The sequence below is a fragment of the Balaenoptera acutorostrata genome, chromosome 3 (assembly GCF_949987535.1).
Source record: "Balaenoptera acutorostrata chromosome 3, mBalAcu1.1, whole genome shotgun sequence".
Taxonomy (NCBI): domain Eukaryota; kingdom Metazoa; phylum Chordata; class Mammalia; order Artiodactyla; family Balaenopteridae; genus Balaenoptera; species Balaenoptera acutorostrata.
In genome coordinates this window covers 182585236-182653844 of record NC_080066.1, presented here as the reverse complement: position 1 = coordinate 182653844, position 68609 = coordinate 182585236, and the positions used below count along the sequence as shown (strand labels likewise).

Here is a 68609-nt window from a genome sequence, read left to right as displayed (position 1 = left end):
GATGAGGGGAAAGGATGCTATGTGGCGTTTATAAGCCCCAGTAGGTTCCTCAGTGTAGGAATTGCAAGGTTCCTAAGGTTCTGGAGCGAGGGCCCGCCATCCACACGGGAGAACTGAGTACCATTTATGCAACGGCTCCTGACATGCCACTGGCCCTGGTGGAGACAGAGGGCCTAACTGTGGGGCATCAGCTGACCACACAGCCAGGACTGACCGGCATGCGCTGGATTCTATCTGACCCACTACATCACAAGGTCATGCCCACCCAGCGGCAGCCCACCAGAACACGGAAACTGGTATATGTCAATCAGGAGCAGTCACAGTGAAAGTCACAGGTGAGCTGCACAGGCGGGATTCTGTTGGCAACTACCTGGGGACTCGCAAGAGGAAGGTTTGTGGGACAAACTATAGCTCCACCTCTGAGTCTGGCCCTGAAGGAGAGATGAGGGGAAACCTTCGGGTGAGCAGAGCTTTAGAGAAGCTCGGGATCTATACATAGCACGCAGGGCCGGGCTGCTCAAGGTGTGGACTGCGGTGAATGCCGCGGTCAGGGGCTCACACCCCCTTCAGGACAGACGGACCTGCTAATGGACCACAACTGTGGCTCTCTCTAGAAATTGCTCTCCGCCATGGGAAGCTGCCTCACCCAAGACAATTCATCCCTGCCAGGGCCGCATCCCTTGACCCGGTCTCCATGGCTCAGCTTGGGACACGTCTACCAACGCTCAGAGCTTCCTGTGGGATTGGCTGAGGCCTCCGTTACAGCTGCATCACAGGCCGACGTCCCCCTTCGCCCAGTTCTGCTGCCTTACTTCTTCACGCCATGTGTTGCTGCATGTAGATTTCAGAGTCTCAGAGTCTGTTTCCCAGGGAACTGACCTAAGATACTAGTTTAGAGAACAGCTACTGAATTTTGTATGTTTATCTTGTGTCCAATTACCTTACAAAATTCTCTTGTAAATTCTAGTAATTTTTAAAATAGAGTATCTTGAGTGTTCTGGGTATATAATCATATTATCCTCCAATAAATATAATCTTGCCTCTTTGTTTCCATAGATATACTGCTTATTTTATTCTCTTGACTTGTTTCATTAGGTAGAATTTCCAAACAAATCATCATAATAGTTGTGACAATGAAAATTCTCATCTTGTTTCTGATTTGAGTGGGTGCAGATTTTCAATGTTTATAGGCAGTTTAAAAAAATCATATTCAGGTACATTTCTTCTTATTTTACATAGACTTAAAAAAAAAGAATGGATATTCAATTGTGTGAATGACTTTTAGGTATCTCTTGACAAAAAACTTTGTGGTTGGTGGCGCAGTGGTTGAGAATCTGCCTGCCAATGCAGGGGACACGGGTTTGAGCCCTGGTCTGGGAAGATCCCACATGCCACGGAGCAACTGGGCCCGTGAGCCACAATTACTGAGCCTGCGCGTCTGGAGCCTGTGCTCTGCAACAAGAGAGGCTGCGATGGTGAGAGGCCCGCGCACCGCGATGAAGAGTGGCCCCCGCTCGCCGCAACTAGAGAAAGCCCTCACACAGAAACGAAGACCCAACACAGCCATAAATAAATAAATAAATAAATAAAAGAACGTGAATTTCTTTAAAAAAAAATCTTTGTGGTTTTCTCCTTTATTTGTTGGTGTAATAAACTATTGATAAATTTCCTAAAGCTAAGCTGTTCTTACATTTTTAATCAATTCTGCTTGTTATATTTTCTTGTTTTCTTAGTACATTGGGTTGTATTCAATACACCAATATTTTCTTTGAAAATTTTTACATCAATATTTGTAAATGAAATCCCTTGTTACTTTCTTTCCTTCACTATTCTAATAGGATTTTAGCATTAGTGTAATGCTGACTTTTACCACATGAATTTTGGAGTTTTCCAGATTTTCTATAGATTGAAATTATTTTAAGAACAAGGGACTTCCATGACTTTTGAAGGGTAAGTAGAACTCATCTCTAAAAATGCTGGTGTCTTGTGCCTTTTAAAACGATAGATATTTAGGGGGGCGGAGTCAGGATGGTGGCGTGGGCAGACACAGAGTTAGCGTCTCCCCACAACAAGGGCACCTGCCGGCAGCTGCTGGGGGACTGTGACCCCCAAGGAGACGGGAGGAACCCCAGAGTGAGCCAGTAGGACGGACGTCGGGGGACCGAGGGGGGAGGAGAAGTGGAGGCCAGACTGGATCGGCGCCCCTGAGGCGGGAGAGATCAGGAGAGGCAGGTGGGAGGGGCTCTCCAGGAGGAGCAAGAGAGGCGAGGAGGGCGATCGCCTGGCCCACTCGGCTGGGGAGCCTGCTGAGCTCCCAAGCTGCTTCCCCCTCTCCACAGCCCCATCCAGGCCGCCTGGGTTCTGGGGGCATAGGAGGGAGGCCGGGGAATCAGGAGAGGCAGGTGGGAGGGGCCATCCAGGAGGAGTGAGAGAGGAGAGGAGGGTGATTGCCCCGCCCACTCGGGCCCAGGAAGCCTACTGGGCTCCCAGGTGAGGTCCCTGCCCTCTGAGACCAGGGGTGGGGGGCACACCTGGGCCCCTTCTGTTCCTTGAGCCTAAGCCCCACCTCCCACAGCCCCCAGGGCCTTTTCCAGCCCTGTGGGTCCTGAGCATTGGCCCCGCCCACTGCCCAAACCTCACCCTTGCTTAGGCCCTGCTTTCCACAGCCAAGACCTTCCCCCCAGCTCTTTTCCCTCCTCCTCTTGTTTACTATTGTGGTACTGATGTACCTTCCTGTTGCTGATTCATCTATATTTTTATTTTTACATCCTTTCTAACATATCTGTTACTTTCCTAGTCTAATTTTACTTTTTACTTTGTTATTGTTCTCTCTGTTTTTTTTTTTTTGCCACCCCATGTGGCTTGTGGGATCTTGATTCGGGAGCCTGGGGTCAGGCGGAAGCTCCTGCGGTGGGAGCTCCGAGTCTGAACCACTGGACGAACAGAGAACCTCAGACCCCAGGGAATATTCATTGGAGTGAGGTCTCACAGAGTTCCTCATCTCAACACCAAGACCGAGCTCTATCCAATAGCTTACAAATTCCAGTGTTGGAAGCCTCAGGCCAAACAACCAGTAAAACAGGAACACAATCCCACTAAAAAAAAAAAAAAAAAGAGATGGCAAAAAAATATGTCACAGATGAAGGAGCAAGGTAAAAACCTACAAGACCAAATAAATGAAGAGGAAATAGGCAATCTACCTGAAAAATAATTCAGAGTAATGATAGTAAAGATGATCCAGAATCTCAGAAATAGAATGGAAGCACGGATTGAGAAAATACAAGAAATGTTTAACAAAGATCTAGGAGAACTAAAGAACAAGCAGAGATGAACAACACAATAACTGAAATGAAAAATACACTAGAAGGAATCAATAACAGAATAACAGAGGCAGAAGAATGAATAAGTGAGCTGGAAGACAAAATGGTGGAAATAACTGCTGAGGAGCAGAATAAAGAAAAAAGAAAAAAAAGAATTGAAGACAATCTTAGAGACCTCTGGGACAACACTAAACACACCAACATTCGAATTTTAGGGGTCCCAGAAGAAGAAGAGAAAAAGAAACGGTCTGAGAAAATATTTGAAGAGCTTATAGTTTAAAACTTCCCTAACATGGGAAAGGAAATAGTCACCCAAGTCCAGGAAGCACAGAGAATCCCATACAGGATAAATCCTAGGAAAAACACACCAAGACACATATTAATCAAACTAACAAAAATTAAATTCAAAGAAAAAATGTTAAAAGCAGCAAGGGAAAAACAAAAAATAACGTACAAAGGAATCCCCATAAGGTTATCAGCTGATTTTTCAGTGGAAACTCTGCAGGCCAGAAGGGAGTGGCAGGATATACTTAAAGTGATGAAAGAGAAAAACCTACAACCAAGATTACTCTACCCAGCAAGGATCTCATTCAGATTTGATGGAGAAGTCAAAAGCTTTTCAGACAAACAAAGCTAAGAGAATTCAACACCACCAAACCAGCTCTACAACAAATGCTAAAGAAACTTCTCTAAGCGGGAAACACAAGAGAAGAAAAAGACCCACAAAGACAAACCCAAAACAATTAAGAAAATGGTAATAGGAACATATATATCAATAATAACCTTGAATGTAAATGGATTAAATGCCTCAACCAAAACACACAGACTGGCTGAATGGATACAGAAACCAGACCCATATATATGCTGTCTACAAGAGACCCACTTCAGACTTAGGGAAACTTACAGATTGAAAGTGAAAGGATGGAAAAAGATATTTCATGCAAATGGAAATCAAAAGAAAGCTGGAGTAGCGATACTCGTATCAGATAAAATAGACTTTAAAATAAAGACTGTTACAAGAGATAAGGAGGGACACTACATAATGATCAAAGGATCAATCCAAGAAAAAGATATAACAATTGTAAATGTTTATGCACCCAACATAGGATCACCTCAATACATAAGGCAAATGCTAACAACCATGAAAGGAGAAATTGACAGTAACACAATAATAGTAGGGGACTTTAACACCCCACTTACACCAGTGGAAAGATCACCCAAACAGAAAATAAATAAGGAAACACAAGCTTTAAATGACACAGTAGACCAGAATAGATCTAATTGATATTTATAGAACATTCCACCCAAAAGTGGCAAAATACACTTTCTTCTCAAGTGCACATGGAACATTCTCCAGGATAGACCACATCTTGGGTCACAAATCAAGCCTCAGAAAATTTAAGAAAATTGAAATCATATCAAGCATCTTTTCTGACCACAACGCTATGAGATTGGAAATCAATTACTGGAAAAAAACTGTAAAAAACACAAATACATGGAGGCTAAACAGTGCGCTTCTAAATAACCAAGAGATCACTGAAGAAATCAAAGAAGAAATAAAAAAATACATAGAAACAAATGACAATGAAAACACGACGACCCAAAACCTATGGGACACAGCAAAAGCAGTTCTAAGAGGGAAGTTTATAGCAATTCAATCTCACCTCAAGAAACAAGAAAAACCTCAAATAAACAATCTAACCCTACACTTAAAGCAACTAGAGAAAGAAGAACAAAGAAAACCCAAAGTCAGTAGAAGGAAAGAAATCATAAAGATCAGAGCAGAAATAAATGAAATAGAAATGAAGAAAACAATAGCAAAGATCAATAAAACTAAAAGCTGGTTCTTTGAGAAGATAAACAAAATTGATAAACCCTTAGCCAGACTCATCAAGAAAAAAAGGGAGAGGATGCAAATCAATAAAATTAGAAATGAAAAAGGAGAAATCACAACTGACACTGCAGAAATAAAAAAGATTATAACAGACTACTACAAACAACTATATGCCAATAAAATGGACCACCACGAAGAAATGGACAAATTCTTGGAAAGTTACAATTTTCCATGACTGAACCAGGAAGAATTAGAAAATATAAACAGACTTATCACAAGTGATGAAATTGAAACTGTAATTAAAAATCTTCCAACAAACAAAAGTCCAGGACCAGACGGCTTCACAGGTGAATTCTATCAAACATTTAGAGAAGGGCTAACACTGATCTTTCTCAAACTCTTCCAAAAAATTACAGAGGGAGAAACACTCCCAAATTCATTCTACAAAGCCACCATCACCCTGATACTAAAACCAGAAAAAGATAATTATAAAAAAAGAGAAAATTACAGACCAATATCACTGATGAACATAGATGCAAAAATCTTGAACAAAATATTAGCAAACAGAATCCAACAGCACTGAAAAGAATCATACACCATGATCAAGTGGGATTTATCCCAGGGATGCAAGAATCCTTCAATATACGCAAATCAATCAATGTGATACACCATATTAACAAATTGAAAAATAAAAACTATATGATCATCTCAATAGATGCAGAAAAAGCTTTTGACAATATTCAACACCCATTTATGATAAAAACTCTCCAGAAAGTGGGCATAGAGGGAAACTACCTCAACATGATAAAGGTCATATATTACAAACCCACAGAAAACATCATTCTCAATGGTGAAAAACTGAAAGCATTTCCTCTAAGATCAGGAACAAGACAAGGATGTCCACTCTCACCACTATTATTCAACAGAGTTTTGGAAGTCCTAGCCACGGCAATCAGAGAAGAAAAAGAAATAAAAGGAATACAAATTGGAAAAGAAGAAGTAAAACTGTCACTATTTGCCAATGACATGATACTATACATAGAAAATCCTAAAGATGCCACCAGAAAACTACTAGAGCTAATCAATGAATTTGGTAAGGTTGCAGGATACAAAATTAATGCACAGAAATCTCTGGCATTCCTATACACCAACAATGAAAAATCAGAAAGAGAAATTAAGGAAATACTCCCATTTACCATTGCAACAAAAAGAATAAAATACCTAGGAATAAAGCTGCCTAAGGAGGCAAAAGACCTGTACTCAGAAAACTATAAGACACTGATGAAAGAAATCAAAGATGACATAAACAGATGGAGAAATATACCGTGGTCTTGGATCAGAAGAATCAATATTGTGAAAATGGTTATACTACCCAAAGCAATCTACAGATTCAATGCAATCCCTATCAAACTACCAATGGCATTCTTCACAGAATTAGAACAAAAAATCTTATAATTTGTATGGAAACATGGAAAACCCCAAGTAGCCAAAGCAATCTTGAGAAAGAAAAACAGAGTTGGAGGAATCAGGCTCCCTGACTTCAAACTATACCACAAAGCTACAGTAATCAAGACAGTATGGTACTGGCACAAAAACAGAAATATAGGTAAATGGTACAGGATAGAAAGCCCAGAGATAAACCCATGCACATTTGGGCACCTAATTTATGGCAAAGGAGGCAAGAACATACCATGGAGAAAAGACATCCTCTTCAATAAGTGGTGCTGGGAAAACTGGACAGCTACATGTAAAAAAATGAAATTAGAACACTACCTAACACCATACAGAAAAATAAACTCCAAATGGATTAAAGACTTAAATGTAAGACCAGACAGTATAAAAATTTTAGAGGAAAACATAGGAAAAACACTCTTTGACATAAACCACAGCAAGATCTTTTTTGACCCACCTTCTAGAGTAACAGAAATAAAAACAAAAATAAACAAATGGAACTTAATTAAACTTAAAAGTTTTTGCACAGCAAAGGAAACCATAAACAAGACAAAAAGGCAACCCTAAGAATGGGAGAAAATATTTGCAAATGAGACAACAGACAAAAGATTAATCTCCAAAAAATACAAACAGCTCATGGAGCTCAATATCAAAAAAACAAACAATCCAATTAAAAAATGGATGGAAGACCTAAATAGACATTTCACCAAGGAAGACATACAGATGGCCAAGAGGCACATGAAAAGATGCTCAACATCGCTAATTAGTAGAGAACAACAATGAGGTATCACCTCACGCCAGTCAGAATGGCCATTATCAAAAAAACTAGAAACAATAAATGATGGAAAGGGTGTGGTGAAAAGGGAACCCTCCTGCACTGTTGGTGGGAATGTAAATTGGTAAAACCACTATGGAAAACAGTATGGATGTTCCTTAAAAAACTAAAAATAGAACTACCATACGACCCAGAAATCCCACTACTGGGCATATACCCTGAGAAAACCATAATTCAAAAAGAGACATGCACCACAACGTTCATTGCAGCTCTATTTACAATAGCCAGGACATGGAAGCAACCTAAATGTCCATCGACAGATGAATGGATAAAGAAGATGTGGCACATATATCCAATAGAATATTACTCGGCCATAATAAGAAACAAAATTGAGTTATTTGTAGTGAGGTGGATGGACATAGAGTCCGTCATACAGAGTGAAGTAAGTCAGAAAGAGAAAAACAAATACCATATGCTAACGCATATATATGGAATCTAAAGAAAAAAAAAAAGATACTGATGAACCTAGTTGCAGGGCAGGACTAAAGATGTAGACATAGAGAATGGACTTGAGGACATGGGGTGGGAGGAGGAAGCTGGGGCAAAGTGAGAGTAGCATCGACATATATACACTGCAGAATGTAAAATAGTTGGCTGGTGGGAAGCAGCCGCATAGCACAGGGAGATCGGCTCGGTGCTCTGCGATGACCTAGAGGGGTGGGATAGGGAGGATGGGAGGGAGGCTGAAGAGTGAGAGGATATGGGGACATGTGTATGCATATGGCTGATTCACTTTGTTGTGCAACAGAAAGTAACACAGTATTGTGAAGTAATTACAGTCCAATAAAGATCTCTTAAAAATGGTAGATGTTTAATAATCTTTCCAGTTTATTCTGTAGTTCTCCCTTTGGGCCACTTGCCTCTCAACTGTCATGGTCTCTTTTGTTTTGGCCTAACCCTTAAAGTGTAAGACCCCCAGATGTGTTCAAATTAGTCAGTCCACTGGATAATGATTGGATGGGATTTCAACTCTTGTCCAAGTTGGGGGGGGGGTGGCACTGAATTTCCTGAGCAGGCTCCCTTTGGTTGAATCGGGGAACTCAACAGTAGCAGAAACCCCATGTGTATTCTCTAAGGGAAGGGTTGCTGTCCCAGACCCATGGCTGGTCTTCAATGTGTGCTTTAAAGTGACTGTAAAGTGAATGTGCAATGCACAGAAGACAAATTACAAATAGCACCAGCATAGGAAAGGATGCTCAACCTCATGATGATAAGGGAAACCCAAGGTTACACATCAATGAAGACTGACAGAATTTAAAAACAACTGATTTTCTCAGTTTTGGAGAGGGTGTCTGCAGCATGGATAAGAAGGTAAGTTGGTACAACATTTTAAGAGACCAGTAAGGTAAGTTGGTACAACATTTTAAGAGACCAGTTTGGCAATTTCTGTCAACTCTTAAAATGTGCATACCCCATGACCCAGCAATTCCTCTCCTAAGAACTTCTCTTTTAGGAAATACCTGTACAAGTGCGCAAGCATGTGTGTACAAGGAAGCTCACTCAACAGTATTTGAACAAGCAAAAATGGAAGACATTGACCAGCTACCCAAAGAGGGATAGTTATGCAAATTGTGGAATCTTCATGATTATGGACTTTTACACAGTTATTAAGAAGAATGAAGTAGATCTCTATGTGTGGGCAGGGAATAATGTCCATGACATACTGCTGAATGAAGGAATCAACCTGCAGAGTGGTGTGTATAGTATGAAGCACTTGTGTAAATTGTGGGTGTGTGTGTTTATGTGCTTAGCAAAATGTCTAGAAAAGTTGAAGTCAGACTGTGAAGAGTGGTCACCCCAGTCATGTGGCTGGGTGGGGGTGGGGAGGACAAGAAGGGGACATTGTCTTTTTATTTTATACGTATCTATGTGGCTTGACTCTTAAAATGAGCATATATTACTTTGGCAATAAAACAAAAAGGTTTTTTTAGTGCTTGCAACAAAAATGCTGATGTAATTTTAAACCACTTGGCAGTTTCTTTTAGAAGGAGGCTTCCTCACTCTGGGAATAGGACTAAATGTGACTTAGTCTTAAAGGGAACTAGAAAAGGCATTAATTCCATTAATTAATGCATCAGCAGATTCCATCTCGGGAAAGGCTGTCTTAATGAGGTGCCTGGGGCATCCATTATTTATCTTACAAATACCAACTCAGGGCTCTGCTTGTGTCAGGCAGTGTGAAAGATGTCCCTTCTGAGGGTGCTGTGCTGGAGAAGCACAAACAGCTAACAGACCCACTCTGTCCTCTCGGCACCCATCTCTCCGTGGGCGACCCATGTGCCATTTCCTCGACCCCAGATCCTCCCCTCTCCAGCCCATTTCCCGTATACTTGGTGCACTCCAGGACCCCCGAAAAAGAGTCATTCCAGTCCGGACTGCAAACCTCGCTCCCACCCCTCATTATGGGCATCTTGGATCCGTCCCTGTGAATCCCTCCCTCCTAGCCTCCTTTCCTTAATGCCAATGGGGCAACTGGGGACCTGGGAACCATCCTATGTGAGGCCCACACAGGTAGCTCCTGGTACCAGAGTCGGGTCTCGGTAAGCCGACATAGCAATCTTCCCATTCCCACTCCTGGTTTCCATTCCGCTTCTGCATCGGTACACCCGTTCTCCAGCGTGGCCCACACCCACCCATTGTCCCCTTCGCCCCCTTTCCGCGCCGCGAGCCCGCCGGGAGCTGTCCGTGGTGCTGACCGCAGGCGCGGCCCGCGCTCGGCCGCTGCGCACGCGTCCCGGGCGGGGCGCGCAGGACCCCGCCGGCGCCGCCACTGCGCAGCCTCCCGCGCGGATCCGGCCTGGGTGCGCGCGGCGCCGGGAGACTCCCGCGGCCTCGCCTGCCGGCCTGCGCCCCTCGTCCCGCGCCGCCAGCCAGCCCCGCGGCCTCCTCCGGCCGCTCCCTCGGCCCGCCTGGCCCCGCCATGGCGCTCAACAATTTCCTCTTCGCGCAGTGCGCCTGCTACTTCCTGGCCTTCCTGTTCAGCTTCGTGGTGGTGGTGCCGCTGTCCGAGAATGGCCACGACTTCCGCGGCCGCTGCCTGCTCTTCACCGAGGGCATGTGGCTGAGCGCCAACCTGACGGTGCAGGAGCGCGAGCGCTTCACCGTGCAGGAGTGGGGCCCGCCGGCCGCCTGCCGCTTCGCCCTGCTGGCCAGCCTCCTCTCGCTGTTGCTCGCCGCGGCGCACGCCTGGCGCACGCTCTTCTTCCTCTGCAAGGGACACGAGGGGTAAGTGGGGGCCTCGCAGCTGCCCTGCACCGACAGACGCAGCCCTTACCCCTGGCACGGCACCCCTCCCGTGCCCGCAGCGCCCCAGGCTCTCCCCTGACAAGCAGGAGCGTGAGTCCCTGCATCTCCCCGCGGTCTCAGAGGCCCGAAAATAGCAACCATCGGCCCTCACCACTTCCACGGAAACTGCCCTTTGTTTGCACGCAGAACCGAGGGACCGTGGCGTTCTCCGTACCAGGCCAGTGCTTCCCTCTCCAAGTGCGCATCACCGTGCACAGCCCGGGGTGCAAATGTTGCATCGTCATCTCGGAGCCGATTTGGGCCTCCCTCTCTGGCCCAGCGGGGCCCACACCCGTCAGCACCGCGGACAGCTCCCAGCCGGGTTTGGGCCTGCTCCCAGCTCCGGGTGGACGGGGAGGGACCAGGCAGGCAGGCAGGGGGCAGACCAGGCTAACAGGGGATCCTCCCCTCGTTCCCATCCTCCTGGGAAGGAAAGCCGGAGGGAAGGCCCTCGAGGCCCACCGCTACCGCACACACCTTGGCTGGGGGATGCGGGAGAGGGAGCGGCGGGTGTGTGAGGCCCCGCTAGCCTCCCTTCCCCCGGCCTCCATTCTCCTCTTCACCTTCTCCTGTCCTGGCTCTATTTTGTGAGAGAGCGGGATGTGGGTCCCTGGGCTGGGGTTCTCAGCCGGTAACACTCCCTGGGCCTCTACCCCTGTGGGACCCTGTGTGGCCCGCCCCACCCACGCCCAGGCTGTGGATCCCTGCGCCCTGGAGCGGCCAGGTCTCCTGCAGAGGTCCCGGGAGGCCACTCCTGCCTGCCCTCACATCTACGTGGGAAGTCCACGCCTTCTCCCAAACTCTGCCCCCACCCTCACCCCCATCCGTCATCTGTTGGCAGTTTTTAGTGGCTTTTCACTTCTTTCGGGGAGGTGGGGCCTTGAGGTTGTGAGTGGGCAGGGACTCCTGAGAGCTCTCAGCTTGGCTTTGGCATGGAGAGAGGGGCTGGAGAGAGGAAGGGGGGCTACAGGTTGAAGAGGAAAGGGACAGCTGAGGCTGGGGGGAGAGGGGTGAAATCCCAGTAACCCACGTGTATGAGTTTCCAGGGGCTGCTGTAACAAAGCACCACAAACTGGGGCTTAAGACAATTTATGCTCTTACACTTCTGGAGGCCAGAAGCCCAAAATTAAGGTGTTGTCAAGGTTGGTTTCTTCTGGGGTGTTAATATTTCCAGGCCTCTTCCTAGCTCCTGGCGGCCGCTGCAACCCCTGATGTCCCTTGGCTTAGGCCTTTATCACTCCAATCTCTGTCTCCCTCTCCACATGGCCTCTTCTCTCTCTCTTTCCTTCTTCTTATAAGGATACTCGTCATTGGATTTAGGGCCCACCCTAAATCCAGGATGACCTCATCCTGAGATCTATAGCTTAATGACACCCACAAAGACCCTATTTCCAAATAAGGTCACATTCACAAGTACTGGGGGCGCAGATGTGGGCATACGTTGTCAGGGGACGCAATTCAACCCAGTGCACTAAAGTTCTGCATTTGGGGTCCGCAGAAGCCATGTGTCAGCCCAGGGCGTCCTCCAGGTGCTGTGTGCGGGGTGGGGGCTCTTCCCAGGGTGAGCCCGGGCCAGTCCCAGGGGGACGCCTGCTCTGCTCCTCCTTCCCTCCACCCGCACGATGGCTGGTGCCCCGAGGAGGCTTTGAGACACCATCTGCACCTGCGGTGCCAAGCCCACGTGGTACCCAGTCGGAGTCTCCAGTGCAGGTTGGGGCTGGAGAAGCATCTCTGATTATGAGACAGGGTCTGAGGTCAGGGTCTGCTGACAGGGCGGTCAGCAGGCGGGGTAGGTCGAGGTCCCTTCAGTCTGGGAAGCTGAGGGCAGTGGGCACAGGCCAGGTGGGGGCCACGGCTTGCTCATCAGCTCACGCCCATGGTTCCAGCTTGTCCCTACAAGACAGGTGACCTCAAGGCATTCAGGGTCTACCTGGCGAGGACACGTAAGCAGCTCTCTAGGTGGGGCCCAGCCCCCCGTGGCTCTGAGTGGCGGGAGGTTTCAGAGGCACCACCAGAGGCTGGGAGCAGAGCAATGGGAGCCCAGGGCCTGCAAGTAAGGAAACCTGGTCACGCAGGACTGCCTGTTTCACACAAGTTGGGCAGCAAACCTAGGAACCTAGGGACAGCTTCTGTCCTTTGTCATCTCACAGAAGGTGTCCATCAGCTCTGTGAAACCATCCCCATCCCCATTTTAAAGACAGAAAACTGAGGCTTGGGAGTGTACGTGCCTCCCTGTGCTCTTTCACTGTGCCCGTCCCCTGAGGACAGAGGGAGCCTGTGCTCCCATGGAGGTGGCCTGGTTGGAGGAACATTTAGGGTCCTCTGTCCCTTTGCATCAGTCCTAGGGGCTCATCTGTCCTACCACCAATGGCCTCGACCATGGCAGCCAAGGCTGGGCCAGGCTTCTCTTCTCCAGGGACATCTGTTGCAGAATGTCCTTCTCAGCCGTCAGGAATTCTGGCCCAAGGCCGCGTGGTGTACCACTGCCCGCTCGCACCCTGTCCACCACACAAGCCAGCTGGCAGTTGGTCAGCTGTGATGACATCTGTCACAAGTGTCATCCTTCCTTCTTGGTTCGGGTTGTAGGAGCAGGTCAAAGCTCTTGTGGATGTCCAGGCCATGGCTATGCACCTGAGGGGACCCTGGGCTGGCTGAACCCAAGGCGCACACGTACCTTGTTCACCTCTGTGTGCTCAGGGCTGAGCACGGGGCGTGGTGCCCAGGAGTCACCAAATTAGTGATTGTTGAGTGAATGACAGAAAGATTCCTGCCCCCTGAGGTTTGCTGCTTCACAGCCACTCACGGGCCCTGATGCCTTTGCAGATTCACAATCTGACCCAGGGGTCAGCGCTCTGGGCTCGCTGTGTCAGCCAGGTCTGGACCTGTGGGAAGGCTGGGTCTGCCTCATCCAGCCACGGGCAGGACGGTCAGCTGAGGGCAGCCAATTCCGGCACGGTTGTTGGTCAAGCTGCATAGACCAGACGAGCAGGTGCTGGGTGGGTAAAGGGACTCGGGACAGCCAGGAGGCCAGGAAGGGCAGGTGGAGAGAGCAGTGTGATGGACCATGGCTCTCAGGGGTGTCGATGGCCACTGGACATCCGGCCCATGAAGGACACCACTGCCCTCCTTGGACTTGGGTTTTTAGAGGCCCTGCCTGCTTAGGGTTTAGCGTGCACCCTAATCCTCCTAAGAGTCCAACTTCAGGCCGAGCCCCAGGGTGGAACCCTACACTTTGATCTGTGTGAGGGGCTCACGGCTGCGTCTCGAGCTAGTGGTCAGACGTGGTGTCCGTGGTGCCAGCTCCCTCCTCGTGCCGTGTGTGTCTCTGTGCAGACTGGGGACCCCTGATGGCTTGTGCCCAGGGGTGTGACGGGTAAGGGGCCGGGGCAGCTTTTTGTACAGGGGGTGTCGTCCTGCTTGCTGGCTGGGGGAAGGAGTGAGTGGTCAGCGGCACCTGTGGCTCCCGGGGCACTGCTGTTTCAGGCCCCTGGCTGAGCTGAGGGTGAGTCCTGGGCCTGGGGGCCGGGCAGCTTTGCCGGTCCAGGTGGCAGTGGTTTGTGATTGACGGCTGGGGAGCGCTGGGTTAAAACAACCCATCTGCCTGCCCACACGTGTCCCTCAGCCTGCAGATCGCTCCCAGGGCTTCCCAGGATAGCTGTCACCATGGAGACGGCACATGCAGGCGGGGCACCCTGAGAGGTAGCGGGAGAAAGATGAAGTTAACCCTGTGAGTGCTGGGCTTCCCGTTCCTGACCGCTGCCCCGGCCCGTCCTTGGGAGGAGGGGGTGGGAGTCGTGTTGTGAACTCTGGGGGGGCCGGGGCCAAGTGAGGCTCTCACGCACCCGATTCTTCAAAAATCTGTAAAGCCAGAGCAGATGCCAAGGAAATGACCAGAAACCGATGGGAAGGGTAAGAGGAGGCCGCTGGCTGGCAGGACCCCAGCATGGGCCCTTCCCGTGGGGTCTCGTGGGATGGAGACCCCAAATCTGTGCCCATGTAATAGGGATGCGGCTGGAGTGTCGGTGGTTTCTGGCTCTCAGAGACTGTGCTGTAAATTGCCCTCAGAGGTGGGAAGGGGCAGCTTTCGACGGGTCGGCTGCGTCTCAGGCCCGCTGTGCCAGGGCTTCCACGAGGGCACTTCCGTCCACACAGGGGGTGAGGAGCCCTCCTGGGCCTCTAGAATTCAGTACAGAATGGGGGGGTTGTGGCCCCTCCCCAACGAGAAGGAACAGGATTTGCCGCCGGCTGGTTGGCCCGCTGGCCTGCCCTCCGCACCCTGGCTATCCCTCCTCCCAGGAGCCCCGCTGGGGACAGGGTTCCTGGGGGGACGGCAGAGGCCTGTCAGCAGGTGGAGGGCACCTAGGGAACCGCCGTCCCAGTGAGCTGGACTTCTGTGCCAAGAGCGGCCTTCTCCTTTGCTCTGCCTGTGGAAGCTCGTCCCTGGCCTCCCTGGGACCACCGTGTTCTCCTTGGCTGGAGCCAAGTGTCCATCCAAGATGGAGATGCCAGGGGCATAGGCTCTGGGTAACCTCTGCTTTCCTCGGAAAACCAGCTCCTGGGAAGGGGGGCTCCAGTGGGCTGGGCCTTCCCCAACCCCCGAGCCCCACCCAGCCCCATGCTGCCCCATGGGGGGCACAGCTGGCCGTGAGCCCGTCTCCAAATCTGGTTCCCAAGGGTGACTCAGCAGCTTCTCCATCCCTGCTTCCTGCACCCCATCTCCTGTGGCTCACAGGCCCCAGCTCAAGGGCTCCAGGTGTGCCCCTGGCTTGGGGGTCAGAGGGCAGTGAGCCCAACACGACCTGGATGATGGGCTGAGGTCTGTCCTGGGGGGATGCGAGCTCATGAGTGGCCCCGCAGCTACGTGCCCTTCACCCACATAAGCTCCCTCGGTTCCCACCATAACCCGATGTTACAGAGCAGAAATCGAGGCCCCCAGAGTGCCTTGCAGAGTGAAGGTCACACAGCTGGCAAAGGGCAGACCGGGCTTGACATCACCTCTGCTTGGTGACAGCTTCGGAGGGGGATGGGCTATAACGTACCTCTCTTCATAACTATAGCCCCTGACCCCTAATTCGAGCTCTCAGGGCCAGATGGATTTTGCAGTTCAGAATTGCGTCCATCAGGGTCCCAGGTGGAGATTGATGACCGCCCAAGTGAGGAGAACCTGAGGACTAAGTTGTGGGCCAGGTGTGGACCCTGTCACCACCCCCGGCCGAGGGGCTGGGCAGGGTTACGTGGATGAGGCCGCCCAGAGGGACAACCTTTGGTGGAGGGACACCGCCAGCCTGGGGCTGCCCCCAGGAGGGACCTGGGGATGAACACCCCCCCACCCCCACTGTCACATCCCCCCTGGGACCCCATTGGCTGGATGCAGCCAGGAGCCAGGGAGAGGGTGGCCCCCTCCGGTCGGCCCCCGCGGTGGAGGGTGGAGGGGGCGTGACCTGAAGAGCAGCAGCCCGCGATGGTCCCGTCCGGGCAGGGATTTCGGTGCCGCCCTCAGAGGGCGAGACACAGCAGGGCGGGCGGCTTGAGGCTCAAGCAGAGTGAACACACAGCCTTGACCCTGAGCTGGGCAAGGACCGTGGATGCCCAGTGCGTGCAGGCGAGCTTGCGCTGCCGGGACCAGTCTTTGGAGAATTGGGGATGGGGGGCTGTGGCGGGCGTGGAGCTTCCTGCGCACGGCTCTCACCTTCGTCCCCTTGGCCTGGATCCTGGGTGTGGAGGCCCCACGTGTATGCGGGAGCGTGAGTGCAAACATGGGGCCAGGCCCGCTGTCCCTGCCCTTGCAGCTGTGATTGTTGGCGTTTCAGGAGCGTCCTCGCCCCTCCTCTGACGCTCTTGTCGGGGTGGCTCAAGCCCTCCCAGCCTTGGTACTCAGCAGGGTGGCCCTGGATGGGGCCTGTCGACAGCAGCGCTGCGGGATCTTTCCCTGGAGATGCGGACGGTCCCGGCTGTGACAAAGCAGCCTGGTCATTCGTGCTGTGGGTTGGGCACTGGTGACCTCGGTTTACCGTCTGCCCGTTTTTCTGAGGCAGCTCCTGGGCCGGGGCTGCGGCGTCCATGCTGTGTTGTCCTTGGGGCCCAGCACAGGGGGGGGGTGGAGGCCCAGAAACGTCCGGCGGGTGGATAAACGAAAGAAAGAAACAACAGACGCAGGAGCCGTGCATCCATCGCTGCTTGGCCTCGGCTGATAGTCACCGCGTCCGGTGACAATAACTTTGATGTTTTCTTGGCTGAAACCCCAGCTGACACCTTGTTTAGTGAATGTTCCCCGTGAAGCCAGATTTGATCAATCATTTCCCCCAGATTCAATGTACTGCAAGCACTGATGTTCACATCAAACCTGCAGCAGGTTAGATGTAGGTCTAGGCTGCGGCCCCACGTGAGGGCGTTCCCTCTGCCCACGCCACCCCTGCCATGGGACAGCCCTGTGCCCCCTGCCCCCTGTGGCATCAGCTCGGCTGCCTGCTCTCCTGCAGGACTCTGAATCTCCAGGGGGTGCTTTGGAGATGGTGGGACGGTGGATGCTTGCGGGCCGGCAGGAGAGTCTGGTGGGTGGGGGTTCCCACACGTCCCTCCCCCCACCCGCCGTGCCATTGGAGGGCAAACATTGACGCCCTCTGAAAGCACCCCAGTGGGGGCCGTGCTCCCATGGACCCTGGAGAGGCCCTGGCCCCGTGGGGCAGTGCAGCCTGGCCCTGAGCGAGCTCTGCCCTCTCGGCCTGCCTCCTGGGTCCCCCAGGTGCCCGCTCTGGTCACCCCATGGCCTTTCAGGTTTCAGTGGAGAAATCAGAGCAGGGTCGCAGACCCCTATGCAGGTGCAGGCCAGCCGCACTGATGACTGTGTGGGTAAATGGCCTTGGTGGGTGCCCGCGAGGGTGATCCACCTTGAAAGGCTGTCTGGCCTTTTCAGCATGGGTGCTGGTTCTGACGCTTCGGAACCAGGCGGCCTTGGGTTTGAATGGTGGCCGTGACTCCGCTATAAGATGGTCCCCACTCCCGGGCTTTGGGGGGACGGGGTGGGCAGCTCTGGCCGGCGCATGGGCCTGTGGGGTGAGGAACGCTGCCGGAGGGGAAGTGACCTCTGGTGACCCCACTTGGCCCTACCCCGTCATCTGGGGCCCAGACCCCAGCTGGGACCCCGAGGGCGGGGGGCTGCCTTCCCGCTGCCGCCTGGCCCTGCAGCGGTGCTGTGGAGACCGGGGGTGGCGCAGTGACCCCCTCCCGCCCTCGCTGCAGCTCCTTCCTCTACGCCTTCCTGAACCTGCTGGTCAGTGCCTTCGTGGTCTTCCTGGTCTTCATCGCCAGCACCATCGTGAGCGTGGGCTTCACCATGTGGTGTGACGCTGTCACGGAGAAGGGCACCGTGCCCCACAGGTGCGCCCTGGGCCCCGCCCGCCGCTCCTGGGATGACGTCTTCCTGCACGAACCCCGCCCTGAGCCCGCAGCTTTGCTCATCCCACCCGTCCCCCCGCCTGTGCACACCTGGCCGCCCCTGCCCTGGGGCCCGTACCCCCTTCCCAGTTCAGGGAGCCCACAGCGGCTTCACGCAAGAGCAGGGGCCCCACAAACCCTGGGGGTGGATCGGGGTATGGAGGGGATGGAGGCCCAGGAGGTCGGAGGTTCCGGCTTCCCCGTCATTGCTGGCACGTGGTTGGGTGACGCGGCCCCACAGGGTGGGCTCCAGGTCCTGGAAGGCCCTGGAGAGCCGGCCCTGTGCTGCCGTTGGGGGCAGAGGCCTGGGCCCAGGTGTGGTAATAAGGAGGGTGTGGAATATGAGGGTGGAGGGGGTGGGGACGGTGAGGGACGGGAGTGGAAGTTTCTGGTCGGAGGGCGTCGGGGACGGAGGCCTTCGGGGCTGGGACGGAGGCTCTGGGCCCTGAGGCAGGGGCCATCTCTGGCTTGGGGGCGGCCCAAGGTGGAGCATGGTGACTGCCTGACCCCCGGCAAAGGGCTGCCCGCTGCCCGGCCCTAAGGGGCATCGTCCAGTGCCCCAGGCCATTCCCCTGGAAGGGCAGGGACCCTTGGGTTACCTCTTCCAGAGACTCCAGATTCTTCCTTTAAGAAAAATCAGATCTGGAACCTTAAAGTATAGAATGGACAGAAGATCCGAAGTGGGCGGGGGCAGGGGGCATCTACCTGCCTATCCTGCACCTTCACCTCGGGGGTCCCTGGGGTGCCTCTGCAGCAGCTTGGGGCACACAACAGAGGGAAGTTCAAGCACCCTGGGTGGGTGGCTCTTTTGGGGTCCACACTAGGGCAGCCCCTCTGTGGGCTGGGGTCTTGCCCATGCTGAGCTGCGCCCTGCCCGATGGGCCCCCGGCCACCTGCTTTCTCACCCCGCCCCTGCCCAGAGCCCTCGGAGCATGGGCAGGCCCCTGGGTGTGGCCTTGGGCTTCTCTAGAGAGAGTTTCTTTACCCTCACAAACTCCGTTTCCAGCCCTCCAGCCCCATCCTCCAGCCCCTTGCAGGGCGCGCCTGGGCCTCCGGGCCTCCCTCTGCCAGGCACCTCGCTCCCATTAACGTGTCCTGACACCTCGGATGCTACGGGCCCCTGAGCCCAGGCCGCATTCACCCCAGGCTTCTGAGGCTGGCCTGGCCCAGCCTGTCTACTCATTCACTCCAGGCTTCTGAGGCTGGCCTGGCCCAGCCTGTCTACTCATTCACCCCAGGCTTCTGAGGCTGGCCTGGCCCAGCCTGTCTACAGATGAGGAGCTTGTGGGGGTCACTAGCACTTTGTAGTTTGCCCTGCTAGTTCCCGCTGGTTACATTGGCCTGTGCTGCCAGCCCCAGGAGGTGAAAGGTGAGCGGGTCAGCTGGCTGGGGCTGCCCCCGTGCATGCCCGTGGCCCTTCAGCCGGGCTACTGTGTAGCTCAGTCCGGGGACCAAGGGGCTAGAAGCAGCAGCCCAGCAGCCCTGCAGACCTGCTTCTGAGGCCCCTGGCTCTGCAGTGCTGTGGAGCTGCGGGGGCCAAGGCTGGGGTCTCCAGGAGAGTGACGGGCAGCGCTGGTGGCCCCCACTGTCCAGCGCCACATGGGGGCCGGGTCTGCAGGTTCCCTGCCCCACCCGTGGGGGCCCCCCCCCGCCTGTCTGCCCCACCTTGGGGACAGCCGCTCGCCGTTTGGGGGTGATGCCCTGCTGCCCCCCGTGCGTGGCCCCCCAGCGGTCCCCATCCACCCTGCATCTTGCCGTTGTAGCTGCGAGGAGCTCCAGGACGTCGACTTGGAACTGAACGTGGACAACTCTGCCTTCTATGATCAGCTCGCGGTCGCCCAGGTGGGTGGCGCTGCCCAGGCGGACGGCAGGCGTGCATTGCTGGGCAGGGGGCCGTTCACTGCTGAACATTCACTGAGTGCACGGCGAACCCATCCCCTCACCCCACCCGGGGCAGGAAGCACACTCGTAGCTAAGGACGGTGCCCGGCAGAGGAGATGGAGCTGAGTGAGCCCTGTGCTGGCGGGGCAGTCGGGAAGGCTTCCCGCGGACGGCTGCATCTTGGAGACTGAGAGGATGCCTGCAGGGGCTGCGGAGGGGTGGGCTGTGGGGCGTCCGAGGAGGAGGGAACAGCGTGAGCTAACTGCAGAGGCGGGGAGGCCTGGGGAGTGAGGGCGTGGCTCTGTGCCCGCTGGTGCTGGGAAGGAAGCCGGGCGTCATCCTGGGTCTGCAGTGCTGGGGCCGGGAGTCTGGATTCTGGTCCTGGCACCAAGTGGGCCCTCAGATAGATGCCTGAGGGCTCACAGTGAGTCCCCAGAGAGGGATGCCGAGGCAGTGTCTGAGGAAGGGTGTCCCAGGAGGGGATCCGCCCCTGCATTTGGAGGAGCCCCCCGGCCACTGTTGGGGAGACCCTTCTCCTCCAGCCCTGCCCTTGTATCAGCTTCGTCCCCTGCCCTCCAGGAGACCATGGGGCAACTCCGGGGACCCTGTCTGCTGGAACACAGGCATGTCGGGACATGTGGTCAGAGAGGGCCTGTCCCTCAAAATCTGCATCTGACCCTGGCGATGACCCTGATGGCAGGGATGACGGGGCCCCCCGGGCAGGGGGTGGATCCTTTCAACACAGGGCAGGGCTCACCAGCCTTCAGGTCCACCTCTGGACCCGCATTGGCCAGTGGCTGGTCTGAGGACTCTTTCTATGGCGAGGAGCCCTGTAGGGGGTGCTGGACGTCGTGTGGGTCCAGCTGAGACGAGCGGAGCCTGCCGGAGACACCTTCACGCAAATTTAGTGGGAAATGCTCCAGCCTGAGTTTATGGAATTTATGCCGATCAGATCAAGGAAGGTACAGGCTAAGTCTGATGACAAACACCCTCAATTGAGTCAGTTTAATTGCAGCTCGAGGCTGGTTCTGATTAAACCGTTTCCCCTTCAACTGTTTGGAAACAGCAGATAAAGGTCAATTTGTTCCGGCGATTGGAAGAGGCCCCATTACGGATGAAACGAGCTCCCTTGGAGCCGAGCGGCCCCAGCTCCTCCCGGGCCCTGTCTGGGCGCGAGGGTGGGCAGAGTTCCCAAAGCGTTTGCACAGCTTGGGGGCCGGGAGGGCCGCCAGATGCCGGGGGTGACGTCCCCGTCCTGTCCTGTCCCCGCAGCACCTCCTTCCTTCCCCAGCGGGTCCGTCCTTTTCCCGGGGGGCGGGTGGTGGCCACTGGGTCTGGCTGGCCCCCTCACCCCACCCTCTGCCCCCACAGTTCGGCCTCTGGGCCTCGTGGCTGGCCTGGCTGGCCATCACCATCCTGGCCTTCCTGAAAGTCTACCACAACTACCGCCAGGAGGACCTGCTGGACAAACTGGTCCACGAGAAGGAGCTGCTGCTGGCCAGGCCGGCCCCCCATGCCGCCTTCCAGGGCGAGAAGAGCGCCGTCATCTAGGCCCGGCCCCGGACGCCCCATCCAGGGCACATGGCCTGCCCTGGGGCCGCGGCCGGGGCTCTGCCCGGCCCCCCGCGACTTGCATGCCTCCCCTCGGCACTGCGTGTACTGAGCGACCCCCTCACCAGGCGCCCCGTTCCGAGCCTGAGCGGCGTGGCAGCCGACGGGGGTGGGAGGGCCTCCCCCAGGTGCCACGCGGGGGCAACGGGCCTGTCCCCGTGTCAGCCTGGAGGGACGCCCTCCGGCCAGCAGGCTGGCTGTGGTCCCCCTGCTCCCCGGGCCTCGGCTGGATGCCATCTGCGTGATTTCCTGCAAGGTTCCGTGGCAGCAGCCCGAGTCCCCAGCGTGACCCCACCGGCCCGCGATGGTCACACTTGTCACTTGCTCCTGAGCCGCGTGTGGACAAGAATCCCACCACCTGCGAGAAAGAGCCGAGTGTGGGACGGAGCTGCCCTCTGACCCCGGGTGGTCCCCACCCAGGGCTGAGTCCCCTCTGCTCGGCTCCAGAGCCCCTGGGGCCAGACTAGTCTCAGCGCTGGAAGCACAGGCACGGGGGGGCTGGACCTGGGGTCAGGTGGTGGCTTCGCGGGCGTCCTGGGGACTTGCCCGGGGAGGCCCCGGGGGCCCCCGTGCGGGCTGGGCCTGTGCTTGGGGGGCGGAGACAGGGACTCCAGATGTGGAGGTGCCATTTCTCAGGGGAGCGGGGCCCAGGTGCCACTGCGGGTGTCTGTGTGCACGGGAGGCACGTGAGGGTGTGCGTGTGTGATGTGGGCGCACATGTGGTCAGAGTGTGTGCATGTGTGTGAGTGTGCACATGGGCCTGCATGGCGAGGTGTGAGCGTGTGTGAATGTGGGTGTGAGTGTGCAGGTGAGCGTGCCCATGCACAGGTGTGTGGGAGCGTGCAGGTGTGGGTGGAGACCAGAGCAGGCAGCTGTCTGCAACCCCGTCCCCGGGGGCCCCCAGGGCCCCTTGCACCCCAGAGAAGGGGGCTGCCTTCCCAACTCAGGAGGCCCCGAGGGCACGGCCCTGCCCCCTCGGCAGCAGGTGGTGGAGCTGGGAGGGGAGCCGGGACCCTGGAGCTCTGCGACAAGCCACCCGGAGCTGCTTGGCTGTGGACGCCCCTCCTCTAGGGGCTCCCCGGCTTCTGCACCCTGTCCTCCGTGTCCTGTCCGGGATTGGGGTGCCCGAGGTGTAAGCACGCCCCGCCCCTCCCCTGAGCTTAGTAAATAGTTTCCTGGTCTGGCCTGCGTGCTAGTTTGCCCCCCACCCTCCAGGGGAAGGTGAGCCCCCAGCTCCCCATGTCCATGGCTCTCACCACCGGTGGATGGTTCAGTCTCCCAAAAAGCGGGGGAACAGGGCGTCCAGAGGCCACGGATCTGGGCCTGGGTCAAGGTGCCAGGTGTGGCGGGCAGCCCGGGCAGGAAGGCTGCAGGTCACTTGTCATGACGCTGCTCAGCTGGCACCTTTTGGGAGTGGGGGCTTGGGACCAGGGTGACTGAGGTTCCTGGCATCTCAGGTGCTCTGGCCCCGGGCCTGGCTGAGAGTTTTGGGAAGAGCAGCAGGGTCCTTGGGGAGGTGTTTTGACAGAACCTGAGGCCCCCGAGGGGATACGCCCGCCCTAGCCCACTGGCCGTGGGGACCCTGTCCGGCCCCGGAGAGCCCCTGGTCTCCAGCAGAAGGTGGGGTGGCTCTGCCTTGTCCCCCAACAGGTAGCAGCCGTCTGGGCCCTGGAGGGAGGAGCAGGGCCAGGATGTGGGCTTCCGGAGCCCGAGGCTCTGCTGCGGATTTGACGCCTGTGGATGGCCTGGAGCTGATCTGAGCAGCCCCTTGGTCAGGCGAGCAGAGACCTGCGTGCGCTTACAGGGCCACCTGCAGAGCGGGACTGCCGCTGACACGCTGGCTGGCTGCACCGGCACCCCAGACATCCCCACCCCGGGGGCTTCTGGGAGAGGCACAGCTGGCCCCGGGGAGGGGGTACTGGGACAGGAGCCGCGCGCCCTTGCAGTGGGCAGGGGACGGACCCTCCGGGGCCGGACAGGAGGGGTGGCCGTGCCTCTGAGGCTCCTGAGGTGGGCGCACCCGATCGCTTCCATGATGCCTTGCTTCTCCCCGCTGCTGTTTGATAATGGACATCCTGTTTTACTTCTACTTCTGGCTTAACTGAAAGTAAAGATTCTTAAACTTAACTGTATCCATCTATTTCTCAAGTCAAAATAGAAACTAAAATACCTGAGCCTCTAAAGTGGACAAGGAGGAATCTCTTTGCCCGTCTTTTCTCCATCTCCAGTTTGCCTTGTTTCCATTGTGGTATCTGCTTTCGATTGAAGACTTAAAGCACTGCACTCCGTGTTTGCTCCTGGAGTTCCCGGAACTTACTAGCAACTGGGAGTTGGTCCCCCTCCCCCACGGCGGCTGTACCCTCACATCCGCACATTTTCTCATGGGTTCCGTTCTCACTGCTTCCCGTCGAGACTTCACGGGTGTGAGGATGGATTTCAAATTTTGGAATTCTTGGGGCTGTCGGGTGCACCTTGAGCAACATTTTTCTGAAGACAATGGGGGTCACGGTCTCTCGGACCCTCCAGGGCTGAACATGTCTTTACAATGAGCGAACAGCCCTTAGCTGAGCGCAGCGGGGCCGCGAGGAGGGGAGTGCCACAGCCCAGCCCCTCTGGGCGGCTCCCCCCGCCCCCCAGTACCTGCCCAAGGGCTCTGGCGCTGGACTTAACCTGCTTGTCTTCTTCAGGGGGCAGGGTGAGACGAGGCTGGGGGGGGGGTGGGCTGGTGTGTGTGGGGTGTGTGATGCTGGAGGGTCCCCGAGGGCCAGGGCCCGGAGCCCCGCCGTGGGCCCCACTAGAACACTGCTCCTGGAGGTGGGCCCCTCTCGGCTGGGCTCCCCACTTGGGGCTCCCCGAGTCCTGAAGCCCGAAGGGACCCCGGAGGCTGCCGCCCCGGCCCCTGAGGCCAGAGGGGACGGCTTGCCCACCTCTGCCTCAGCCGCTGGAGTGACTCCCACCGCAAATCGGTCCCCATTTCCCTCCGTTGGGTAAAAGTCCCCAGACTGAAAGAGGTGCAGTGTGTTTTAATAGAGAATCAGTGTCTCCCCACGTAAGCCGTGGGAACAGATGCTTAGAGAAGGCCCGCGGGGGGGGCGGCACAGCACCGGCGGCTGCGTAGACGCTCGTCTGAAGGCTATGGGGGTGCAGCTTCTCCCCTAGCGGTGCCTCCCGGTGTCTGACCCCGGGCCTCCCTGCTTTGTTCAGGGCCCCGCTCCATGCAGCGTCTGAGGGGACCCTGGGGTCCGTCATCACGTGGCCTCCTTGGCCTGGCAATGGGGACGAAGGCTCGGCGTCTACACAGTCACGGGACTCCCAGGCCGCGCAGCGCCAGCTGGGACCCGGGCGCAGACGGCTGTGTCCTGAGGGTGGTGGGGTCCTCTCGGCCCCCCGATGTCCTCTCTGCGCCGGCCACACCCCCAGGCCGACGGCTAGGGAGGAGCCGGGGCAAGAGGGGATCCCCAGGCCTTGGGCCCAGTGCAGGCGTCAGACAAGCTGGGGGCTCCGGGGCGCTGCCCTGCACGTGACTGCAGGAGGGAGTACCCCCCGCCCCGCAGCCCGAGCCTCTCCCAGAGGGGTTTCTGGGTCTGGGCTGCAGGCCCCAAGCAGCAAAAGTCCAGTTTTACCTCCTCCTAGGACTCCCACAGACATAGGGAGGGTGTCCCCGTCCTCAAGGGGCTACACACGGCCACATCCGGGCCAGGCCCAAGGTCACCAAGAGTTCCCGCTGGGGCGAGGGAGGGGCCCAAGGGGTAGTCTGGGGGCTGGAACCTGTGGGTCCCTGAGTTTCAGTGGTGGAATTCTTGTTCTCCTAAAGCCTCACAGGGCACCCCAACATGTGAAATAGGAGGGGCTGCCTGCTTGGAGCTGGGGGGCCGCCTGCAGCACCCCACGTCTGATCTCAAGCCGTGGGCCCCCCTTTCCCAGTCACCCTGCCTGCAGCAGCCCCGCTGAGTCCAGGGCTCAGGGCTGTCTGGAAGCCCCCAGCCCGACCTGGGGCTCTCCCTCTGCAGTGCTGCCCCCTGGGCCCGGGGGAGGTGAGCGTCGGCCGTCAGAGCTGCAGGAGGTGACGCCAGCAGGCCAGGGCCGCGAGCCGCAGGCGCAGGAGGAGGACCAGGAGCCGGGCCCGGAGCTCCTCCAGGGCCAGCGCCACGGGCTCGGCCCGGCTGCAGCACAGCCCCAGCGCCAGCAGCAGCAGGGCGCACGCCGTCAGCCGCAGGATCAGGGCGCCGTCGCGGGGCCTGCGCCGGCCGGGCGCTGGGGCCGAGGGGGGACTGGTGAGCCCGGCCCGCGGGCCTGAGCCCCGGCCCCAGTGAGGACCCTTGGGCGCCCGCCTCCCTGCAGGGCCGGTGGGGAGGCTGCGGTGGGCGGGCACGGCTCACCCGGAGGCTGGCACCTCGGTGCTGCCCGTCGGGTGGGCCCCTGCGGCGAGGGTCTCCCCGGCCCTATCTGGGCCTGCGATCTCCTTGCAACAGGGCCTCCCGTAGGCCCTGCCCTCGCACCCTCCCTGGGGAAGGAGTGAGGGGGGCAGAAGGTACCCCAGGGGTGCTGCCGCCGACCCGTGACTGTCAGGGACCCCATGGCCCTGCCGGGGTGGGGAGCCCGGCTGGAGCAGTGGGGGGTCTGGTGGTGGCCTGGAGCTGGGGCTGTGCTGGGCAAGTGTGTGGGCTGGGGCTTTGAGGGATGAGGGCCGAGGGCTCAGAACTTACCCCTGGCCGTGGCGGAGGGCTCCCTGCAGGCGATGTCTGGGGAGGAGAGTGAGACTGGGTTCGGGCGGAGCGGGGGGGCACCCCGCTCGGAAGGCACACTGCCTCTGCCAGCCAGGAGCCCCCGGGGCCCCTCGTCTCACCCGCCCACCCTAAGGACCCCGAGACGGGCTGGGTCAGCTAGAGCTACCCCTCTTTACAGATGGAGACTCAGGCCCCCGCAGGTCCTGACCCGGCCGGCTGTCCATACCCCCCGGCCGGCCAGGCTGCCCAGCACCACCCAGGGTTCTGCCCCAGCCTCACTGATTCAGATTCTAGCTTCCAGATGCTGGCGCTGCTCTCAGAGCCTTCCGGGGGCCCTGCGGGAGTGTGGGGTGTGGAGACCCTGCAGCAGCCTAGGAGGAGGAGACTGCAGGGGTCCTGGGGGGGCAGCAGGGGCTGGCACTTTGGAGAGGCAGGCAGGATACCCCCCACCTCCTGTCCATTCCGCTTAGCTCACTGGGGGACCCCAGACCAGCCCCGGACTGTCTGGGCCCTGACTCCCCACCTGAGAGTGTCTGCTTCTGGGGCTGCTGGGAAGCTCCGGAGGCGGGTGCTGAGCTGTGCTCTGGGGGTTGGGGGCCGGACCGGGGAGGGCGGGGCGGGTGAGGACCCCTGTGGGAGGCCTGGACCCGACGTTTATGATGGGCCTTCAAGGGAGACACTGACACATGTCGGGGGAGTGAGTTTTACCCACAACTCGGCGGGACTCAGGGAGCACCTCCCTTGGGGGGCTGTGGAAGCAGAATCTAAGATGCTCCCATGATCCCCCCAGGTCCTCACCTTTGTGTGGTCCCCTCTGCTTAGTGTGGGGGGCAGGGGGTGGGGAGAATTTGGGAGGTGGGCAGTGAAGGCTGAGGGGCAGTGGGAAACTTCAGAGCGTTGGAAGGAAGAGCGGGTGGGCTCTGGGAACGCCTACCCACTGGCCTTCCTTCAGGAAGACACTAATGACTTGGGCAGCTCTGGTTATATTTTTCCTGCCGGTTGCTGTTTCCTTGACCATCACTCTGTTCAGACCGAGCCCACGGGCCTGGGTTTTATTGGGGTTACACCTGTGAGCACAGGGCAGTGACTGTGGTCCCTGCGGACAGCCCTCTGTGAGATGCTGGGTGATGTCCCCCCACCCCGCCTGGCCCGCTCGCCTCTTACAGTGGACGGCCACCTCCAGGGGCTCGCGGAACCGCACGCGCCTCGTGGTCCTCCGTGGCTCGGCCCCATGGCTGCGGCGCTCCTGTGGGCTTCGTCTCAGGATAGAGGGGGGGCCCTTCCTGTCGCCCTCCTGGGGGGTGGGAAGCAGAGGGAGGCAGGCAGGAGTGAGCCCCTCCCGCCCGGCCCCCCGAGGCTGGAGACAGGCAGCCCCTGCCGTCTCCTCTGGGTTTATGCAGCAGGGACCAGACAGGGGCGTGGTGACCCTCTGCGGACCTGCCCCGGCCCCAGCCTGGCCGTCTGACCCCCTAGGCCTGCTGCCGAGTGGTGAGGGCTGGGACAAAGCCACTGGGACTGGTCACGACTGGATGGCCGTGTTAGCGGGGACGGGTGCGGTCTGTGATCACGCAGGCTTGTGTCTCCTGCCCAGGCTCTGCCCCCACCCATCCCGACGGGGTCCGGCATCACTTCTCCACGTCAGTAACGGTGACGGCGGTCGCGGCTGGCATCCCCCGAGGACTGACTGCCTTCGCGTCTGAGCTGTACACACGGAACCTCCCTGCGCCCCGGGGGGCTCTGCCTGGTGGCCTCCTCTGTCCAGGGGAGGCCCTGCCTGAGCTCAGCGCCCTGTGACCGCCCAGCAGCGCCACCCGGAGCCCGCCGTGGGACAGCTCTCGCCACACACTGGGCCTCGGTCACTTACCTGTGGATGAGGGGAGGGATCTGAGCAGGAGGCCACTGGCCCAGGGCGGGGGGCAGAGCCTGGACACAGCCCACCCAGGGGCCGCCCTCCCACCCACTGTGTGTTTGGAAGGTGGAGCCAGGAGTCAGCAGCCCTCTCCGACCTCAGTGTTCCCATCTATCAAATGGTGACAGCAGGCTGTTCTGCGCGGGCACCCTGTGATCTGGGGCATTTGTGAGATGGCTCTCTGCTGGGGGGCCACCGGCTGTGTGAGCCCGCTGCCGGCCTTCCGGGCTGAGGCGGTCCTGCTGGGGCGGGAGACGCACCCGGTCCCGGGGTTTGGCCCAGCTCATGGCTGTCCCGTTCCCTCGGCTGGGACACCTATGTTTGTGGCCTGCCCTGGCCAGCAACGAGCTCAGAGCCTAGCTCAGGACTCAGGGCCTGAAGTTGGGGCCCCACCTGCTCCTTGGGGAGACCCCCTTACACTCCCTCCCTCTCCTGCTGCTGCCGACTCTCCCTTGTCCTGGACCCAGTCCTGACCTGGCTGCGTCCTGTCACCTCGCTGTCCTGCTGTCTCCACCCTCCCCCACTCAGACACCCTCCTCCCTGTGCCGCCAGGAGAAGCACCAGACTTGCTGCTGCCCTGCTCCCGAGCCCTCCATGGCCCCCACCTCCTCTGCCTCTGCCGGCCCTTCCCAGCCCCTGGGACTCTGTTCTGACCCATCCTCCAGGCCCCTTGTATGCTCTACCCCCACCTTCAGCCCTGGTCAGATGCTGTGCACACGTGGTCATCCTGTGCCCCAGCCTGGGGGCCTCTAACCCTCTCTGCCAGGCCCCCTCCAGCCCCCCAACCCAGCGATTTCCCTCCCGGGGATCCTGGGGCTGAGGCCAGCTCGGGGAAAGGGCAGGGACCACATTTCCCTCTGCTTCTCCGCCTCCCTGCCTCCAGCTGAGGCCCCCCCGCCGGATCAGCGCCCACCCAGGGCCCTGCCGCACCCTCCCCGCCCTGGGCGTGGGTGAGCCTGGAGCCGCGTCCTCATTCTTTCTGGTCTGATGCCGCGTCTCTGGCAGGGAGTCGGGGCTCAGGGCGTGTGCTGCCGTCTTCATTTACTGGAACATGGTCCTAAGATAAGCAAAGACATTATTTATTGCACACGGAACACTCCTCATAGGAATAAAATAAAAGGAGGAGAGGTTCTTCCCAGGAAGCTGGGCTGGCTTCCCTCTTCCCATTAGCCTGGCCCACAGGCAGACGCTGCTTTCCTTTGAGGTGCTCCGGGTGCAGAGGAATCCTGCCTGCTCAAAACCGAGATCGTCAGCAGCTTCCCCTGCTGCCAGTCTTCCTAATTATCAGCTTTAATGGCTGCGTAATATTCCACAGGGCTGATTCCATCATTTACAGCCACCCTCCTCCGTTACTGGGGATGTTTGGGAGGTTTGCATTTTATTATTGTCACTTGCAGTTTCTTTAGGTCACTTGCAATTTTCTGAGGCCATAGATAAGACTGCAATAAACATCACTGCTGCCTCCTTCTCTGGGACGCTCCAGGCGTGAATGATGGGGTCCAGGGCTGGGCTTTGTCAGGGCTTCATGGGGGCTAGGAAAGGCTTCTCCAGGGGTTCATGGGTGCTGGAGCTGGTGGGCCCGCCCCTCAGTCCTGCCCAGGCTCTCTCTGTCTCTCCCTCCCCCTGGATTTTGGATTGCTCATGTACTAGGTGTAAGGTGGTACCTGCCCTGTCTCGTCAGTGAGCCTCTGATTGCAGCGTTTCCCATCTCTCCTCACGAATTGCAGCCCTTTTGGTATGAATTTTCTTTCACATCCTTTGAACGGTCCTTGACTTTTGAGACCTCCCCCTATCCTGCTCCCACCGGGCCTGTGCAGGTGAAGCCCGGCAGGCATTTAGCCTCAGTCCTTTGAGGACCCTGTGGGGTGATGGGCCCCCGCCACCTCCTTGTACATGTGGTGCAACGTGGACACCAGGGGCTGTTGCCAGGTCCTCTCTGCCCCCCTCCCCCTGGATGATGAGATGGGGTGGGGTGGCACGGGGGCCATCTCCCCTCCTATCCCCAGCCCCAGGCTCTGCCGGGGGTCTCTGGTCTGGGTCCTTGGCGGCCATTACTGCTCCCTTCCTGTGTGGTCAAATGTTTGCACTTTATGAGGAGTGTTCTGGCTTCCATCCACCCTCCACGGACCCTGCCCCCAGGGGCTGAGATGGAGCTGAGTGAGGGGCACCTTCAGACAAGCTCCTTCAGGGCCCCCCCAAAGGGGAGCTGCCAGGTGGGGGAGGGCTGCAAGGGGGGCCGGCTTGGGGGAGGGCTTTCTCCGCCTGGGAGATAACAGGCCAGCCATTCAGTTATTTAAAAAAGGAGCAATTTTCTCCTTTCTCAGCATCAAGCTTTTTATTGCAAGTAGGGCCAGGGGGGAGCCGGCCAGCCTGGGGAGGAGGGGCGGGGAGGGAGGCCTTATCTGAAGGACCGGGTCTCACAAAGGGTGGCCTGGGGGCCCAGCTTCAGCCCCGGGGGGGGGGGGGAGGAGGGCGGGGTGTGTGTGTGACAGTGTCACTGCCAGCGGGCCCAGCTGTCGAGCCCCTGCTGTGCCCAGGGCCCTCCCCCCAGGCCGGGGGTGGTGGGACAATGTGTGAGTGTGTGCACAGCTGTGTGAGCACTTGTGTGTTTGTGAGTGTGCACATGTGGGTGTCCATAGATGTACGTGTGTGCACGCGTGCGTGTGTGCTGTGTTCACACATGTGCGAGTGTGTGTGTGAATGTGCCTGTGTGTGCCTGCAACGGGGTGTGCACGTGTGTGTACATGCGTGTGTGCACGTGCAGTGTGGTGTGTGTCCCTGGCAGCTCTGTGCTTCCAGCGCAGGCAGCCTCACTCGGCTCCGTCCTGTGCCTCCCGTGACCTTGTGTGACCTTGGCAAGTCTCTTACCCTCCCGGTGCCTCAGTTTGCTCGGCTGAAAATGGAAACAGCAGCAGCAGCTTCCCCCGTGGCTCTGGTGGGGCTGAGTGAGGCAGCTCACGTCAGGGCTCAGAGGCGGCCTGGGGACCCGCCTGCGCTCGCGGCCATCAGCCGTGGTCATCACTCAGGGAGAGGGTGTGACCACCTGGCACGGAGCCTGCGTACACGGTGAGAGCCTCCTGTGGGATGTCGCCTCTCCCGCGCCTCTCGGGAGCCCTGGGCCCTCTCCGGCCTGTGCCTTTGCCTGGGCCTTTCTCTGCTCCCAGGTGGTCCCCCGAGCCCAGCGTCCTCACCCCGCCCGGCAGCCTTGCTCAGGCTCCAGCTTCCCGTTAAAGTGTTATCCCTGCCACCCCCCCCTCCCCAGAGGAAGCGGGGCCTCTGCAGACCCCCAGGACCGGCCTGAGCCCTGGGTTCTGCCCTTTTGTCTCAGGAGCCTTGGTCAAGCGGAGGGACGGCCCCAGGCCTCAGTTTCCTCACCAGGAAAACGGAGGAGTAGCGTGCGGCTCTGGTTGGCTCAGCAGGCAAAGGCCGCTCCGGGTACCACCTCTCGCCTGCCCCCCAGGCCTCCTCCAGCGCCAGCAGGGCCCCCTCCGCCCCGGGCTGGATGGCGAGGACAGGGCCCCATGTGGGAGCGGGAGGCCTTGGGCTCTGGCAGGGACAGCGTGTAATACGAGTGCCCTGGCTCTCAGGCTGCCTCGTGACAGATGGGTGATAAAGGGTGGAAAATAGCTCTGGGCCTGGGCCTGCGGAGTGTCACCCCCGCTCTGCCCCGTCCCTTGCCTGGGGAGGGCACGCCCCCTGAGGGTGGGGCTTCCCAGAACACTGCCTGGAGAGGAGGGGGGCCCTGTCCTTCCCGGGGTGGGGACCTGCCCTGGGCCTCCCCCAGAGCTCCTGCTCCAGTCCTGCGGGCCCTGGAGGGTGCCGAGCGGGGTCCCTCAGGCTTCCGCCCGCGTTCCAGGAGAAGGGGGTCTGGCCAGGACGACACGCCCACAAGACCCCCACCCTGACAGTCCGCGCGGTTTGGGCGAGCACCCTCCCTCCCGCCCTACCTGGATGCGACGCCTTTGGGAGACAGGGACCACATCCACAGGGGGCCCTCCAGCCCGGCTCTGCACCCCGTCCCCCCACCCCGCCTGCGCCCCCAGCCTCCAGGGGCTGCTGGCTGGGCTGGGCCGGCTCCACCTGGTTCACCGCCTCGAGCAATGCTGAGTCCTGGGTCCCGGCCGCCTGTCCCGCTGCCCACACCTGCCCCACCGCTTGTGACGCCGCTCACTGGCCTTCCGCCTCCTGTGGGCCAGGCTGTCGCGGCCCCGGATCCGTCCCCCGCGGCCTGCTGGCACACCTCTGTCCTCATGGAGGGACCTCTGAGACCCCCGGCGCGCTGCCGGCCCCGCACAGGGAGGGCCCCTCCTTGGCTCTGACCCCACGCCTGGCACCGGCTCAGCACCCGCACCTGCTCCATCGCCCCTCGAACCCTCCCTGCGCCTGTCCGCCCGTGGGGACCCCAGGGCACAGGGGACAGACGAGCTGGCGGAGTCCCGCAGCCCTCAGGAGCCCCGGGCTCGGGGCAGCAGCGCCATGGCCGGGCCCCTCCCGCTGTCCTGTCGCGGGGGACACCGCCTCCGGGGCTGGCGCAGGCAGAGGACCACGCCAGGACCTCGCCGGGCAGGCTGAGCTCATGCGCACCAACTCACACACCACACGCACACACACCCCCCCCCCACACCCCACACATATGCACACACACATCACACATGCACACAACACATGCCACACACATACACACATACCTACACAGCCACACACACTCATACGCACACACCATACACACATCTCACACACACAACCCACATGTACACACATCCCATGCAAACACACACACTCGTACACATATGCACATCCCACACACACGTTTATACACACAGGCTCACACACACACACACGCGCGCGCGCGCGCACACTGCTCGGCCCACCTGGGCTCCTGCAGCTGTCGCAGCCCTGCGTGAGCTCGCCCACCTGACGGCCTATAATCCTCTGGCGATCAGAGCCTCCAGCACAGTGGGAACCGGAGCCGCTCACAGGCCAGCCGAGAAGTTTCCATTCCAGCCACGGGGCAGTGGCCTCAGCGGTCCTCTGGGCTGTCCTACCCTGAGGCGTCCTGGTGGCAGTTTGACCCCCTGCCCAGAGCAGCTTGGCTGAATTAAGGGGCCTGAGGCCACGAGCTGCGCGTTTCCTCAGCGGGAAAACGAGCCGGGAGGCTGTGGCCAGCCCCATGCTGGCCTTCCCTCAGGAGGGCGGGGAACAGAGTGAGGGCTGGCTGGCTAGCGGCTGCTCCCAGCCCAGAGCGCCCAGCCTGGCAGCTTCCCAGATCACACCATTTCTGAATTAAGCCAGGGGAGGACTCCCGGGGAGGCCCCGTGGGGCTGGCCTTGCTCACTAGGCCTGCCCGGCGCCCGCTGGCCCTGCCCGGCGCGGGGATCCAGGGAGTGGGAACTGGCCCGGTGGTCCCGAGGCCCCTTCCACTCTGAGATGCGAGGCCCACACCTTTCTAGGGCGCATTCAGGACATGGGGTGGCAGCAGGACCGGGTGATGGCTGTGTGTCTGCTGGGTGCGTGGGGACAGCCAGCCTTGGCCTCGGGAGGCCCAGGTGACAGGGCAGGTGGACCCCCACCCGGACACCGGCCACATCAGCCCACGTTCCCGCCCCCAGCTTCTGCCCACCGTCCAGAGTGCTGTCAAGATGGAGAGCTAGGCCTCCCGGGGTACCTGCACACAGCAAGTGCCAAATAAATGGTGCGTCCTGAGCCCCACGCGCACGGTGGGCCAGGATGTGGATTCCCTCTGATAGAGTCAGCTCAGAAAAGAGCCGCGTCTCTGGGGATGCCCAAAAGCCATGGCCTGGGCTCAAGTGACCCCAGTAACGCATCTGTTCCCTCTGGGCTCGGCCCACAGCAGGGCCCCCGAGGGCCTCTGGGGAAGGCTTGCTGGCGTCGGTGCCCGACCCTGCCGCCTGTGCCGTGGCCCGTGCAAAATGCCCAGAGCCCGAGAACCCTGGCTCCCGGGCCTCGGAAGGCTTGGGTCCTCGCGGGGTGGCGCGTGGAGGGACCCACAGTCCAGCTTCGCCTGCACGTGGCCTCAGGCAGGAGCGCGGGTGAAGGGCCGGTGGGGCCCTCATGTCAGGCCTGGCCGCGGGGGAGGGGCTCAGAGCACCAGTGGCCTGGGACACGGCTGAGTGCGCCGGCCACCCACCCTGTACACACCAAACACGAGGTTCAGAGGGGCCGGGGCTTCTGACGTCACCCACTGCCTGGTTTGCCTGGGACTGTACCCGAATGAGCGCTGAGAGCGCGCGGCCCGGGTGGGTGGGATGGGCGGCCCCCCAGCCCCCGTCCAGGGCCGCAGTGCGCGCCGCCCGGCCTCAGCCCACTGCCGCGCGCCCGCCTGCAGCAGGGTCTCCGCCCGCATCCGTTCTGGGGAATCTCTCCGCTCCGGCTGCCTCGTGCCCTGATGCGGGGTGAGCATCCCCGTGCCCCTGAGTGGCTCTCACCTGGCTCCCTCCTGGGTCTGTGAGGGGGGGTGCCAGCTGGGCGCTGTGGCGTCCCCCAGTGGGCACCGCGCCGCATAGCCCTGGCCTGGTCTCGCTGGCGGTGCCCCTCCTGCGCCCTGGAGAGGCGGGTGCTGGGCTGCTCAGGTGAACGGGGCCGCGACTGCCCGGCCTCCTGCTGCCCTGGTCTGGAGCTGCGGCCTGCCTGCCTGTGGGGCCAATCTGTGGCCGGCCTGTGTCCCCGCCCCAGGCCCCTCTGCCAGGTGGCAGAGCTCGGCCAGCTGGCAGAGGCTGAGCTATAATTACCTCTCCTCTTTGGCAGAAATAGCAGCGACCCCGAGGACAGGCCACTGGCCCCAGAGCGGGAGAGGAGGTGGCCATTTCCCAGGCCCTGAGAACACAGGCCCGGCCTGCAGAAAAGACGAGGGGGCAGCGCCCCCCTGCCCTCCAGACCCGTACGTGTCTTCCCAGGCCGGTTCTGGAGGCGTGCAGCTCTTGGAAAACCCAAGGGCCGGCATCAGAGGAAGAGTGTTGGGTGGGGGGAAGGCAGAGGGTGGGGTGATGTGGGGGCCTGGCGGGGTGCAGGCTGTAGGAGGGTGGGGTGACACCAGAGTCCAGCCCCCGACTGACCCTGCCCCAGGGTGGAGCCCCGAAACAGAGAGGGGCCGGCCTGACCCCTGCTCCTGCACCCTCGTGCGTCCTGCCTTGGGGTCCCAGGAGGAAAAGGCAAAGCACAGATCCCGGGCTGCCGGTTAAGGGCACAACGGCTGAGTCCCGACGTTGCCTCAGAGCTAGTAAATTACCCGAGCAAACTGCTACGCGGGCAGCGGGACAGGGCGTCCTCAGGGACAGCCGGCGCCGGCCGTTCCCTCCTCTCTGGTCAGCAAGAGGGGACATAAACGTCTGCCCTGGAGCCCCAGCCTGAGCAGTGCAGCACCTCCTGCGGTGGGACAGGCCCCAGCCCCCTGTGGACAGAAAGCCGACAGAGGTGGCCTCGGGGCAAGGGCTCAGTGGGAGGGGGTCTCGTGTGACTCTAGGACCCCCTCCGCCCAGCCCGCCTCCAGAAAACGGCTCAGAAACTCCGTCCCTCGGCCGCCCTGCCCACCCGCAGTTTTTGTAAATGAAAGTGAGTAGGGCTTTACTGGAACACAGCCACGCAGCCTTGCTTTCTGTCCACGGCTGCCTTCGCCCTATGAGGGCAAAGTTGAGCACGGCCACGGAGCCTAAAGCATCTGCCATCTGGCCCATTACTAAGAGAGTTTGCTGCCCGGCCCTAGCGTGGACACAGCGGCGGGGGGAGCGCCAGCCCGGAGCCCCTCGCCAGCTTCTGCACAGAACATGCACAGCCCGTGGGGTCCAGGCCACTGTGGCCACGTGCAGCCCTCAGGGGACCCTGGGACACTGAGAGGCAGTCATCCTCTGTCACACTGCCCCTCGCAGCCCCGGTCCAACCCAGGCACACGGTGGGGGGCGGGGGGGTCCTACGGCTGTACCTCCTCCACACCCAGCAGAGAGGCACAGGGGCCAGGGCTCTCTCCACGTCCCTCGGGCAGCCCCCTTGATTGGTGGAAACCGTACAAACCCATCAGGGATCTGCCCGCACCCCCCGGGCCCGCAGCCACCAGCACCAGCCTCTCTCAGACCCGGTTCCATCAGGGCTGCCACATGTGCCAGGACATCAGGAGCTGGCTGGAGGACAAAGGGGGTGCCGAGACTGGGCCAGGCCCACCCCTCATGGCTGTGTCACTTTGGGCAAGTTACCTCCCCTCTCTGAGCTGCACTTTGCTCATCTACAAGTCTGGGCAGCTCAGCACCTGCCAGGCAATAGGACGCAATAGAGAGCTGAATGCCCCCAGCTCCCAGCGCAGGACAGACCCTGGGAAATGCTGGCTCCTCGCCCCTGCTGCCCCCTCTGCCCCGCCTGCTGGGGCAATGTCGGGACTCAGCCGTTGTGCCCTTAACCGGCAGCCCGGGATCTGTGCTTTGCCTTTTCCTCCTGGGACCCCAAGGCAGGACGCACGAGGGTGCAGGAGCAGGGGTCAGGCCGGCCCCTCTCTGTTTCGGGGCTCCACCCTGGGGCAGGGTCAGTCGGGGGCTGGACTCTGGTGTCACCCCACCCTCCTACAGCCTGCACCCCGCCAGGCCCCCACATCACCCCACCCTCCTACAGCCTGCACCCCGCCAGGCCCCCACATCACCCCACCCTCCTACAGCCTGCACCCTGCCAGGCCCCCACATCACCCCACCCTCTGCCTCCCCCCCACCCAACACTCTGCCTCTGATGCTGGCCCTTGGGTTTTCCAAGAGCTGCACTGGCTCTAAGGCTCAGCCGCACTAGCTCAGCTCAGGCGGGCACCGTCCCTCCCTCCCCCTCTCCCCCTCCCTCCCTCCATCCCCCTCCCTCCCTCCCTCCGTCCCTCCCTCCTCCTGCCCCCCCCCCCACAGGTCTGCATTGCACACCTGCCCTGTACCAGGCCCTGGGGCCCTGTGTCCTAGTAGCACAGCCATTGCTCAGCAGGAGGCGGCTCTGTGGTCCCAACAGCAGCTGTGAAACCCAAGAAGAGAGAGGGCTGGGGGGAGGGCTGTATTACTCGGGGATCTCTAGAGAAACGGGCCAACAGGACGTGTATAGAGAGAGTGACTGCAGGGTCTGGCTCTCATGGTTGGGTGCGGAGGCTGAGGGGTCCCACGATCCGCTGGCAGCAAGCGGTGGCTCTGGTCCACGTCCAAAGGCAGGAGACCGCTGTCCGAGCTGGAGACCGTCGGGCCAGGAGAGCGGATTCTGCATCACTCACTTCTGCTCTGTTGAGGCCTCCAGGACTGGACGAGGCCCCCCCGCAAGGGGAGGGCACCTGCTTGACTCAGACCACCCGTTCAGATGTTACTCTCAACCAGAGACACCCAGAAGAAAGTCCCACCAAACACCTGTGGCACCCGTGGCCCAGCCAAGCTGACACACAAAACGAACCTTCCCAGGCCTGGTCTCCGTGCAGAGGCCGGAGGTCGCAGAGGGTAGCTCGGGAGCCTCACGGTGACCCTCCACGTTGTCTTCACCCCACTCGCCCCCCAGTACTGGCCCCGACTCCTAGGCCCCCCTCCTGGGACTGAGGTCTTGCCTGAATGCAGAAAGCCCTGCAGGGTCAGGTGGGAACAGGGGTGGGAGAGCCCAGATGGCGTCCCTCCTGCACCTGCAACAGAACTTCAGGGACGGTGTGAGCTGCTGGGACCAGGTGCCCAGACCACGTACTTGCCCATCAGGGCCAGCCCTGGGCCCCTCGGCTGGGCGGGGCCGCGTCTTCCCGACAGTCTTCTCAGCAGTGGACGGTCAGCTGCTCCACGCCTTCTGGAAGACACTGGGGGGGGGTTGCTTGGTGGAGGGTCCCCAGGCAGGTGAGGAGCGGCAGGAAGTCAGGCAGGGGGGCTCCTGCGGAGCCCTGTAGGCCACTGCACGGGCCTCGGCACCCACGGGATGGGGCAGAGGATGGATGTGACCTGAGGGGTTTAATTGGGCCCTTTGGTTGCCTTCCCCTGGGGGAAGGACTGGGGGGAGGGTGGGAGGGTGGGTGTGGGACTCACTGAGGGGTCAGGTGTGGGTGTGTGAGGGTCAAGGGTGCTACAAGGCCGCTGGCCTGGGGAAGACGGTGTAGGTGTCGCCAGTGGCCGCTGTCACAAATGACTGCAAACAGCGACTTTACACAATCCAAATGTACTCTCGACAGTGCTGGAGGCCAGAAGTGGGAAATGCGCTGAGCTCAGGGTGTGGGCAGGGCTGGCCCGTCTGGAGGCTCCAGGGACCATCGTTTCCTTGGCTTTTCCTGCCTCTGGAGGCCCCACCTTCCCCAGCCCGTGGTCCCTGCGTCGGGCTTCAGAGCCAGCGCTGTCTGGTCCGGTCACCTCACCTCACATCACTCCAACCTCCTCCCCCCCAACCTTCAACCAATATGGACCCTGTGACTACATTGTCCCGCCCCCTCAATCCAGGATCATCTCCCCATTTTAAAGTCATGCAACTTTAATTCTATCTGCAACCTAATTCCCCTTGGCCATGTGACCTAACATAGTCACAGATTCAGGGGGTTCGTATGTGGACCTCTTTTGGGGGCATTATTCTGCCCACCACAGATGGCAGGGGTGCAGGTTTTGGGGGTACCATGGGGATTAAATATGAGAGCCAGTTAATTTGAGATGCGTGGGGGGCTTCCGAGTCGGGGCGGGGGGAGTTGGATGTACGTGTCTGGTTCCAGGTGTCTCCAGATGGGAGATGTGAATTTGGGGTCACCCTCTTGCTAGCTTGAAAAATGGTTCCCCAAGACATGTGCACATCACATTTCTGGAACCTGTGGATGTTAACTTACTTGGTGCCGTCACCTGTGCTCCCATAAGGGGGAGACTTGACGCAGAAGAGGAAGCAGTGATGTGACCGCAGGTGCAGAGCTTGGAGGGATGGGGCCACAAGGCACAGACACTGGCAGCCATCAGAGGCTGAGAGAGGCTGCAGGGACCCTCCCCCCGAGCCCCTGGAGGCAGCGCGATCCTGCCAACGCCCTGATTTAGGATCCCTCAGAACGCCGAGAGAATAAGTTTCTGTTGCTTAAGTCATAGGGTTTATGGCTCTTTGTTATGGCATCTATGGGAAATGAACCAGCCATCTTAGAGATGACATAGAAAGCTTTGGGCCTGAAGGAGTGACCCAGGGGTGCCCAGGGACAGAGGCACGTCGTGAGGTCCGAGCATGAGCCTGGGACCCAGGTCAGGCTGGCGTGGTGGGGAGAAGCCAGGCAGGGAGGTGGAGCAGGGGGCCTGTGGGGTGGTACAGCCCAGGGTGGCGAGGGGCAAGGAGGAAGGGGGCGCTCTCAGGGCCACCGCCAGGGCAGGAGGGACGAGGAGAGGAAATTCACCACTGGGTCTGGCTGTGAGGAGGTCACAGGTGGACTTGGTGGGCTTGAGGGTGGGGGACTCAGGAGAGGGGGAGGGAGGGGAAGGGGGGAAAGGAGAGGGCAGACTTTGGGTCGGAGGGGCCGATGTACCATCTGGGTGGATCCAGGACAGGAGACTGGGGTGGGGCCCACAGGTGCAGGCCTCCCTTCTTGGGGGCAGGAAGAGGTGGGGAGAATTTCCACCAGTAGTGAGGTAGTGAGCCCTCCATCACTGGAGGCAAGAAAAGATGATTCCTGCCTTTGGGGCCTCTCAAGGGCTCCACACAACCCCAGGATCATGTGTGCTGTGGGGACGTGCAGAGGGAGGGAGAGCTTGACGGTTGAGTGGGTTGGGGTCTGGCCCTTGTGTGCGCCAAGAGAGACGCTTCCCTTCTGGTTGGGATGCAGGTTGAGGGTCCTGCCTGAGGTCACAGCCCTGGGCGTGCAGCATCAATGCCCTTAACTGGGGAGCCCACAGCTTGTCATTCTCAGCCTGAAGCACGGACCCTCTGGCAGTTAGGGCCGTGTCTGCTCACCCTGCCACCCAGCCAAGGTCCCACTTCACAAGACGTTGGGGGGGGTGCCTGGGCAGCATCCCCGCAGAGCCTGGCGGGGCCCTGGGTCACCGTGTGGCTGGGCCGCTCCTGTCAGAAGCAGCGGACGTGGGCCCCCTGGTCTTCAGCAGTCGCAGTAACGGGAACCGCTGGGCCCCATTGTACACTAACAGAAGCGGCCCCTTTTCCCTTCTCCTAAATTATTCATGACCTCCAGGAAGCTGTAGAAGTCGTCAGCTCTCTACAGGAGCCATAATTACAATGATAAATTTTATTTGTAAAGCCGGTCCCTCCTGAGAGCCAGCTGCCTGGGGGGCCGTACATAAGCCGTAACCGAGGCAGGGGCCGCGGGAAGCTGCCCGTCACGGCTGTTTTGCCAGGAGGGCCTGGGCGGCTGGAGCAGCGGGGAGGGTTGCAGGAATGGGAGTAGCTCAGCCTGCTGGCCTGACCTGCTGAGGGGGTCTGCTTGGCCTTTAATGGGGCGATCAGGTGACCCCGGCTTGGGCTCCCTGGTTAGAGCCGTCCGTGGTGGCCAATCTCCTGTTTTGTGGGTGTCACTCCCATTCTTGGGCTCGGGGACCTGCCTCTGGCCGGCCCCAGGGCTGAGCGTTCACACCCGTCACACACACCCCAGGTTCACACTCCAGGATTGTGCATCCATGTGCACGCGTGCCGCGCGCACACACACACACACACACGTGTGGGCACATGCTCTGTCCACAAAGGTGAGGTGTGTTCGTTGGGCCAGGATGTGTGCCAGACCCCCGCACGGCCCAGAGCCTCTCGGACCCCGCCATGGATGGGCCCTCGTGTTGGCCCGACCAGAACACAGATTTTGGGGGGAAGTGCCCACACGAGGCCCCGAGGGGGCAGCTCCTAGAGTTGGGGTTTGAACCAGGGCCACTGGGGCTGTCCTGGCACCTGTGTCACGTGGCCACCTAGAGCTGTAGGCACAGCACGTTAGAAAGAGCTTGTCACTGGAGGCAGAAGGCAGGGCCCCCAGCTCCCCCATCCCTGACTGCGTGACTTTGGGCCATGCCTGCCCAGCTGAGAGCCGCTGGCCCCTCTCCCGTAGGAATCCTCACCCTGGGGCTGCTGCAGGCTCTGGAGGGATCTGAACGCCACACTCTGAAAGTAGCAGGCAGGCACGTGGCGCTGGTCCACATTGGGGCAGACCCAGCAGCGGCTCAGCAGCCCGGGACCTGGATGCCCACAGGTCTGCGTGGCCCAGGTGTGCTTGTCATGGGGTGTTGTCCGCCCTGGGCTGTCCCTGAAGCCTTCAGCCTCAGGGTGGGGAATGCTTATCCTTCGGACCCTCTGCCTTATGCAGAGAGAAGCCTCCCCAAGTTGGCTGGCCCGAAAAGGCAGGAAGAGTCAGTCTCTAGGTCTCTAGAGAAACCATGTGCTGGAAGGAGACATAGCCAGACCTTTAGAGAGCTGAGGGGTAAAGGGTCTGGGCTGGCGTTGATATCAGGGGACCCAGGCCCCGTCAGGATTCGAGGGAGAGCTTATGGAGGCCAGGAGACAAATGGACCAGCTCGAGCCCACCTCACGGTGGGTCCGGTGATCTGCAGACTGGGCTTGCTGCCTTTGTCCCGGCCCCTGCTTCACGCTTGTGCTGTGTGCCCGCAGCAGCTGCAGAGCCCTCTCATTGCTTCCCCGACCTGTGGGGTAAGAGCCATGACGATAACAAAAACCAAACCCAACCAACCAACCAACCAACCAACCAAAGAAACAAATGGACGCTTCTGAAACCACCCACCCTGCCCAAGAGAGTCATTCCACGCATCCCGAGTGCTTGACGGAAATTGAAACCATCCCCGAAGACTCCAAGGATACACGGTTGGTGGTCCCACCATGTCCCCCTCAGCTCACCCGTGTGGCCCCAGCAAAAGCCAAGTAGATGATGGTAGGAAATGGTGGGTCACCCCAAACCTGAGCCTGCGTCAGCCCAAGCGGAAGCTGCTCTGCCTGACGCGGTCCCTGGAACGGCGCAGGTCACCCACGTCTGCAGGGGCTGCACCAGCTGCTCCGGATACCTCGTCCTCGTGCCCCGTCCGTGATGAGGAGCCGGGCTCGCTGGCCTTTCCCTGCGCAGGACAGCAGTACGTGCAGCCTTGCTTCCGGGCTTCGTCCCCCTCTGGCTCTCCTGTTTCGATCCAGTCTTCCGGGACTCCCTGCCCCTCCCTAATCTGCAGAAAATCATGTGGGTCCACCATGCCCATGGTGTCGTGCTGACCGGACCTGGTGGGCAAGACCTGGTGGGCAAGACGTGCTGACCAGACCTGGTGACCAGACCTGGTGGGCAAGACGTGCTGACCGGACCTGGTGACCAGACCTGGTGGGCAAGACCTGGTGGGCAAGACGTGCTGACCGGACCTGGTGACCAGACCTGGTGGGCAAGACCTGATGGGCAAGACGTGCTGACCGGACCTGGTGGGCAAGACCTGGTGGGCAAGACGTGCTGACCAGACCTGGTGACCAGACCTGGTGGGCAAGACGGTCCACACCAACATCATGCTTTCAACTCACACCGGGGGCCTCCGGAAGCGGGGGCCTTCTCTTTGATTCGCTAACGATGGAGGAAAACTCCAGCCCTGGTCCCAGGAGCTGACTGTGTTCGCCAGTGATGTGAAGGGACTTCCCTGGTGGCACAGTGGTTAGGAATCCGCCTGCTAATGCAGGGGACATGGGTTCGATCCCTTGTCCGGGAAGATCCCACATGCCGCAGAGCAACTAAGCCCGTGCACCACAACTACTGAGCCTGTGCTCTAGAGCCCATGAGCCACAACTACTGAGCCTGCAAGCCACAACTACTGAGCCCATGTGCCACAACTACTGAAGCCTGTACACCACAACTACTGAGCCTGCGCTCTAGAGCCCACGTGCCACAACTACTGAAGCCGGCGCGCCTAGAGCCCGTGCTCTGCAACAAGAGAAGCCACCGCAATGAGAAGCCCGTGTACCACAACGAAGAGTAACCCCCACTCGCTGCAACTAGAGAAAGCCCACGCGCAGCAATGAAGACCCAACGTGGCCAAAAATTATAAATAAATTAATTAATTAATTTAAAAAAAAAAGAAAAATCACCGTTTTTTTAAAAAAAAGTGTGGTGCGAAAACTAACGGCTGATGTGGTGAGGGAGGGGTAGATGACAGGGCTGGGGAACCTTCCAGTGACCAGGGCTGTGAGCACGGCACGGCCCCCGTGTCCCCTGTGTGGGGAGAGGTGGCCAGAGGCGCCTGGCGATGGAAATGGTGGTCCTGACCCACAGAGCTGTGTGGGGAGTGGTCCAGCAGCGCAGGAGCCCTTCTGACACTGTGCCCCCCGTACGGCTATCCTCATCCCCCCGCCCCATGAGCGAAGTCTGCTGCCTGTCCTACCTGCCGTCCGCTGTACCCACTGGGGTGTCGCTCCAGGACCTTTGCCTCCGACATGTAGGTTTCCCTGCCCAAAAAGTCACTGGGGTCTCTGTCCTGACTCTGGGCTCTTTCTTCGGTCTCAAGGCTGGTCTAGAGGGTTACAGGGCTGCAGGGCGGGGCCCTACAGGCCGCTGACCGTGGTGGGGTCTGCAGAGCGGAGGACACGGCCTCCCGGGGACAGCGAGCATCTGGCTCCTTCGGCGACACCCCCGCGGTGGCCCACTCGCTGGGTCTCCCGTCACCCGAGCGCCCCACAGCTGCGGAGTTTCCCGACTCCAAAGTGGGGCGCCAGAGGTTGCGTGCAGCCATGCGCCGGGCATCACGGTGTCGTCGGGTTACTGGGTGCCGCCTGGCTCGGCTGCGAGTGTCCATACACGCTCGGGTAACACAAGCATCGCTTCAGGAAGGTCCGGGCCGTGGCGACTGAACCGGGGAGGGGTGCACGCCCACACTGCAGAATAGCTGCCCGCCCTCTGGGTCCCCGGAACAAAAGCGGGGCGGCCGAGGGTGCCCGACGCCGCCTCCCGGAAGCCTGCTCATGCTGCAGCGTTGACCGACTCAGCCCAGAGCACAGGGACGTTTCCAGCCTCCCGGGTGAGTCCTGCGTGAGCACGCCGCAGCCGTGCTCAACCCCGGCACACGCGTGTTCGTGCCCGCAGCACCTAGGGTGTCCTCTGAGGTTGCTTCTCCCCCTGCTGCCCTTCGGCCCCTGTTGTTCTTTCGGCCTGACTCCTGCCCAGCTGCCTCCACCCCATGTGCAATGTCACCTCGCCGGGGAGGAGATGTGTGCGAGTGTGTGCCTGTGTCTGGCAGGAGTGTGGGTGGGCGTGTGTGCACGTGTGTGTGTACAGCCAGGTGGAGCAAAAAGGGCGTGTTTGAGCCGCAGGAGCCTTGCCTCGTCCCACACAGGGCAGACAGGCTTCGGTCTCCAATTTACAAACAAGTTTGTTTCTGGGATCCCTGGACAGTGGCCATGCACAGTTGTTCAGGTTGTGCGTGCAACAAGGAGCCAACTTATATTTACTGGAGGAGGGGCAGAGGTGCCACAGGGGCCAGTGCCGGCCCTGCCCATCTTCCTGGATATGGAGGACATGAGAGATTTGGGTAGTCGAAGGTCACACTTGGGCTCTCAGAGGGCTTGTGCTCTCCCTACTCGGCTAACACATGGCCCTCCCACCTCACCCCACCCTGTACCCTCTGCAGCCCTCCCTCGTGTGGCCCACTGCTCCCCTCACACAGACCTGTCCCTGCTACTCCCGCTGTCCCTGACCTCAGCTGCCCTCCATCCACACGTGTCTGAGGAGACCCAGCACGTGCTTGGGGACCACGCAGGACGGAGCAGAGGTGGGCCCTGTGTCTACCTCTGTGGGACAGACGCACGGTGGCCTCTGGGCCTGTTCTTTTAAGACTCGGCTTTATCTCCACGGCCCTGTGGCCTCCCCGTCCCCCAGACGTCACCCTCCCTCTGTTCTGGGCCCACTGTCAGCACATCTGCCCTCCTCCCGTGGCCCTGCCCTGTGAGAGGGCCCCGTAGTCACTCCTCTGTGTTCCTGCACCTCCCCCGATGCCTAGAACAGGGCCAGGTGGCCGTTATGGGTCTGGAAAACGATGGCAGGAAGTGCCCTACTCAGCGGGGCTGTCCCCTGCTGTCCCTCGGTGCGGTTGGTCATTCCCGTGCTTGCTGGCTCACCCTTGGGGATCATGCTCACACACGTACACATGCAGAGCACATGCACACATGCACGTGCACACGCACACACATACACAGGCATGCACACACATACACAGACACACATGCACGTGCACACGCACACACATACACAGACACACACACATACACAGACACACATGCACGTGCACACGCACACACATACACAGGCACGCACATGCACGGCACATGTACACTCACAGGCACACATGCACACCCACACGAACGCATGCACACACACACATGACACGGGCTCAGGCGTGGCTGGAACAAGACCTCTGGGAGGGAGGGGCCCTCGGTCCCCCGGGGGCAGGAGGCCAGGTAGCTGGCCTGGGGACATGGCCACTGATACTTGGCTGGCAGGAGACAGGGAGCCCAGCTGAGCCCCGAGCTCTGCCTCCCGGGCCCTGGGGGTTCGTGCTCTGTATCTGGGGGCGCGGGTGGCTCACCTGCGCGCCATCTGAGCCGGAGACACGCGCCCGCCTGCGGCAGACCGTGCAGCTGAGGGAGGTTAATTAAGTGCTAGGCTTTCTATTACCCGGACGGTGGAATATTCCATAAAATCACGCTAAAGGGGACCCGAGTGCTCTGGCCGCGCAGGGTTGGCTATAAACACTGGGAGCCCTGCCCACGCGGCGGACGAGCCCGGCTGCGAAGTCGGGGAGGGGGAGTTTATTGCACACCGTCTGATGGAATAATGGAGTCATCACGATAAAATACCTTTTCAGAGCATTAGAATCAGAGGTGAATTGATTCCGCGGTAAAACAGTCTTATTTTCCTTTCTGGGGCTTATTTAGAGCTCGTGTGCCGCCTTCCCCGTAGAACAGTGTCCGCGAAGCCGCACTGTTTCAGGTGCCGCCCTGCCCCACCCCCGGCAGGTAGGGGTGGCTGGCGTGGGCGCGGGACGCCCCTCAGGCCCGCAGGCACCTCCCTGCTGGACGTGCTGGAGGGGCCGAGGGCTGGAGGGTCCGCGGGGTCGGCGGCGCGGCTGTCTGCTCATCCACTCGGCACATTTGTGCCCGGGCTGACCCCGTGCCAGGCCCCGGGCGAGCAGCGAGCGGAGGCCAGGCAGGGTCCAGGTAGCTGAGGTGTGGGCTGGGAGACAATAGGGACCCCGCTGCCCAAGTGGGCCCAGGGGATGGCAGGAGGGCGGGTCAGGGGTCCTGGGAGGCGACGGCGGGAGTTGGGACTGAGTTTCTGAAGTCGGAAGAGGCCGCAAGTGGGGAGGCCGGTGCTGGGGGGGGGCGGGAGCTCGGACAAGCCTTAGGACAGAGGCAGCCTGTGGTGGGGGGGCCCACGGGCCGGAGCAGCTGGGCAGGAAGGGCTGGAGGGACTCCGGGCTGGGGCTGAGGGCCTGGGAGAGGCGGCGGGAAGGCCCTCTTTCTCCCGTCGCGGGACCCCGGCCCGTGACCGCCCGAGTGGCCCGTGGAGGCTGTGCCTCAGTACCTCCCCCAGCAGAGGCCCAGCTCCCCGCTTCCCAGAAACAGTGTACCCCGTTCCATGAGCCGGGGACACCCAGACTGAAGGCAGAGGAGGCCTCCCGTGGCCTCATGCAGCCCGGCCAGCCGGCTGGGAATCTCGGGAGAGCAGGGCTCTGGTTCCGGAGGTCTGGGCAGCCCAGAGTCTGCACCTCCAGAACGTACGTGGTGCTGCTGGTGGTGCCGGATCAGACAGTGGAGTGGAACTCTCTGGCCAAGGCAGCTGGCTGAGCCGCTGACCCCTAGGGCTGCCGGGGGGGGGGGGACCTGGGTGGCTGCATTGCCCCCTCCCCCAGAGCCACCTGCCATGGCCCTGGGGTGCAGGGTCGCCAGGTCCCGTCCATACCTGGCGTGTGAAGCTCGGGGAGCCCTGACTCTGGCCGACCCCTCCTCCTGCAGACGAGGACATCACGCCCAGTTGGGTAAAGGCCCCGGGGGCACAGTGAGGCAGGGCCTCCCACCCACAGGACCCGAGTGCATGTTAGGAGCCGGGGTCCAAGCGGGGGCCGGGGCGGGTGGTCTAGGGTGTCAGCACGGGTGCTTCTTGGCGTTTACCTGGGGGAAATCTGCACTCTGCCCGCTGAGTTATGCTTCCATATTGGCTCTGAGGGAGACCAGCCGCGTGGGCCCCAGCATCAGAGGATCATGCGTTTTAATTTGGGCCGTGTCCCGGGAGGGCGCGAGGATTTAGGAGCCGGTGTGATGGATTTCTCGCATCGTATCAGCAGGCCCTCTCGCCTCTTCCAAGGGGGTGTTCCTCGGCCCCGCATCCTGCCACCCCGCCATCCCGGGGGGATTTTAAAAGTGGGACTATTTGGACTCCAGGCAACTTGGGGAGAATGCAGGAAACAGAACCAGGGAGGTGGGTTGAGTGCTGTGTGCCCCTCGCTGGAGTCAGGGGCGCGGGCCTCCCCTGACCAGCCGCCCCGTTCCCTCCTCAGGCCCAGAGGCCCCTCCCTGCCCTGCAGCCTGCGGCAGGGGGGCCCCCCTGCGTACCCGAGGCCCAGGTGCCCTGGCTGCTCACCACCGATCCCACCTCGGGGCCTTTCATGCCTCCTCCCGGCCCAGGCCCCCACCCCCCAGCTCTTGCCCAAAGTTGCCTCGGTGGGACCCCTGGGGGGGTCTGGCCCTGCCACATCCCCTGCGTCCCTGCAGACCCCTCTCTGGAGCTTGCATCTTGACGAGTCTTGCTTGGCAGGTGCTCCAGGGGGCAAGGCCCTTGGCCCGTTGCTGTGCACCCCGGCCCCGCAGCCCTGGCTCCGAGGAGGGTCTGCGGTGCGTGTGGGCTGCTGAAGGGCTGCGTGAATAAATGACTTTGGGTGGGTGCGTGTGGGCTGCTGAAGGGCTGCGTGAATAAACGACTTCGTGTGGGAGCCCGTCTGCCTGCAGTTGGAGCTAAAGAAAAGGCAACAGAGGAGGGGGAGGCCCTCACAGCGCAGTTAATTCACTGTTTCTCCCTGTGAACAATCACTGGCCTCCTGCAGCCCTGGCCCCCATGCAGCCCGGCCGCAGACTTTCCAACGGGCACAGAAGAAGCCGAGACGGGCCCCTCCATAAGAAAGGTGGGCTTAGGGTCACCCCGGGTCATCCTCTGCCCCTCTGACTTGGAAGCCCGGCCCCTCCCCGGAACCCACCTCCAGCCCGTCCTGAACGGAGAGGCAGGTCGGCCTCTTTCGGATCCTAGGTGGACGAGCGTGTTCCGAGACACGGCCGTTTGGACGGATCTCCTTCTGCTGAGGTCAGGGGTTCACAGGCGACTCAGAGGGAGAGAATGGGGCTGTGCTCTCCACTGGGCATCCCTGGAGCCCGAGGCCTCCCAGGCAGTGCCCACCTGTGCACACCTGCTTTCACACCCCTCCCACACCTGCCAGGATGCCTGGCCCAGGCCCCGCTGTCCCTGCCACACGGATCCCTGTGCGGGTGGGTGGCCCCGGGCCGGGGCCCAGGGAGGGAAGGCTGCAAATTCTGCGCCGTGGGTCAGCCAGCGGGGCCCGCTGTGGGCTGGGGTGCGCGCCCGGTGCCCCGCCTGCCTGGCCTCCCCTGGGGAAGGAGAGGGTGCTGCTGCTAGCCGTGGTGGACCCTGCTGGGCCTTCATGCTTGTCCCCGTCTGCAGCGCTGGCCTCCCACCCTCCGGAGAAGCTGGTGAAGGACGTCCGTGTGGGCACCGGGCAGAGCCTGCAGCCTGAGTAGGGAAGGGGCAGAAAGGCAAGCGTCCCCCTCGGAGATAGACGTGGCCAGCGTTTCCCAGGCCTCCGGCCAGGAGGGGCACACGGGGGCCAGGTCCCCTGCGCCCTGCATTGCGTGGTGACAGACCCTCCCGTCTCTCCCCAGGCTGAGCGGCACCTCCCGGGGACAGGCTTCTGCTGACCTGTGGGGCGAGAGGTGGCTCGGTGGCCCCCACGAGGGGAGCCCACAGCCATGGGGAGCTGGACCCCCTTGGACGTGACTAGGAAGCTCCGGTGACTGTGGGAGCCTCACCCAAGCCCAGCGACTGCCCCCAGCCTGGCAGTTGCAGCTTCAGCTGGGGGGCCTGGAGCTCCAGGGACAAGCAAGCACTCAGGTCACACTCAGGCGCGTTGTCGTGCTGGACTCCAGCCCAGAGAGCCTGACCACGCCGGGGCCCCAGACGGGGAAGCTGGGGCCTGAGACGGGGTGACCCGTAGGTCCCACTGAGTGATGTGCTGGGTCCAGGTCTCGAGCGCTGCACATTCACTGTGGCCCTGGCCTGAGGAATTGCGCAGTGTCCTGGGCGCACGGTGGTCGCACGGGCTCTCAGGGTGGGACCCGCAGCAGGACCTGGCAACCAGCTGCTGGGGGCCTCAGGTGCCCGGTCCTGCTAAAGGGTCTGCCCGGCTTTGCCCTGTGCTGGCCGGGCAGGCACAGTTGCGAGTTATCCAGGTAAAGCTGAAGGGGACGGTGGAGCGGGGGCCACTTGGGCCTGGACACCATTGTGCCCGCCAACGACACGGTCCCCAACCTCCCAGGCGCTCGCCCTCGCTGCCCCAGGGATTGTATGGAAAATACTGGGTGTTAATAAATAACTTTGGGGTCACAAAACACCGTCTTTATCACTATGATGGGCAACTAAAGCAATGAGGCGGAGGGGCCAGCCGCCGGGTGTGAAATGGCTCGTAAACGGCCCTCCCGATGGTGCAGCGCTGGGCGCCAGACGCCGAGGTTTAAGACCCACGCTGATTAGAATTTTTTATAAGTTTTTTTTACACGAGTAATAACAGCTCTTTCGAGACAATAACACGGCACAAGAAGGATTTTAAAGATCCTTAGGAATGAGAATTTGATTAGCAATCAGGACGGGGCCCCTCTCTGCCTGGGGCAGCTCTAATTTCATGCATTTATGTTCCTTTTATTGTCTTTCCCTCGGGAGACAGAGCTCCTTCTGATGAGCAAAACTCCTTTTCCAGACCAAGGGCATCCGTCCCCAGCCAGGACCGGGGCTGGAGCTGCCTGGACACCGGGCTGTGCTCGGGGAGTCCGGGCCGGGACAGCTGGCCGTCTGGCAGGTGAGGCGGAGGAGGGGCAGGCTGGCGGGTGGCCGCGGGTGTGGGCCGACCGGCCACCAGGTGGCGGTGGAGGACGGACCAGGAGGCCAGGCGTGTCCCCGCTGGTCACGGGGGTGAGGCGGGGGTTAGCAGGACGGGGCCCCACCCGGAGGGGGCCCTTCCACGCCACCCTAAGGCCCAGCCAACTAGATATCTGGGGAACCAGTGAGGGCAGTGCATTTCCCAAAGGCAGGGCCCGCCAGGGGTGCAGTTTCCAGCTGGGTGAGGACAGCCCGTGATCCCGGGCCCCGACAGTGTGCTTGGGGCCTGAGACGCCCCGGGGAGTCACAGCCTGGTCGGGGCGCACGCCCTTCTCAGGACCACCGTGCTCCTCGGCTGGCCCAGCTCGGGGGACCCCAGGAGCTCTCTGCGCACACCTGAAGAGGCTGACCCGGCCGTGCCGGAGGGAATGGGGTGCCGCAGGGGCCTGGCCATTGGCTCTTGGGGTCGCATCCACGCACGTCTTTCTTGGCCGTGTGGGGAGCCTCACTGCATCCTGGGAGACGGTCTGGGTTCCCTCCTCACCGTCACACCCTGGGCATCACGGTGGGTGCTGGGTCATGGGGCCGCCGACCGCCCTGGGACCCCTGTCCAGCCCTCCCGAGAGCGTTGGCAATGGGTGGGAAGCGTTGGCTTCTCCTGTTTCCCCTGCCCGAACAGGAAGAATAGGAAGGTGGTGAGTGGCCCGGGGACCCCTGTGAGAACAGGCTCGGGGGCCGGGGGCCGGCAGCAGGGCTCTGGGAGTCTGCGCTGAGCAAGCGGGTGAGGGTTGCAGTGGTGGGGCAGGCGTGGAGGGGCTCCTGCTTCCCCTGCTGGGGTGGGGACAGCCTGGGAAAATGTCCCAAGGGGGTGTTTAATTCTCTCTTGCCCCTCCAGGCCGTGGCACAAGGAGATGCCCCGGACACAGCTCCTTTGCGGCCCCTTCTGTGCTCGGGGCCTGATCCCGCCATCAGCACTTGATCCCCTCGGGGAAAGCCTCGTGGTGAGCAAGCAGACCCAGAGGGAGGACACCATCCGTCCAGACCCCCTAGGAGGCGCCCCGTGCTGGTAGGCTGCAAGCCAGTGGTGTCTGGGCTGTGCGGTGGGCCTCAGTGGAGCGGGGACGTCCTGACCGGCCGCCAGGCTCCAGCAGCTCACCTCCCTCCATAGGCCCTCCCAGGTGACGGGCCGCCGCGCCCCGGACCTGCCTCAATTCATTTTCTCGCGCTCCACCCATGATCCTGCACGACCACGCTCGCTGCGCGTGAGTGTGGGGAGTTCTGAAAGATTACCTGCCACCGGCGCTTATTTAAATCCCGGGGTGATTTATGAGTGTGGACAGTTTTAAGGCCACCGCCGAGCAGGTAGTTAGCCAGACTGCTGAACTGACAGTTTCCAAAGTGAGTGCAAAGGCAGGCCAGGCCACCCAGCTCCGAGGGCCGTGCTCCCCGCGCCCGCCCAGCGCCTCGCCCAGGGGACACTTACCGTGTCTTTGGCAGCCCTTGCAGAGAAAGCCCAGGGTGTCCTGTCTGACCGCAGGCTGCTCTGGGAGGGCATGGGGGGGCTAGCGGACCTCGGGGTGCGTGGCCAGCGCAGGGTGGGCCGCGGGTGCCCCAGGAAGAGTGGGGAGCTGAGGAGCGACCCTAAGGTCCCTCTCAGGCCGGAGGGCTGCGGTGGGTGGGGGCGGAAGGCGGCTGGGGTGAAGAGGTGCCCCAGGGAAGCTGGGAGCAAAGTCTTCTCCACCTGCCTTTGGGTGTGGCCCAGGACAGGGCTAGGGACAGGTGGCTGGGTGGGGCGGGGGGAGGGCTGCAGGTCCAGAGTCAGGCCCCCGCACCCAGGACTAGGCACGTCCTGAGCCCCGGGAAGGAGGTGAGGTAGGGGCTGGAGACCTCACCCTGCCGTAGGGGGCAGCGCCCCTGCACCTGGGAACAGCCCCGCCTCCCTCCCGGCGCTCCCGCTTCACGGCGGCGAGGCTGGACGTTGGGACACGGATATGGAATCTCCTGCGTTTTAACCCGTCGGTGCCCGGTTAAGACGTGGCAGACCTCACCGTGGGCCACAGTGCACCCACCACACGAGCTCGGGGGCTGGGCCACGGCACAGGGAGGGAAGAGAGGTGTGCGGGTTTGGGCCCTACTACGGTGAAGACTAGCCGTGGGCTGCTGGGAGGGGGGACGCGGGGCCGGGGAGGGGAGGGCCCGCCCTGCACCCCTGCAACCCTGCACCCCTGCAACCCTGCACCCCTGCGCCTGCGCGAACCAGCCTCGCTTGCCCGGCCCAGCTCGTCCTTGTCCCAGCCCTGAGGGCAACCCCGTCCAGCCTGGCCGCCAGCTCGCGGGGACACCCTGATCGAGGCCCCCTTCCTCCCTTGCCCACAGGTCCTCCAGGAGGAGTGGACCCTGCGGGTCGGGTCCCTGCCCTGGAGCCACGAGGTGGTGCCGCGGCCAGGGCTTCCAGGGCTTCTGCGCGGCCGCGTGCACGAGTGAGTGTGCACGCGTGTGTGTGCGCGCGTGCTCCTGTGTACTCGGTGTGCCTGCACGTGTAGGCATGTGTACGCGTGTGTCGGAGGTGTGTGCGCACATGTGCGTGGGCATGTACACACACGTGTGCGTGTGCGCTGGGGAGCAGGGCCCGCTTTCAGAGCTCCCCAAGCCCAGGGGGAAGCGTGGGGTCCAGCGGTCGACAGCAGCTGCCCTGTCCTTTTTGGCCCCCTTCATGTGGGCTTCACTGGGTGGGACATTTGTGAGAGACGTTGGGAGTTGATGTCCAGCGCCGTCTAACCCACGGGAGCTCATGGGGCAGGGCAGGGGAGGCAGAGCAGGGGCTGGAGGGACCGGGCCGGCGGTGGCCTGGGTCCTGGAGCAGGTGCCCCGGGTCTCTGCCTCGCCCCCCATCAAGCGCGGGCTGGGCTGGCGGCAGCTGAGGCGCCTGCAGCTCTGAGGTCCAGCGATTCTGAGATTTTCGAGGGAGGGCACTGGACCGGAGACCCCACCCCAGCAAGGGACGGCGCTCCTTCCGAGACCTGCCCGGCTGCCGGAGCTCCGGCCTGGTTGTGCGTCCCTTACGCCCGGTCACTCGGTGTCATCTGCTTCGAGGTGCCAGCCCAGGCCGAGTGTCCCCTCTGGGGTGGGCGCCGGGGCTCCGGGGCTGAGGGCTGAGAGCCTGCGCGGGCGCTGGTGAGGCTGGGTCCCGGTCAGTGCGAGGGAGGGAGGGAATCAGTGAACGCTGTGCGGGGCGGTCAGGAGGGAAAGGGCGCGGCCGGGGCGGCTGAGGGTGGGCCCCAGGGGATGGCTGTCACCGGCTGTCACCGGCAATACCGAGCCCCCCAGGCGGCCGAGTCTGGGACAGGAGGAGGGTGCAGGGTCTGCCCCCGCACAGGCAGCGGTGCCCAGTGTGACCCGGGGACAGGCAGGGACCCTGGGAGAGAGACCGGATGTGACAGGTCCGCGGTCAGTCAGGTGGGGGCACCTGCCGGGGGCTGAGGGGGGAACTTGCACGGTGGTCCCAAGGCCCGAGGTGCCTGGGTGCCGGGACAGCAGGGAGCACAAATGCTGGCCCCCCCCCAGCGCAGAGTGAAGCTTTGGTTCACAAGTGCAAACCTGCAGCTAGTGAATATTTAACAAGGCCTAACAAAAGCGCATGCATAATTAACCAGGCAGGCGCGGAGGAGCCGGAGTAATTTGTCTTCTTAAAGGGGTTTGGTAATTTGTTAAGCTGTTTTGAAAGCTGCAGTCTAGCTGCGGGAGCCGTTCTGATTTCTAAATTAATTTGCGTGATTTAGAAAGTGGGAGCATCAGGCCCGCCTCCCGGTTCTGGAGGGGCCCTGGCACGGGGAGGGGGGGCCTCCACTGGCGCTGCCTCCGAGGTTTGTTCTGTGTTTCTCAGTGGATCAGTTGATCAACTTCTGCATTGGTGGAGCCTCCGCTACCTCTGGGTTTTGATGTGCAGGACCCAGAGGCCCTCCCCCACCTCCCCTGCTCCCAGGAGAGGTACGTGATGTGATCCAGTTGGCTTTGGAGGCTCAGCTGAATCCGTGTCCGCAGAGGCCAGTCCTAACACTGGCTCAGCACCCTCGGGGTCTGGTGGCGGGTGAGCCTGTCTGGGAGGCCTGGAGGCACTGGGCTGCCACTGGCACTGTCCTCGGCCGGACTCTGAGGTCAGCTGACCACCTGCAGTCTAAGGACCGGACTCCCAGGGTGACTTAGGGGTCCCCCGGGTAACCATGGAGGAGCCCCTCCTGTTTCCAGCCCTGGGTCCCTGGAGCACTGTGAATCCTGGAGGCCCCCCTGACCCCACAGGGCGTGGCCACCCTGCTGGCACTCAGCCCCGTCTTTGGAGGCCATGTCACTGTCCCATCAGGTGGCTGCAGGATCGGGGGGTCAGGCTCAGTCCGTGCGTTCCTGCACCTCGTTGGCTGGACGGGAGACCTTCGGTCAGCAGCAGAGCTGTGTGGACGGCCAGGGGGTGGGTAGGGACAGTGGTTTGCGCAGAAGCCTGGGGGCCAGGGAAGGCCAGTTGGTGTCGGTGTTGTCTCTTCTTGTTAGGGCTGCAGGTTGGACAGCGTGGGACAGGCACCTCAGGCTCTGGGACGAGAGCCCTGGTCCTCTTCTCCCCCAAAGCCCTCAACGTCCCCAAGGCTCTGCCCTCCTTGCCACCCTACCTACCCCCTAGGCCAGATCCCACCCACCAGTGACACCCCGGGGGTTCCCAGCTGCTGCAGCCTTTGGCTCTCTTTCCACTGATGGTGCATTTTTCAAGCTCTGAGCTGGTCTGAAGCAGCCTGGTGGGTCCTGGAGGTGGGGGTGAGGGTAAGAGGAAGGCCTCCCGAGGCCTGAGCTTGCGCCAGACCCGCCTGGCTGAGGCAGGCCCACGACCGTGCCACCAGCCAGGTTTGGGTCGGATTTAAGGCAGAGCTGTGATTTCAGGGAAGACAGTAGGTGCTCAGTAAATGTTGCTCCGCAGGAGAGGAGCAGAGGCTATGGCGGGTCACGCTTTGTGACGTCCCTCCCCTGGGCCTTGAGGGGCATCCGCTGCTCCTAATTGCTCATCCTGCCCTTGCTGTACAGGTGGGAAACTGAGGCTTAGGCCTGCAAGGCCCCATCCTGGTCCCTGTCGCAAGCAGGGCCTCATGCCCCTCTGATCTGGGGGGAAATCCCCACCTGGCGACCTCCCCCCCACCAGCCCTGGCAAGCCCCGGGGGTCTCTATACCACCCTGAGGGGGGGCACTTCGCCAAGGCCACCATGCCTCTGGCTTGTCTTTGTCCCACCAGTGAGGCCTCAGCAGCTCTCTCCACGGCTGGGCGAGTCCTGAAATTCTCTTTCCATTAAAAATAAATGCCCCATTTTATCTGCCTGAAGTGGCTCTGCTCTCATTGCCTTTTCCGTGCCGCTGTATATGGAGAACTATAAAATCATAATACAACGATTAATCCCCGTATCTGCTTGTACCTAATTTTTATTAAAAGTGTCCTGTGCTCCAGCTGCCTTGTAAATTAGAGTGAGGTTGAGAAGACGCCAGCTGGATTAGCTGGGAAGGAGAACGTCTTGAGATGAGGAGAGGTCGTCGCTGGCCGGTCGGGCGGGCGCACGGGCAACCCGGGAGGAACCTTGTTCCTGGCCCGGGACGGACTCAGGCGGGCCTCAGGTGGGCCAGGGTCCCTGGACGTCTCGGCGCCCGGCTCACCTGCCCACAGGTGCCTGCACCGGCGCAAGCTGCTCTGCAGAGACTTCTCCCCTTCTGAGGAAAGAGCTGGGCGGCGGGGAGCCCAGCCCTCACGGCACGTGGGTCAGGCCTGTGGCTCCCACCCTGGCAGACGCAGGCTGAGCCCAGCCCCGACGGGTGTGCCCACCGGACCGGGGGCAGGTGGGAGAAGACCCCGAGCTGCCAGGGGCCCTGCCCCCTACCTCCCACCATCAGGTGCTCAGCTCACCCGGACTGGGGGCAGGTGGGAGAAGACCCCGAGCTGCCAGGGGCCCCGCCCCCTACCTCCCACCATCAGGTGCTCAGCTCACCCGGACTGGGGGCAGGTGGGAGAAGACCTCGAGCTGCCAGGGGCCCCGCCCCCTACCTCCCACCATCAGATGCTCAGCTCACCCGGACTGGGGGCAGGTGGGAGAAGACCTCGAGCTGCCAGGGCCCCGCCCCCTACCTCCCACCATCAGGTGCTCAGCTCACCCGGACTGGGGGCAGGTGGGAGAAGACCTCGAGCTGCCAGGGGCCCCGCCCCCTACCTCCCACCATCAGATGCTCAGCTCACCCGGACTGGGGGCAGGTGGGAGAAGACCTCGAGCTGCCAGGGGCCCCCGCCCCCTACCTCCCACCATCAGATGCTCAGCTCACCCGGACTGGGGGCAGGTGGGAGAAGACCCCGAGCTGCCAGGGGCCCCGCCCCCTACCTCCCACCATCAGATGCTCAGCTCACCTGGACTGGGGGCAGGTGGGAGAAGACCCCGAGCTGCCAGGGCCCCGCCCCCCACCTCCCACCATCAGGTGCTCAGGGTCGCTGCCCCCTCCCCTCGAGAGGCAGTGGCCACCACTCTGCGGGCCCCTGGGTCGGTGGCACCACCGACGGAGCCTGCCTGAAGCTGCGGCAGGGACAGGCCCCCAAGGGGCACTGCCTGCCCTGAGGCGCTGGCAGCGTAGGGACAGAATTCCTGGGGAAAGTCCCGCCTGGACTGTCGTAGAGGGACAGGAGGCGCCCTGGTGGCGGGGGTGACAGGAGCCGCGTCACCGCACTGCCGCCCACAGTCACAGCCGCGCAGGGACGAGGTCCCAGGGGCTGAGGGCCTTGGCCTGCAGGGTGGGGTGGGGGCAGGGAGGCCTTCGGGGCTGGGCTGGCAGCTCTGCGTCAAGGTCCAGCTCCGAGCCGGGGCCTTTAGGAGGGAGGAAGGCGGGAGGCCGGCTGATGAAGGCTGCAGCCCGGGAGGCGCGGAAGGGGTGCAGGGCCAGCCACGCGCAGGCCCTGGGGCTCCCGGAGGAGCAGCGCAGAGGAGGCCCCTCGTCTGGGGTCCCCCCTCACCGCAGAGGGGGCGGCAGCCAAGCGCAAAGGCGCTGCAATGGGGGGGCATTCGGGGCCGGGGAATCCCCCCGCCTCCAGGCTTGGGGACCCCAGGTTGCTCCGGCTCCCAGCAGGGCCCCCCCTGCCCCCCTGTTCTGCCCTCACCTCCAGCTGGCTGACCGCGGGGACCTTGGGGGCTGCCATGACTTCCCCCGGCCCAGCTGTGGCCCACCCTCCGGGAGGCTGGGGCTTCTCCTGCCCTGGGGAGTGTCCAGCCCACAGCAGTGGGGCCCTGGGGTGAGGACAGGAGGGGCTGTGACGAGGGAGGGTGCCCTTGCAGGGCGGCGGGCCCGTTCCCAGCAGCACCCAGGGCGGCAGGGACGGTCTGCAGGCCCGCGCGTGAGCACGTCGAGCAAACGCACCCAGAGCAGGGCAGCCCACGCAGCGGACCCTCGCGCGCTCCCTGCCTCACGGGCCTGGGCCCTCCAGGCTTGTCTCTCACGACCTGCGCCCCCGTCTCCTCACCTGCAAATCCCAGGTGCCTCTGTAAGTGTCTCTCAGCAATACGGACTCTTCAAAGAATAACCACAATCTCCGAGCCGTCCCCTGCTGTCCCCAAACCACAGGGGTGTATTAGTTATCTACGGCCGTGTAACAGACGGCCCTGCGCTGGCCAGCTGGGACCAACACGCACTCACCACCTCACAGCGCGTGTGAGTCAGGAACCCAGGTGTGGCTCAGCCAGGCGCCTCCGGCGCAGGTCTCACGGGTGCAGCTCGGGGCTGCCATTGCCTGAAGGCTCCACTGGGGAAGGACCCACCTGGGCTCCCTCGCGGCTGTTGGCAGGAGGCCTCCGCTCCTCGTCACCTGGGCCTCTCCACGGGGCTGCCTCGCGGCACGGCAGCTGGCTCCCCAGGGAGGTAGGGTGGGGGACAGCAGGGGAGGCCACAGGACGGAAGCCAGTCTTTTCTTAACCTGATCTTAGAAGCACATCCCATCTCTTCTGCAGTATTTTAGCCCCCGAAAGCGTGAGAATTAGTCCAGCCCAACCCACGGGGGCGACCACATGGGACCATAATGACCAGGAGCCCCTCGCGGCTGGCGGAGCCTCTCTCGTCTGCCTAAGGCCCGTCCAGGTGCTCACGCCCACCCCCCCGCCGCCATCGAGCGGTGGAGCCCACCTCCCTCCCTGGCACAGGGCGGGTCTCGTTGGGTCTCCCCAGCTGACCAGACGTGGGGGACGTGACCCTGTGTGACTTGCCAGGCTCGGCTGTGAAGGTGTAGCAGCTTCACCTGGCTCTCTGGGGCAGCCCCTGGGAACGCGGCCGCCGCGCCTTGACGAAGCCCGGGCCACACGGGAGGCCTCGTGTAGAGCCCTGGCCACGTGAGGGAGGGAGCCTTGACACCTCCAGCCTCAGGCGCCGTCGACGCAGCTGCACCAGTGACCCCTTACGCCTCGTGCCAGGACCGCCTCGCCCGTGCCTGGGGCTCCTCCCCACGCCTGGCACTGCCAGCCCCCCCCTCTGAGTCCAGACTCCTTGGGAAATTAGCCTCCAGACACAGGAACTGGCCACAGACCCGCTTCTCCGCCCACTCGGCCACCTGTACTGGGGCCAGTGGCTCCACTGAGGCCCCGTAAAGTGCCTGCTTGAGTTCGCCTCGTTGCACAGCTTGAGGCTGCGCAGCCTGGGTAAGTGGAGGAGCGTCTGGGGGAGACCCTCTGCCCCTCTTTACCGCTCGCCTCCCGCCCCAGCCTGCTCTTTGGACCCTGTCCTGCTGGTGGACCCTCACGCCGGTGCCCACGGTGGCCGGTCCCCACGGCTCCCGTTTAGGGCCGAGGGCCGGGGGAGCAGAGGCGTTTGGGGTCCCTCTAAACTGCAGCTTCATGGGGCCCCCTGCCCCTGTGAAGCCCCTGAGGTCCCACACCCCCTGCCGAGCCCAGGCGGATGGTGAGCAGAGAGGTCCCTGCTTCTCCAAGACAGGCAGTGACATAAAAACTGATTCCCCGCGGAAACGCAGCCTTTAACCGACATTTCACTTTTATGAACAGTTTTATTACAAAGTAGATTCCCCACCGCAGTTCCATCAGCTGACCTCCCGAAGACTCCATTTGGCTCCTGCGCGGCCCTGCCTGTCAGCGTGGGGACTGCTAATTGGAGGGGATGTAGGGGGTCAGCCCCTTCCCCACTGCCCTGTCTAGTGTCTCAAGGGCTCCCTTCGCCCGCTCTGACTGGCTGGGCAGTGACGGGCCTAGTAACACCTGCCGGGACCTCGCAGGGGGGCTGCAGCGGGGCCTTCCTCTGGGCTGGGCCGGCCTGGACAACCTCAGAGGCTCTGCTGGCCCGAGTATCCTCGAGAGCCATTCAGGCTCATCCCCAGTGGAGCGTTCCCCCCGTGTGGCTTCAAAGACCCCGCTGGGCGCAGAGCCCCTGATGTGAGCGGGGAAGGGGCTGGGGCCTCGTATGCATCAGAAGGAAGCAGGGGTGTCTGGCAGCCCTCTGGACTCTGAAACACTCACCTTCAGACTGGTCTGGGAGGTTCTGCCTGGCGCTGGGAGAAGCGTCTCCCATCAGGTGGATGGACCTTCCCGATCCCCAGAAGGGCACCCTGGGGACCCCTGCTGGACTCCCTGCTGGACGGGGAGGGCAGGGGTACGATGATTTCTTCTGAGGACAGGAGGGGCTGTGGGACGGGCATTCATTCTCACTATGAAAGGATGGCTGTAATTTTGACCCTGACCCTGACTGGGGAAAACCAGCTGCAGTCTGGAGTGAAGCCCCCTACTCTCCTGACACTGCCCCCAACACTCCACCATGGCCTCAGGAAGCAACCTCCTGGAGTAACAGGCTGAGGACCCCAGGGCCTTGACATCTACAGGAGAGGATGGGCACCTGAGCCTTGACCAGTCCCCAAAGTAGACAAATTCCAAACTCTAATTTAGGGTCTCCATGGTGATGCAAGGACTCAGCTCTTTCTGTTCGGCCATCCTTAATGTGGCTTTTGTCCTTTGGCTAATAGCCTCATGGTCACAATATGGCTGCTCCACCTCCAGTATCACATCTGTGTTCCAGCAGGAAGCGGGGGCAGGACAGAAGACAAAAGAGAGTGAAAAAGGAAGGCAAACCTGATGACTGAGTCTTTCCCCTTTTGTATTACTTTCTGGGAAACCCACCCAGTACTTCTACTAACATCACGTTGGTCCAAACTGTGCTGCCTGGCCCTCTCCAGCTATAAGGGGAACCAAGAAACATTCATGTAGAGGGGGTGCACTGTTACCTTGGATGGGAAAAGGGCTGCGGGTCATGACTTCAGAAGGCCAGGTGGATAATGGGAAGGTGGTCTTTAGTGTCTGTCCCTTGGGTCAGGAGGACATCCTGTACATCACCTCTATTTTTAAGGTGCGGAAAGTCCTACTCTTTCTTTTAATTCACTCCTTTTAACATAAAAGAACCCCCCACTCCATCCCGTGACAGTCAGCTCCCACCCACCAGCCTCTATGTAATTAACGCCGAGCCTGATATGCTGGGGAGTCTGGCTGATTAGTTTTTTTTTATTAAAATAATGACGCCTTCCAGGCAATCAGGGGGAATTGCATGAAACTCAGCAGTTTTCACTGCTTATTTATGGTAACATCGAGCAGTGGACAGTCTCATTACCGTCTGTAAATACCCAGGGTCATGTCCTTGATGGTGAAATACTGCCTTCCTGGACGGTGGGGCGTGGCTATCTGACTCCTCGGGGACTATAAAACCCTCTGGAAGTAATTACCGTGGACTTTAAGAGGGCATTTGACAATCTCGTTCGGTGCCTTGGATCCTCTTAGGGGCCAGCAGTCCTAGAGGACGCGCTGGGCATGGGTGGGGCTGACCAGAGACGGGGCAGAGCAGGGGGTCCGAGACAGGTGGTGGAGCCCTCGGGGCTCCTGGGGGCAAGCAACGGGCATGGGTCCCGACCAGGGAGCGGGACGCGGGGAGCCAGCCCTGCTGGTGAGGATGTCTGTGCTGGGGGCCTGCGCTGGGGTCCACGTTCCCGTTCCCCACGGCTCAGAGCGTGGGGCGGAGACCCTGTGCGGGGGGGAGGGACGCTGGGGCCCCTTCGGTGTCTCCACAATTCTTGCCTCCCACTGGGGCTCGTGGCAGATTTGGGATAAGACACTGGCTTTCCTTCCAGAGTGAGCTCGGGGTCAGGAGTGGTGTGTCGGGGAGATGACTAGTCAGGGTTCTCCAGAGAACTAGTCTCCAGAGACTCGTAGGGGGTGTCTTTTTAGAAAGAGGTTTATTGTGAGGATCGGGCTCAGGTGGTCTGGAGGCTGAGAGGCCCCACGAACTGCCATTTGCAGGCTGGGGACCAGGAGCCAGTGGTGTGGATGGAAGGCTGAGACCTGAGAGCTGTAGACAGGGGTTTAGATCCCGGTCCAGGTCTGAAGGCCAGAGAACAGGAGGCCCGAGGGCAGGAGGCCGCGGCCCCAGCCCCACAGTCAGACAGGGGGCGAGGGCCCCACTCAGGCCTCCAGGACCGGATGAGGCCGACCGCACTCAGGCCACCGTCAGATTCAAACGCTGAGCCCACCCAGAAACACCTCACACACCCAGAAAAATGTCGTACCAGGTACCCCGACCTCCCCAGGCCAGTCAAGGTGACATATGAAATTAGCCACCACGGAGACCCTGATGGACAATAAGACAGAAGTCCGTGATGGGGGAGGGGCTGGAGACAGAATGACTGTCCGTCCGTGGTGGGAAAGATCCAGTGTAACCAACCTGCCCCAGGCAGCCGGCCGTGTCCCCCGGGTGGTCGCGGCTGCAGTGGGTGCCCGAGACCGCACAGAGCCCCCTGTAAACTGGGCTCTATCTGGTGGTCTCTCCCCCAGCTTGGGAGCCAAAGATGAAGCCATGCGTGTAGTGCTGGACACCTGAGGGAGACACACGACACCCACCTGGTGATGGACACAGCCCAGCCCGTGGTCCAGACAACACCCATTCACGCTGGGCAGTCTGGCCACCTGAGCATTCGGTGTTCCACTGTCTGGTGTCCTCAGCCCACCTGGCCCAAGCCAGGAGCTGTTTCTCAAAGTGAGGATGGTTACCTGTTGCGTAGGGACCTCTGTTGGGACCCTCCCACTGGGACTTCTGGAGGCAACATGCAGGGAATTCCTACCTGCCTCCTTCAGGCACCGGGACGCCCCTCAGTCATCAGGGACCTGCTGTAGGGTTTGCTCTTGCTTTGTCCCCACTCGGAGCTGGGGGCTTTTCACTGGGGAGCCCTTTCCTCCACGCCCACAAAGGCACCTGAGCTCGGTGCCTTTTTCTTAAAGTTCAGGGGCAAAGGGGTCTATCCTGCCAAGTCCCAGGTCACTGGACCCTCAGGTCCCGCCCTCTGCGGACAAGGCGCCCATGTCCTGCTCCCCTTGTCTGGGTTACCGTGAAACCATCAAGACTTCCGTGGGCCATACCGTGGCACAGAGGGGCTGGTATGCGCCTGGGAGGAGGTGGTGGGGACACACTGACGTCCTGGTTCTCTGGAGACGGGCAATAGCTTCCCCAGATCTGCCTGCACGCGGGTACCAGGTGCTGGTAGGGACCTGGGTCTGGAGCAGCGGCTGTGGCTGGGGTCAGCCGGGTGACATTTATGATGCCCACGCCAGTCTCTGGGCTGCACCAGCCGTGCTTGGGCATGAAGTGCTTCTCCAAGCCTTGTTATGACTCCGTCTCTCCAATTCCTCCAGGACCGCGGGGACTTTGGGGTTTGGCAGGAGGGAGAGCCCCGGATTCCCACTGTGCTCCTGGGCCCAGGGCGGCAGCTGGCGTGGATATCGATAGATGCTTTTCTAGCTACGCCCTCAGGAAGCCAAGACAGATGCGGGAGGGCGGGGGGAGCCCCTGGATGCACCTGGGGGGACACAGGTCAAAGCTCCGTTTACCCCAGGCCCCCTGAAGCCCTCTCTGATTTGGGGACCACAGTGACACTCGAAGTCTCTTCCTGGAGGTCTGTCCTGACTTTCATCAGAGGCCCTCCGAGGCTCCGTGTCCCAAAGCTGACACTGTGACCTGAAGGAACCCGCGCGTGGTCCCAGCCACTATTCCTGTGTCTTCTAAAGCTCAGATGGCTTCCCGCGCGGTACCAGCAAGTACTGGGGTTCAGGCTACACTTGAAACCAGGAATTTAGGGATCTAAGTGTGTGTCTTCTCTTTCTTTGAAGCCCCAGTTCTGACAGCGGCCACCCGGCAACTGGAATCATCCCGTCTGCTCAGCGCCCCGCCTGGGCTCTTCCCACCAGCTTCCCTCCGGTCGTCCCTGGGTAGCTCGGACCATTCAAAGCCAATACCACAGGTGCTGGGCGGGAACATTCGCTCCTAAATGATGGTGAGGTTTTCATCGGGGCCAGGAAACCCAGTCCAGCCCACACCGTTTCCACGGAGACTTGACCCCCGCCCTGCGCCTCGTGGGGCGTCATTCACGTTTCTTGAAGCAACAGCGCCCAACTGCGGATCATTTAGGCAGAAAAGGAATCTATTGGCCGGACCTCAGGCAGCTCACACAGTGGCCGGGAGTTTGCAGCACCAGGCTTGGAAAATGACAGGAACCGAAGAGCCTGGGTGACCAGAGGTGGGGTCAGGGGTTGCCACCAGCACCGACGCTGTGACTGTCGCCATGTGGGAGATCGCGCTATATCCCCCGTCCTCCCTCTCCCTTGTTTCTCCCCAGCTCACTGAATGGGGGATGGTCTGGAGTTCAGCTCAGCTGCAGCCTCGGATCCATTTTGCTTGGCCAAGCGGCCTGGGAGACCTGGGACTGACCCTGGACCCCCCTGTAAGCACTCGCCCTGGGGAGCGGCCGCAGGGATAGGAAGCGTGGGCTCCGGGTGTGGCTCCCAAGAGCCCCGCAGGACTTACAGCCCCTCGGGTCCGACCCCCGTGGGACTCACCAAAACCCCACTCTTCTGGTTTGAACTGACCAGTCCAACCCCAGCCTGGGAGCTCCAAAGCACTGCACCCAGGAGCCCTGATGAAGGCGTGTTCCCAGGTCCTGCCTTTCTCTGCACCACCTGCCTTGCCGTCCCTGCATGGCCCCACGGGGTGGGCCGTGCCTCCTCCAGGGCCCATGAGTGGAGAACCTCTCGGTTCCATTTCTCTCGTGGTCTGTTGTTGAGCTGTGGCTTGCCTTCCAGCACCTGTACTCCACTGCACAGGTGTTAATTTAACAATCCTCCCAAATGGGCAGGATGGCATAGCTGGGGTCACAACAGGTGGGAGGGGGTGACCCCCCAGGGCTGCCTGATGAATCTGAAAGACCTTGTGGATCATTTCATGCTGTTGAAGCTTCAATGGCTTCCTATTCCCTGCAGGGCTAAATCTGCTCCCCCAGTGTAGCACCCCAGGGCCCCATGGTCCAAGTGCCCTGCACTTCCAAACGCCTCTCCCGCAGTGGCCCTGCTGAGTGTCCCATGCCTGCCAAGCTGGCTTCTCTCCCACAGTCCCTGCTCGCCCTTCACACGGGCCTTCTCTCCATCACGAGCGCCTCTCCCCTTGGCCCTGGGAGCCGGGGAGGGTGCCTCAGGGCCCCTGTGCCTCCTCGTGCAGCCAGGGGTGCTCCTGTAGTTACACGGGGACCCAGGCGCACCGGGTGTCCTGGGCAGGCTGGGACGGGTGGTCACCCTCCCTCTTGCTGCCACGTGGCAGGTGGCATCAGCTTGCTGCCCGTTCCTGGGAGGAAGGACGCCATTCTCTCCGGGTGCTGTGGACACAGAAGGTGGGGGCAGAGCCTCTGGCTGGTCCGTCCGTCTCCCTCCCTTGGAGCCAAGGGCAGGCCACTCTCACGGCCTGGATAGTGGGGCAGTCCCCGGCAGAGGACTGTGGTGGGTGACACTGGACGTTAGTGCCCCATCCCCCCCCCCCCCAAGGAATGTGGCCCGACAGCTGTGTGCTTGTTGGACGCAGGAAGCCCAGGAGAGGACCTGGGCCGCAGGGGTCGGCCAAGCCCCCAGGACACCAGCGCGCTCTGACCTCCCCTCGTGTCCCCGTGGCATCAGGGGCGCTGGGGCCTCCCCACACATCCTCATCCACCTCCATGGTGTTCCCGGGGGTTGGGGCTCAGCCTTTGCCTCCTGCTGAGCCCCGCTCCACGAGACCAGTGCCCAGGGCAGCCCAGGGCCTGGCTCAGACTCTCTTCCTCTGTGGATGCAGGCCCCACCCTCGTTGCCAGGAAACCGCAGACAATGCCTGGAGAGCTCAGACACGGCTCACCTGGCAACTTTGTTACCCTCTTACCTGCCTCTGCAGGGGACGAGCTCCTTGCCGGCGGAGAGTGTGCCTGCCGAGGGCGTCGCGTTGGACGTTACCAGTCTGGGGCAGGAGCCCCAAGGTGGAGAAAGGGGGGCGAGCGGCAGTGGTTGGGGAGGGTCTGGCTGCGCCCCCGCTGCAGGGTGGTGGTGGTGAGGCTGTTTTAACTGGGAGCCTCGCCAGATTAAACACCTATTTCCCAGGCTCCCAGGGAAATGGGCAGGCCGGGGTGGCCATTTAGGTAAGAGCTGCCCGATAGGATGGGACCAGAAGCTGCCTCCCCACCCTCTCCCGTTGCAGGGGGTGTGCGCAGAAGCTGGCCCTGGGGCAGGTAGGGAGTGAGCTGTCCACCTGGAGGTGATCGCAGCAGCCGGGGGGGTGCCGAGGGCAGGGAGGACTTGTTCACGGTCGCTGGCTGCTGGGCCACTGGCCTCACTCCCACCAGGGCCCCTAACCCAACCCTAACCCTAACCCCAACCCCAACCCCAACCTGGGCTGGGCGTTGGCCCCTGCCTGCCCTGCATCACAGCGCCAGGCCTGCTCCTCAGGGTGACCCGGCACTTCTGCCTGCCCCTTGCAGAGGCCGGGCCTCCTCTGGGGGCCGGGAAGTGCCTCTGGGCAGGGCCGTGGGCCTTGCGGTGGGAAGCGGTGGGGTCTGCCAGAGTGCGCAGCGGGGTCGTGGTGAGCCGTGGTGGCCCAGGGACCTTGGACCAGTGGACAAAGGTAACGGCCTGGCGCCTCGAGCCACAACGAGGCTGGGACCGGGGCTGCCATGTGGCCTGGAGACGCTGACCTGGACCAAGAAATGTCACGCTCAAGTCCCCTCGTTTTGGGTCTTTTTTCAGATGCCTACTTAACGTTTTAACTACATCTGATGCTCTACCAGAAACTTTCTGGATCCGCTGTTCCCAGAGCCCCCATCTCTGGCTTTGCTCTGCGGATTCTGTCACAGACCGAGAACTTGCCGTGAATGTGGGGGCCGCCAGAGGGGAAATTACAGCCTGTTCCGGCTGACGCTGAAGTCACATCCCCAGATGTTCCCTTTATGCCCCGGCTCGGTGACGGCGCGGGGAGGGGTCCCGCCCCGGCTGGGAGTCACGGGCCTCGGGGGCCGCTCTGGCTTTGAGGGCTGCTCCAGCCCCCCTGCCCAGCAGCCGCGGGATGAGTCAGAATAAATTAGCATACTAACGAGGGGGGAAGCGCACAGCAACCATCTGGAGCAAGGCAAGCTGTCATCATCGGAAGAGCGGAGCTGCTTCCAAAGCCATACTTAACGTTTCAGATGCGTCCCTCTCCCCCCCCCCCCCACAAGCCGGGAGCCGGTTCCGCGCCATCCCAGCCCTGAGGCATTCCTCCAGTGCGAGGACGGGTGCAACGCAGAGGTCACCCCTGAGCTTACAGTCTCAGTGTCAAGGGGAGGGTGGCTTCGTGGGGGTGGGCCTGAGGGGGCAGGGTGGCGGGGGGGACCCTTCCAACGCCCCGGCTGTCTCAACGGGGAGGGTGGTGGCCACAGGTGGGAGGGCGGGGACCTCAGCCCCCAGACTCAGGCGCTCACAGACAGACATTCATGTACACACGCTCCCTCTCTGTCTGACACACACTCTGTCCTCCACACCCCTGCGACTCACGCCGGGCCTGTTGTACTTAGACCTGGAGTGACTTGCAGTCAGATGGGGCAGCAGCTGTGGGACCTGGGAGCACTGCAGAAATACTCAGAAATACTGGGAGCACTGCAGAAATACTCAGAAATACTGGGAGCACTGCAGAAATACTCAGAAATACTGGGAGCACTGCAGAAATACTCAGAAATACTGGGAGCGCTGCAGAAATACTCAGAAATACTGGGAGCGCTGCAGAAATACTCAGAAATCCTGGGGGCGCTGCAGAAATACTCAGAAATCCTGGGGGCGCTGCAGAAATACTCAGAAATCCTGGGGGCGCTGCAGAAATACTCAGAAATCCTGGGGGCGCTGCAGAAATACTCAGAAATCCTGGGGGCGCTGCAGACATACTCAGAAATCCTGGGGGCGCTGCAGACATACTCAGAAATCCTGGGGGCGCTGCAGACATACTCAGAAATCCTGGGGGCGCTGCAGACATACTCAGAAATACTGGGGGCGCTGCAGACATACTCAGAAATACTGGGAGCGCTGCAGACATACTCAGAAATACTGGGAGCGCTGCAGACATACTCAGAAATACTGGGAGCGCTGCAGACATACTCAGAAATACTGGGGGCGCTGCAGACATACTCAGAAATACTGGGGGCGCTGCAGACATACTCAGAAATACTGGGAGCGCTGCAGACATACTCAGAAATACTGGGAGCGCTGCAGACATACTCAGAAATACTGGGGGCGCTGCAGAAATACTCAGAAATACTGGGAGCACTGCAGAAATACTCAGAAATACTGGGAGCACGGCAGACATACTCAGAAATACTGGGGGTACTGCAGAAATACTCAGAAATACTGGGAGTGCTGCAGAAATACTCAGAAATACTGGGAGCGCTGCAGAAATACTCAGGAATCTGCCTTTTTAAATGTCTGGCTCTCACCTGGTGCCTGTGTGCAAGAGAAACCCGTTTTGGATCCTGACTCCGCACTCCCTTTGTGCAGTCGGTCAAGTCCTTCGGCCTCTCCCAGCCTCAGTTTCCCTGTTGGATTAAGGGTGATGGCAGCAAACGTGTGCTCCAGAGCTGGGACTGGGCTCAGTGCCACGCTGCAGGACAGCTCACGGTGGCTAGGACCTGGAGGAGGCCAAACGTATTCTTGACGACTTTAATACAGGCACTCATGGTGGTAAGAAACATTTGAAGTTGCAGAACATGCTAATCCCCTCTTAGGTGCTGGCCGGGCCAAGTTGCTCCAGGTATGTAGGAACCAGCCCCTGGAAAAATTAAACAGAACATGATTTATATACCTTGGGCTTTGGGGTTAACAGTTTCAAGACTTTTGCATGTATATTTCAGTTGTTAATTTA

At 60.7% G+C, this 68609-nt stretch overlaps 2 protein-coding genes across 18 annotated transcripts; one reads left to right on the top strand and one right to left on the bottom strand.

The window, feature by feature from the left end:
* Nucleotides 1–10243: 10243 nt before the first annotated feature.
* TMEM179 (transmembrane protein 179) lies at nt 10244–23741 on the top strand. The gene is made up of 4 exons (XM_007176247.3): nt 10244–10666; nt 17966–18103; nt 19924–20002; nt 21413–23741. Exons 1-4 carry the CDS (start codon nt 10362–10364, stop codon nt 21590–21592), a joined length of 702 nt encoding a protein of 233 aa, XP_007176309.2. The 5' UTR covers nt 10244–10361; the 3' UTR covers nt 21593–23741.
* A 925-nt stretch (nt 23742–24666) lies between these two features.
* On the bottom strand, nt 24667–34936 carry C3H14orf180 (chromosome 3 C14orf180 homolog). 17 transcript variants are annotated; one of them, XM_057541971.1, is made up of 7 exons: nt 33203–33483; nt 31157–31343; nt 29219–29345; nt 28386–28527; nt 27544–27673; nt 26359–26394; nt 25620–25906 (listed from the first exon to the last, which is right to left on the bottom strand). In XM_057541971.1, the coding sequence occupies exons 3-7, from the start codon at nt 29260–29262 to the stop codon at nt 25701–25703; spliced, it is 558 nt and encodes a 185-aa protein (XP_057397954.1). In that variant the 5' UTR covers nt 29263–29345; nt 31157–31343; nt 33203–33483; the 3' UTR covers nt 25620–25700. The 17 variants fall into 17 exon arrangements, with proteins under 17 accessions (XP_057397950.1, XP_057397952.1, XP_057397953.1 ...); XM_057541967.1 differs by lacking the exon at nt 28386–28527 and having other exon boundaries at nt 24667–25906; nt 29202–29345; XM_057541969.1 differs by lacking the exons at nt 28386–28527; nt 33203–33483 and adding an exon at nt 32432–33128 and having other exon boundaries at nt 24667–25906; nt 29202–29345.
* Between the last annotated feature and the right edge of the window lie 33673 nt (nt 34937–68609).

Coding starts and splice junctions, on each gene's coding strand:
- C3H14orf180 (XM_057541967.1), bottom strand. CDS start 29,262: ATGAGGACGCGGCTCCAGGCTCACCCACGCCCAGGGCGGGGAGGGTGC. Junction 27,674..29,201: donor AGGGTGCGGCAGGGCCCTGG/GTGGGCGCTGAT, acceptor CCCACCCCCCAG/GAGGGCGACAGGAAGGGCCC. Junction 25,907..26,358: donor GCCCTCCGCCACGGCCAGGG/GTAAGTTCTGAG, acceptor CCTCGGCCCCAG/CGCCCGGCCGGCGCAGGCCC.
- TMEM179 (XM_007176247.3), top strand. CDS start 10,362: ATGGCGCTCAACAATTTCCTCTTCGCGCAGTGCGCCTGCTACTTCCTG. Junction 18,104..19,923: donor AAGGGCACCGTGCCCCACAG/GTGCGCCCTGGG, acceptor TTGCCGTTGTAG/CTGCGAGGAGCTCCAGGACG. Junction 20,003..21,412: donor ATCAGCTCGCGGTCGCCCAG/GTGGGTGGCGCT, acceptor CTGCCCCCACAG/TTCGGCCTCTGGGCCTCGTG.